At 47.0% G+C, this 71,745-nt stretch overlaps 3 protein-coding genes across 3 annotated transcripts; all 3 read right to left on the bottom strand.

Moving 5' to 3' along the window:
* Positions 1 to 29,458: 29,458 nt before the first annotated feature.
* Positions 29,459 to 34,051, bottom strand: LOC144121421 (uncharacterized). The gene is made up of 4 exons (XM_077654611.1): positions 33,948 to 34,051; positions 33,033 to 33,196; positions 29,656 to 29,742; positions 29,459 to 29,571 (listed from the first exon to the last, which is right to left on the bottom strand). Exons 1-4 carry the CDS (start codon positions 34,049 to 34,051, stop codon positions 29,459 to 29,461), a joined length of 468 nt encoding a protein of 155 aa, XP_077510737.1.
* A 4,605-nt stretch (positions 34,052 to 38,656) lies between these two features.
* Positions 38,657 to 42,215, bottom strand: LOC144121409 (uncharacterized). Its single transcript, XM_077654605.1, has 4 exons — positions 42,112 to 42,215; positions 41,197 to 41,360; positions 38,854 to 38,940; positions 38,657 to 38,769 (listed from the first exon to the last, which is right to left on the bottom strand). The coding sequence occupies exons 1-4, from the start codon at positions 42,213 to 42,215 to the stop codon at positions 38,657 to 38,659; spliced, it is 468 nt and encodes a 155-aa protein (XP_077510731.1).
* Positions 42,216 to 53,289: 11,074 nt separating this feature from the next.
* On the bottom strand, positions 53,290 to 59,799 carry LOC144100083 (kell blood group glycoprotein-like). Its single transcript, XM_077633129.1, has 2 exons — positions 59,666 to 59,799; positions 53,290 to 55,834 (listed from the first exon to the last, which is right to left on the bottom strand). The coding sequence occupies exons 1-2, from the start codon at positions 59,675 to 59,677 to the stop codon at positions 53,783 to 53,785; spliced, it is 2,064 nt and encodes a 687-aa protein (XP_077489255.1). The 5' UTR covers positions 59,678 to 59,799; the 3' UTR covers positions 53,290 to 53,782.
* Between the last annotated feature and the right edge of the window lie 11,946 nt (positions 59,800 to 71,745).

Below are 71,745 nucleotides of genomic sequence, written 5' to 3'. Positions count from 1 at the left end.
AGGTGGTTGCAGGAGGTTAGGTGGGTCATACAAACTAAAATTTAGGCAAAGAAGGAGTAGGGATTACTATAAGAGGTTGTAAAAACCGAAATACAGAAGCTGATAATGGGATGGGCAGGACGAAAGCTCATGAAGGTAGACGTTTTGATTCTAGTAAATAAATTTGAACGGCAGAGCAAACATTCCAATTGATATGACCAAGCATAGAAGCGCCAAGAGACAGAACAACCTCAGAAGACAGGCGCAAACTGAGATTCTGTATTGGAACTTCTAATAGTCGCCTCCTAATCGATGAGCAGCGACGGCAAAAAAGAAGAAAGTGCTCTATTGTTTCCGGCTCCGCACAATACGGACACAATGGGGAGATCGCCAGACCAGGCCTGTATAGGTAAAAATTTAGTTGCGGCACTCGGCAACGAAGCCTCGTGAAGGAAACTTCAAGATTGCGCGATCGCCAGACTGAGCTTCTCCATGGAAACAGTAGGTGCTGGAAGTCGTCCAAGGAAGTAAGCGCTGATGCGCCCAATTCGTTCATTACAGTGTACCGTCGAAAGCGTGCCGCCGTGATGTAAGCAGTTTTTGGAAGCGGGTCAACAATCGGTCCACTCAGGGCTGCCTTCGCTAAAGCATCAGCTGATTCATTTAATAGAAGACCCCTGTGCCCAGGAACCCAAAGAAATCGAATTGATGTGATGTGTGGAGGGATCAGGACTTTTAGAATCCGAAAGAGCTGCGATTCAGTGGACGCCGAGAGGGAAGTGCATAAAGATAACGAGTCCGTAATTATTATTACTGCTGATAAAGAAGTTGGTACCTTGCGCAGAGCGAGAACCACTGCTAGAAACTCAGCCAGATAGATAGGAGTGAAATCTTGGAGACGGAGAGAAAAAGACCAGTCAAGGGACTGGGAGTAAATACCTACACCTGCCTTTTCTGCACACACCGAGCCATCAGTCGCAATTGCAACATATGAGCTGAAGGTCGACAAATAATCCTGCAACATACCATTTAACCATGAGAAAGGCAGCAATTTTGCATTACGTGGATAAATGTCATCGTAGATGATAGACACATTTGCAGGGATGGACCGCACCGGAACAATTTCAGGTATTCGCACGTTGAGTGGGCCCAGCAAAGATTCAACGAAACAGATTTGGGGAGTTTGAAGGCGAAACCATCCGACACCCAAGAACTCCGCTCGCTGCCCTAGGAAGATCAACTCGGATGCATGCTGCTCCGAGTCGCAAAACTTTAAAAACGTTTGTACTGTCAAAAGGCGGAACCTTGCAGTAAGAGACGGCACCCGCGCTTCCAGATACAAAACATTGTTTGCCACGTATTTAGGGAGACCCAAACACAGGCGCAGAGCTTCTCGCTCTAAGAGCAGAAGTGGGCGCAGTTTGTATGCAGCTGCTCCAGAAAGCAAAACGCAACCGAATTCCAAGATTGGCCGGATATACATTTTATAAATCAGCAGCAAAGCATGTCTGCGCATACCGCAACGAGGGCTACTCATCCTTCGCAGAAGGCCTACCGCCCGAATCCCTTTCGCAGCAACCTGATCTATATGTGACCGCCAAGAGAGAGAGGAGTCATAAGTTACCCCGAGATACTTTAGGGAACATACCTGAGGAATGACATGATGACGATAAGACAATGAAATGTGTACCTGTTGAGTAACCGGAAAAGGTAACAAAGCGCACTTGTTTGCATTAAGACAAGTGTAATTCAGGTAACCATCGGTCAAGGGAATTTAAATATGACTGTAAAACAATATACACAGAATGTAAATCACTCGCAGCCGCAAAGAAAGCTATATCGTCTGCATACACGTACGTAGTCACGTCAGGGGAAGTCAGAATCGAACTGAGTAAGAGGTTGAACAGAACAGGGGAGAGAACTGCACCTTGAGGCACACCTCTAGATTGATGAAATTTCCTTGTAGAAACTCCGCGTTGACAACAATAAAATTCTCTGTCAGCCAGGAAAGCTGACACCCATTCCACAAAATAACTTGGCAAGCCCAGAGCACGTAGTCTGTACATCAGAGGCCCATGTTCGACACTGTCATATTCTTTCGAGATGTCTAGAGTTACCAGCGCAGCATACTGTCGACGCCGGCGCGCTAGTCGGACACGGCTTTCGAGGTCAGTATGCGCACACCATATAGAGCACCCAGGCTTGAAACCAACCTGAAAGGGGTTAAGTAGTCTCTTTTCAGTAATAATGGGCATGATTCGTCCATACAGCACGCGTTCAACCAATTTCACCAGATTCGATGTCAATGAAATTGGTCGAATGTTGTCTAAGACCAAACCTTCGCCTGGCTTTTTAAGCACCGGGATAATTTTGGAAACACGCCATACATCCGGGATCCATGGGGTTCTAATAGAGTAATTTACCAGCTCTAATATAGCATTAGGGGATTCGTCGAACAGTATTTTAATCATCGCAGAGGTGACACGGTCAGGACCAGGAGCTGCAGAAGGTAACCGATTTATCACCTGGGAGAGCTCAGAAACCGAGACATTAAGGAAATCATCATAGTGATTCCCAAGCAGTTGTGGGCGAGAGAGCGCAGCCGAAAAACGGTGTTCCAAGCCAATGACCTGGCAAGCTCTACTGGAGTCAGCACATTAGAGGGAATGTTGTTAGGCGGTGGCAGCCTGTTCCTTGACCTCAGAAAGCGAAACAAGGCTTGTCTGTTATTAGATTTTGATAGATGGTCATAATTCTCTTCATCATATTTTTCTTTTGCCCTAGCGACTGTGCGCTTGAAGGTAGCTGCAAGAAACTTATAATCGATCCAATTCCGGGGACATTGATTATGGATAAGTTTCTTCCAGGCTGCCTTGCGCCGCCTATAATCCTTTGAACATTCTGCATTCCACCAAGGGCTCTGAGAAGTGCCTATGCTATCGCACACTCTAAACTCTGATTGTCTCCGTACCTGATCTAAAATATAGCATAAGCCTAACACCCTGCTCTCCTGAGACAAATTCTGCAAAGAGTGTAGTTCTGAACTGAGTGAACTTTTGAACTTGTTGTAATCGACTAGGGTGCAACTGAATCCGCCGATAGAAGTCATCGGACACACAATGTCAAAAGTGAGTGGGAAATGGTCACTGTTTGTTGCAGAGTCAACCGGAGTCCAGGAGGAAACTGCTACCCGTGGGGTTGAAAACGTTAAATCCAATGCTGATCGGGAGTGCCCACGGAGAAAGGTCGGAAAACCCGAGTTATGACAGTTTAGGTTATTCACACAAGCCCAATCCCATAAACGCAAACCGCACTGGTCTGTTCGATAACCCCAAGTCAAGTGATGCGAATTGAAATCCCCAACAAGCAACACATGTGATCTGCTGACAGAGAGTAAAGAATCTAATGGCCGTGTGTCATGAACCCCAGATGGAAAATATACATTTGCGACAGTAATGGGATGGAAACCAGGAACTGAAAGATCCACTGCCTGAATTTCACAATGAGCGTCCACCCGCTGAAACACCAATCGTGCCTTGTGACAGAATCTGGATGAAACCAGCAGCAGCAAACCGCCCCCCCTTGATGGGCGGTCCATTCTAAAAATTCGATAATGTTCCATTTGAAATGAAAACTCTTTCGATAACCAGGTTTCTTGAAGCGCAATGACATGAGGAGAAAATCGATTTGAGAGATTTACTAAATCAGTGAAAGCTGATTGAATGGAACGGCAGTTCCACTGCAGCACTCTCAGAGACCCTATTCTGCTGAGATATCTGCAGCAGCAACTGCCTTTTCCAAAATTCTGTGGTGACCAGTTTTTCCTGAATTACTCTTTTTTGTTTTGGATTGAGGGGAGCTAGACGGACCAGCAACGGCCAAAGGAGACCGGATACGTTTCTGAGCTCGAGCATCGAGCTCCATCAGCTCAACGCACCCATCAATTGCTCCGGTCGTGACTTCAGGTACATGAGTTGGAGGCGTATGCTCTTTTTGCGGCTGCATTGAAACAAGGGAAGGCGTCTCCGCACTGAGTTCAGTAGGTACTGCAGGATCCACGGATGACTTCAACGCAGCATTGGAGGTCATTATTGAAGAGGTCATTTGCGCCACCATGACTTGCGATATGCACTCTTTTACTGAATTCACTAGCCGATCCATGACTTTGGCCATTGCCTTTTCAACCGCTGTAGCAATCGCATCTGACAGGCTTGAATCCACGACCGCAGTCGTCTGCCGTGCTGTCACGCTTGAGTACCCGTACGTCCTTTCCTTAACAATGGCCATAGCCTCGCGCCTTGAGCACCGCCGCTTTTCTAACACTTCCAGCACCTTAACCTCCTCAGCCCTTGCAGGACAATTAGAATATGTGGCGGAGTGACTACCGCTGCACAAGCAACACAACTCGTCTTTTGAACACCTACCTACACGGTCATGATTACCACCACACACACTGCACCTTGAGCTCGACTTGCAGGCGTTCGCGCTGTGGCCAAACCTCCAGCAGTTGCGGCATTGAAGGGGCCTTGAAGAATACGGATCGACCCTAAAAACCAGGGGCCACACCTTCAACTCGGATGGACAGGAGAGACCCGCAAAGGTGGCAATTACCGTTTCAGTTGGAAGTTTTGTTTCCTCAACTACCCGAGTGCACCGATGTACAGAAATCACCCCTGCGGAGGTAAGTTTCTCTAGCGTTTCCTTAGGGTAAGGCGTGGGTCAACCCCTCGCACCAGCCCTTTAGAGCACGCCAAGTGCGGCGGTATAAATGCGCTTACCGACTGGCTTCCAAAAGCTGTACACGTTAACAAATCCATGATGCAGGCCCGGTCGGCCGACCTGCACACCACGCCTCCTCTGCCGTACTGCCGGACATCACAGATTTTTAAGAAGTGAGGCGTAATCGCCTGTAGCGCAGTCTGAACCGCATCCGGGTTATTGAGTCGAATGGCGCCACCATCCGATGGAACCAAGGCCACGGGAATAGTTCCGACGCCACCCCGAAAGAAGGCGTCCAGGGGGAGTTGGTTAGGGGGGAGGCTGGCCGACCAGGGGGAGTTCCCCTGGCCAGGAGAGGACGTCGACATGCGCCCCTAGCGACCTGCAAGCGCCCTGCAAAAGCGAAAGACAATCAAGCAATCAGAAGCTAGTGATACGAACAGTCACCGCCCAGTGAGACCACGCCCGCCTGTGGGAACAGGGACAGCCACGTCCACGAACGACACGCAGCTGGCACCAGGCACGTTCCTGATGAGGCGAGTCACTGCCTCATCAAAGTGCACTTCTTCGTCCTCTCTAGAGAGTAGCACTTGAAACAAAAGCTGTTATGCGTGTATGCTTTCTTCATTTCTTTAATTGTCGCGTGCTGGCGCCCCCTGCAATGGACACCAATGTCATGTATTCTGGACATGCCTGTTAAAGGAGTGTGGAACTGTGCGCGAGCGCGGGAAACATCCTCGTGCAAGTGCGTGTCAGTGTGGCGGACGCTCGTGAGTTTGTGCGGCACAATGAGTTCTCTGCGAGTGCATCCGAGTGACTTGCATTAAAGACATTTTTATTGTATTAACATTCTGCTGGACCTGTAAAGTGACAATGTTTAACAGGCGGGGTGCATGATTTCATTCTATCAACAGTGCAGTTCTACAGATGATGATGATGGTGATGGTGCCCGGCGCCGCGCCCTTCTTCCCGACATCGACTACGACGATAAAGATAATGATGAACTGTGGTGGTGCTATGGTCGCTGCACCCTTTGTAACGGGCGGGCACAGGTGGCCTGGGCCTTAGCCGGAAGAAGTTAGATGGATGTATACAAAAGAGACAGTGTAGAATATATAAGGAGGAGAAAGGGATGTAACTTAGAAGGGTGATAATTTGGGCAAGTGGTTAATTCACATGAGTTTCCATAGCGCAAAACAACAATAGGACAACAAACAAGCGTTTACCTGCACTAAACGCTTTATTTGGAGTTAACAAGGTTTACTAGAGTACAAACCGGTGCAAGATGGGAAACACTTGAAACATCATGGGGCGGGCAGTGTGAAATTGTAACAAATACATTTTAAAATCAGAAAAAAAACGAACTGCAAAGAAAAGAAAACCTAAAACTGGTATCCCCGTTTGCTGTTATGCTTGGATGCAGGGTGTCGTGGATCGGGTAGCATGCCGTCGCTCAGCAGGTGTTGTCGGTCAGAACAGGAACGAAGGGGCCCGGAGACGAATTTAAGGTGGCCAAAAGGGAGAACTTTATGTACACTATTTACATTGTCATGGTAGCGTAAAAACTTGATCCGAGACCGACCGGCGGAGCGGCCTCTCTACTCGGGAGTCAGAACACACACCCTGCACTCCCCTCTTCTCGGAGTTTTTGTCGACGAGCGGGGTATCCTCCTCGCAGCCGGGACACCCAGGTCCTCCTCTCCCAGTCTGCTGCTCGGCAGCAGCCGGTGCCAGCGCGCCCATCAGCAATTCAGGGAAGGCGGGTTTGGCCCGGAAGCGTCCCCAAAATGTTCCCGCACTACAGGCCGCAGGAAGGCCGAACGAGGCAATCAAGACAACAAAGGGAGGGTCCGGCATATTGACTTCCGCAAACGACGGCGCTTCGCAGTCACCGCCCGTGGGCCCGTCACGACCACATCTCCCGTTGATTAGGTCGTCCAAGCCCAAGGATCACAACAGCTCGTCCGACGCCAGGTAGAGGCCTCGAAAGGGGCTACATCTCCTCGGTGTCCTCTGAAGAGGCCGGATCAGCAGTACAGGCCCCTTGTTCTCTGGGTGATCCTGATGGGGAATGACTGCAGGCCCAGACTCTCTTGTAGGGCATTAGCGATCAAGCTTGCACAATGTCCCCCATCCAGCAAGGCAAGAGCACCACCGACCACCCCGAGCCGTGCCAGGCAATCCAGGAACAACGCCGTAAGCTGTTTTGCATGAATACGCCCTGTTTTCCTCACCCCCAGGGCGTCAGGTAGGGTGAGCTGCGTGCGTATTAGACATATGCGGGCGATTTCAGAGCCCAGTACCTTACAATTTTGAATGAGATTTCGCGGCATTGTGAAAATAAACCGCAGCTGCCTCTGCAATCAAGAGACAAACAGCCGATGGATGGGTTACGAGAGCCTAAAGTTGGACATACGGGAGGAGTTCAACATAACATTTATCATTCTCACCTAAGCTACAACTGAACACATCAAATGCGGAAGGGCACTCATAAAAACGAAGGTAAAAGAAAAAAACTTTCATTACGCCAGGTACGCTCAGACGAGCGCCTGGAATAGCCGATTTCGCTTAGCGAACAAAGCCTTTGCTGAGGCCATCGGCATTACCATTTTCTTTACCCTTCCGGTAGCGAACATAAAAATATTGCTCCTGTACGGCGAGACTCCAGCGGAACAAGCGTCCATTTTTCGGAGACATGTTCTGAAGCCAGGTCAATCAATGGACAGTGATCAGTCTCGATGACGAATCGCGAAGCGGCCAGGTAACACCGAAGTTTGTGGGTGGCCCACACTAAACAAGCGCACTCCTTCTCCGTGGCACTGTACGCCTCCTCACGGGTCGTCAGTTTTCGGCTTACGAATAACACAGGGTGTTCCTCTCCGTTCTCGTCGCGCTGGCTCAGGACCGCCCCCTTGCCCCTCTCACTCGCGTCGCATTGAACAATGATGGTGCGGTCGTAGGAAGGAGCCTTCAGTACAGGCCGACTGGTAAGCGCTTTCTTCAACGCGAGAAAAGCCTACTCTTTGCTGGTATTCCAGTTCACCTTAATCGGCTCCTCCTTCCTTAAGCTATCTGTGAGCGGACCCGCCATTTCCGAGTAGCCTAGAATATAATGCTTATAATAGCCAGCCAACCCTAGAAATGCGCGTATGTCAGTCCTTGTAGACGGCCTAGGATAATCGCGTATGGCTGCGACCTTAGCGTCCAGCGGTAGCCCCGTCCGATAACGTGACCAAGATACTCGACCTCGGCTTTACCAAGCTTGCACTTCTCGGCCCGGACAGTCAATCCCGCCTCTCGCAGTGGGGTCAAAACCTCGCGCAAGTGGCACAGGTGAGCCTCCCAGTTGTCGGAGAAGACGGCAATGTCGTCCAGGTAAGGAAGCGCGTATGCCTCTGTACCTGTCAGCACCCGATCTATCAGCCGAGAAAAGCAAAACGGCGCGTTTTTGCGCCCGAAGCTCATCACAAGTGGTCGGAAAGTGCCGAGGGGAGAGATAAAGGCCGCGTACTGACGGGCTCTATCCGTCAGGGGAACCTGCCAGTAGCCGCGGGTTAAATCAAGAGTTGAGACATACTGGGCCTCGTTGACCGTTTCTACCCGTTCCTCTAATTTAGGGATAGGATAAAGTTGGTCTCGTGTGATGGCATTTGGCTTTCGGGAGTCGATGCAGGGCCGTGGTTCCTTCCCGGATGTTTCTACCAGTATGATAGGTGACGTGTATTCGCTCTTCGTTGGCACAATAACGCCGAGGTCAAGCATGCGGTGAATCTCAGAATTAAGGATCTCCCTTTACCTCGGCGAGACGCGATACGGTCTGTAGCGAATAGGCTCGTCGGTGGTCACCTGAATATTATGCTCCACTAGGAGTGTTTCCCGGCTGGTCAGCGAAAGTGTCCTCGAAATCTGAAAGTAGCTGCTGGAGGTCCTCTTTCTGATGTTCGGTAAGATCTGCATCACCACGTATCCTCTCGAGAACTCCAGTAAAAGAGGAGATTTCACTGTCTGGAAATGCAAAATCTGTTTGCACCTCTTCAGGTGCATTCAGCGCAAGCTGGACGATTGCTTCGCGTTGTCGATATGGCTTCATGAGGTTACAGTGACAAATCTACACCTCGTTCCGCCTACCCGGGATCTTTACCGCGTAGTTCGTTTCTGACAGTTTTTCCACAACCTGCGCGGGGCCCTTCCACTGCACGTCTAGCTTGTTTGCCTTCGATGCGGCCAGCAGCATTACCCTGTCTCCTGCCGAAAACGATCGCTGTCGTGCGTTTCGGTCGTAGTAGAGTTTAGCTTTCTGCTGGGCCGACATCATTTTGGCCTCAACGAGCTCTCTGCATGACTGAAGCCGTTCCAGAAGCTGAAGTACATATTCAAGGACGGTGGGATCCTCGCCTTTGCCCTCCCAAGATTCGCGAAGCATGGGAAGGGGCGACCTGAGCGACCGGCCGTATACCAGTTCAGCTGGACAAAAACATGTGGCTTCATGCGGCACTGACCGAAGCGCGAACATGGTAGCTGGCAAGCATGCCTTCCAGACTCGCCGGTGCTCGTAGCACAAGGCCCTGAGAGCTCTTTTTAATACGGAATGCCACGCCTCGACACTGTTGCTCTGAGGGTGTCTGATAGAGCTGTGGATAAGGCGAATGACGCATTTCTCTAGAAATGTTATCGTAAGTGCGCTCGTAAAAACGCTGCCTTGGTCACTGTGCAACTCGGCGGGGAATTCTATTCTAGAAAAGACCTTTAACAGCCCGTCGACAGAGTCCCACGGAGTTCACCTCTTTCAGGAGAATTGCCTCCGGGAACTTCGTCGCTGGGCAGATGAGTGTTAAAATGTAGCGATAGCCTGATGCGGTCACGGGTAGTGGGCCTACAACGTCCACCACAAGGCGCCGTAACGGTTCGCTAATTAGTGGCACAAGTTTTAAGGGCGCCTTGCGCTTATCGTGGGATTTTCCTGCCCTTTCACATGCGTCGCAGGTCTGGAGAAATCTTTCAACATCTCTGAAGCACCCTGGCCAATAAAATTCTCTTAAAAGCCGGGCCTTTGTTTTTTGATGCCGAGATGGCCGGACCAGCCGCTTCCGTGACACAGCTTTAGAAGGCCTGCCCGATATTTTTGGGGCACCATTAGCTGGTCGTAGTGCACACCTTTTTTGTCTTTGTACTGCCGATACAGTACTCCTGCGCGCTGCGTCAGAGCGACGTTTTTCTTTCGCAGTCCCTCACCGACATGATCATGCAAATCTCGGAGAGTTGCATCGCTGACCTGTTCAGCTGCGATGGCCTGTCGGTCTACTTTAATCAACTCGGGAAAGCCGTCTAACTGGGGAGGCAGAACCGAAATTTCCAACTCCACAATCGCCTCGCCACACGGCACTGAAGGCGTCTCATTTCCGAAAGGAGCGGTCTCTACGCCCACGTGCACAGTTTTTTCGCCCGTTACATGCCTCTCTGCTTCCCCGGAATGACTCAACTGGGCCGCGATTTCGCGGGCTTTAGAACGCGTAAGCGCGTGCACGGAGCCATCCCCATAGATCAACCCCTTCGTCTCTGCTCCTCCGAGCGGTTTGAAAAGAGGTAGGGGCACTGCTCTGGCAAGGTCGCCGACACCGCCGCTTCAGTGTGCAATGTCCCAAACGGGCCCTCAATGGTGACGCGCGCGACAGGCAGACGGACACTGTCCTTTTGGGCCACCTGCCTGATCCACGCGCACTCGCCCGTGAACTCCTTCGGCGAAACGAGCGCGGGGTGCACCACGTCCATTGTAGCGGCGGGGTCGCATAGGACGCTGCACTCTCTCCCATTCACTGTCATTTTGCGCACATACGGTTCCAGTAGGCGCTTGTTTTCCTCGTCGAGGGTGGTGAGCGAAAAAAACAACTTTTGCCTTTCGGTAGCCGCTCGCCAGATGTGCATGCTCGTTACAGCAGAAACAGACTGGCGGTTTCCTCACCTCGAAGGCTTTCGCCTGCTCTTTTTGCTTCTTTTCTTTGTCCGCGTGGTCTCCCTCGACGGAGCCTTTTCCGTGCTCCACCTCGTGTATCCCTTTATCTCCCTTCGTGAGGGCCTCTGTCCTCTCTCCGCCATAAACGATTCACGGAATTCCAGTAGGGCTTTGTGACTGCCCGCACGTTTTCCTTCCCTCCGTCGCGCCTGGCCTGAAAGTCTTCTGCAAGCTCCGCGGAGCACTCCAAGCTTTTCTTTTCGGGCCTATCTAGAACCCAGAGCCACGTTTCTTCATTCAAACAGTTGCAGAACTGTTCTAGGCAAAAATGCTCATAAACTTCTGCGGCCCTGAGCCATTTGAGTAAGTTTGCCTTTTTATTGTATGTAAAATCTGGGTAGGACTCTGTGGGGTGTTTCGCGGAGTTTCTGAAGCGCCGACGGAAAGCGTCGGCCGACAATCGCTACTTCTTAAGCAATGTCGCCTTCACTTTGTCATAGTCGTCCGCTTCCGCTTTAGTAAGTCGAGCCAGTGCGTCGGCAGCCTCACAAGGAAGAACCTTCAAGAGGTGTTGAGGCCAGGTGGTGCGAAGGATTGCATTTTTACCCATGTGCGCTCGAAGTTTACAAGGAATAACCCTATGTCCACGCCCATTTTGAAAGGAGACAAAAGATCTTTCATTTTTGGCGGCTTAGATGACAGGTTATTCTCAACATTGGGCGTGGCCGCTTTTACCTTTTCCGCCTCAGCTTCAGCTAGCCTCACTTCTAGTCGCTTGCTCTCTAGCTCAAGCTCATCTTGCATTTTTCTTTCCTCCTCCTCAGCTTTATTCTTTAGGTCCTCCCAACACTCTACGATCTCTTCATCCTCGAAGCCGCCTTCTTGGATCGCGTCGACAACTTGCCGTTTTGTCATATATTTACCGCAATCAATCCCCAATTCACCACATATCAAGACCATCTCCGTCTTCTGCACCTTTCTCCAATCCATGACTGCCCTTTTTTGTGATCGCTAGTCTCTCAAGAGAGTCGGTGCAAAGCAAGGATCAAATTCAAACAGGCTTCTGCAACCAAATTTGCCCTACCAAGAACAGCCCTTAACGTTAAGCCTGGCAGGACTCCAAGGAAAGAAGGTGATGCACTCACCAAACCGGAGCTAGGACATCACGCAGGCCATCCCGCCGCTGCCAACCCGTTGTCGTGGATCGGGTAGCATGCCGTCGACCAGAAGTTGTTGTCGGTCAGAACAGGAACGAAGCGGCCCGGAGACGGATTTAAGGTGGCCAAAAGGGAGAACTTTATGTACACTATTTACATTGTCATGGTAGCGTAAAAGCTTGGTCGGAGACCGACCGGCGGAGCGGCCACTTTACTTGAGAGTGAGAACAAACACCCAGCACTCCCCTGTTCTCGGAGTTCTTGTCGACAAGCCGGGTATCGCCCTCGCAGCCGGGACACCCAGGTCCTCCTCTCTCAGTCCGCTGCTCGGTAGCAGCCAGTGCCAGCGCGCCCCGCAGCAATTCAAGGAAGGCGGGTTTGGCCCGGAAACGTCACCAAAGTGTTCCCGCACGACAGGCCCGCAGGAAGGCCGAACGAGGCAATCAGGACAACAAAGGAAGGGTCCGGCATATTGACATCCGCGAACGACGGCGCCTCGCAGTCTCCGCCTGTGGGTTGGTCACGGCCACATCTGCCGTTGATTAGGTCGTCCCAGCCCAAGGATCACAACAAGGATAGTGTGTGAACTTCTGAAACGTGCATACCAGTTTTTAGGTTTTATTTGGGTTGCGTTTTGTTTAGTTTTGTTTTGGATTTTGAGACGTCTATTGTCAAATTTCACACTGTGAGCCTGATACCTTTCATGTGTTTCCCCTCTAGAACCTGGTTTGTGCCTTTATAAACCCCGTGAGTGCCAAATAAACCGTTTAGTGGAAGTAGTGAGCGCTTGTGTCTTCTCCCTTCGTTCCTTCGCGCTATGAAACCTCATTGGAAAGAGGTGAGAACCCAGGGTTTAGAACCTGGAGTTCCTTGTTCTGTTGGTGCCTCTATGTCGTCTGTTTTTCGCCGGTGCAATTCTCAGCTCCTCCAGCAGCGTGGTGCCCTCTCTTGTAGCATGGAGAGAAGTATGCACTGGTGAGAGAATAAACTTTATTGAGAAACTGGTCTTCAAAGTTGCTTGACGATCTCATGGGTGGGGTCCTCATTCCAAAACTACAGCTGCCCAAGCTGGTTCAGCAACCTGGTCGATAAGCTTTAGATCATCGTCCAAGCTGAGGCCCCAACCAGTCGCAACTGCACTCCGCCGTTCCCTTTTTCCGCCAACAATTTCTGCACACTCAGGTCGGGTTAGGCCGTGCAACTGGCAGCGAGTAGAATTTTGTTTTGTTTTTTTGGTTGAAACAATATGAGCTCATTTGAAAGCGTTCAATTACCATCGGTACTGCGGAGCAGTAGATTAGCGCTCCTTTTCTTCTGGAAATAATTTTATGGCTTGTCTTTTTTCACTGCAAGAATTAACACTAAACAACTTTTTCAATGTCACCCATGGGTGTTTCTTAACTTTAACAATGAATTTAGAGCCGCTGTTGAGCCTTTTCTAAGGTTGTCAGACGAGCCGGGAGGCCAATCCGGAAGTTTAAATATAGCAGTGTTGAGCGAACGGAACTATGCCATGGCGCTCCAGTAAATACTTTGGTACATATTAGACACATTTACCATACCGTGCACATTATTACCGCCACCTTTATCGGAGTACCGAGGGTGCCCACCGCCGGTGAGCAAGCGTTGATTGATCCCAATGCTGCCGTCTGGTGCCGTCCAGGCAACTTGCGCATGCGCTTTGGCTGCGCGGGGGCTCCCGGTACTCTGGTACCGGTACCGGTAACAAAGTACACGGTATACTAAAGGTGTCTATTCTGTAAAACGTACGTTTCTTGTTTACAGCGCTTGGCTTGGGATTAGCAAAAGAAAGCGTCACACGCCACTACTTCACAAACAGCTGTTAACACGAGAGATAAACATCAAGATCGTAAAAATCTCTGTCCATTCCGCGTTAAAATACGTATTATTTGCAACTAAAGTGTCGAGAACGAGCGCGTGCCCGCTAGATGTACCGCTGCGGCACCTGGCGGCTAAGCCTTACGCTATGAGGACTGCACATGGCGTGCCTAATCGTGCTGGAAGGAAATGACATGTGAGAAAGTTATGGTGCTCCAGTCATTCGAATTGGTACGCGTATCAACGCTTCGTCTCTTCCAGGCACCACTAAGCACGCAAATGGATGCACCATGCGCAGTCGTCGACTCGTGGTAGAAAAAATATCGGTTGCGCACTTATGAAATTTGGCCGACGCTCGCGTCATGAACGTTTTCGTCCTTCTATACACCGTTTTCAGCACGTGATTCTTCCGTGTAAGACCGGATGGCGGAACAGGCTTGCTCGGAACACGGCGCCATTACGGGCCTCGTAAGTCGCCGGCGTGTACGCCTTGGCGCAGCAGTAGAAATATCGCGGGATGCGGCAGAATGTGTTCTTTCTGCGAAGACGTAGACATAAAGAGGAAATACGTACTGTGTTAAGGTTTTCAAGAATTTCGACAGAAAGTTAAAGGTGCGGGATGCGATCGTTTGCGAGCTTCATGGAATCGAACTGCACAACGACGTACTACCCCTGTTCGCGCCCGTTCGCCATGCACCCTTTCCGAACGGGCAAAGGCAACAAACCCGCTCGCTCAGCGCTAGAGAGCCAATATAGAAAGAAAGGTTTGATTTTGGAAAATTTGCAAGGGATGTGTGCACAAAATAGCCGCACGAACAGCTGTTACGCCACCGAAACCGTCACTTCATGCTTTCACTTGCTTTGCATTTGCGTCTGCGCGTGTACCGAGACCCCATTGCTCGTAAGGTAAGGTGTGCGGACATTAGTAATAGGAGCGCCCCAGGCGGAATTAGGAACATAAAATGACGACGTACGCCCCTGCATACCGCTACAGTAGATTGAGCAGTGCACAGCGGTGCGAACGGACAACGCTCACCGTCAGACCGTGTATGACATGCCGTCGTGGTGCTACTGTTGACCTTCGCTCCAAGCAGCGCAGTTTTCGCGGACCATATTCAGAATTAAGCATTTGCGTTACAGCTGCTGTGCTGGGTGGTTGTCACTTCCTCGCCGTCCATGTGAGACAGTCACTAAAAGTCACTCGACAGGCCAGCGCTCAGAGTGAAGCTGATTACTTACCACCAATGATACCTCCAGCATCTTTATGTCCGCTTATCGAGCGTGGAGCGTAGCACAATTTTATATGTGAGGCTTACTTAATTTTCAACTTTGTATAGTATGAACGCGTTGCCATGCGTGCGTTATACCAATTATTTCGCGGAATCTTTCGAAACGATTGCACGTTAGCTCGTGAAGGTTCCTTGGTGCATGGTACTGCTACCGTGGTAGTTTTTATGTCTATTTATCTTTGCCTGCTTTGTGTGTTAGCCATCCAGTATAAAATATTTTAGGTTTGCTAAGCACTATTAACAGGTTGTCAACAAATGCGTACGCTGTTCATGGGAGCGGTATACAGTGGTGTCTGCATGAATGTACACAATAAAACAAAGACCTGGGCTGCCGCAGGAGCACTGAACCTTGCCGTTTTAGACCAAACGAAACCAAATAAAAACACATTCAGCGAAGCCTTCAGCGGATGCAAAGACAAGCATTGAGGCGATCAATCCATTCGCTCGAAGAGGGCGAGCTGAGCGGCTCTCCGCTACATGAAGCACGATCACGTTTTCTCGCCTGAAGGGATGAAACTGGGGCTACCACATGCCCTTGAAGCTTTGGCCATACCATAGTGTTGTCATCCCACTGCTTTACAACCGTATCGGCCAAAACATTGGCTGTCGCAACCGAACCACCAGACGCAGCAGCCGTCACGACGAGGCGCGCGCCGAGCAGTCAGGAGGCGTGTAATGGCGGCGTGACCACGTGATCAAAGGTGGCAGCCCCCATGATACGGTTCTGCAAAACGTCTATAACACAATGACTACCCACTTTGAGCGCACTCTTTGCGCCTTCTTAGTTTCCAGCTAAAGGCACCAGTAGCTGATATTTCAGCTGCTCTCGAATCCTACTTTCATGTGTTTGAGACCTTGTCTGAAACGATGACAGTGCGCGAGTTGTGGAAGGTAATCAAAGCCAAAGCTTTTAAGCTGCGGGAAAAGTATGTTTCTAGTTTGCTCTTGACGTCGCGCTGAAGCAAATGCAAACCACGGTTCAACAAAACTCTGCGCAGTCTCACATATAAAGGGCTGGCTGCATACAGGGTATATAAAAACGATCCTTCTGCGCATAGAAAGAAAAGTGGAAATGTGCCACAAATGCAGTAAGGGCGGTGGCGAAACAACCTAAAGACTTTTCATTATTTTCATAATTTTCGCAATTCAAGAAAACAAATGCCAATGATCAGATATCGATTACATCTCCTGAACATAAAGGTGCGTATCTGCCGAAAGTCTTGATAAACCGTAGTGATTTAATCAATTTTTTTTCGTCTGTATTTTCTGTCATTCACAGCACTTCTAACATCGATCTCAATTTTTGTTTAGCTAATATTGATCCTATGCACTGTGTACAATTTAACCAAATGTTAATGGAATTATTGCTCAAAGGCCTGAATGTTCGCAGTGTGGTTCTGATGATCTACCAACAGCTCTTGTCACTTTATATGCTTGTGAGTTTTCTATATATTGACGCGAAAGCCTTTATTGGCTCATGCTCACGACTGTCCGTCTGTTTCGCTCTTTAACTCGATAAGCAAAAAATCTTTGTGCACGATGGGATCCAAACCACCATCATTCCGTTCCGCTGGCGAGCATGCTAACACTACGCTACTATTTTTTTTCGTTATTTAACACTGCGCTACTTCCTTCCAAAGCATATGCATCTCTCCTTGTACAGGACGCTGGAGAGTGCTTGCAGAAAGGCATCGAATCAGACAGATGCGTCCCAAACACCCTGCAGAGTCTCCTGCGTTTAAGATGCAAAAAAAATGTGTACTCGATTAACATCTTAACCACACATCAGTGACCCAAGCAGCAACACCGCGCTAAAGGCTTTCGCCTCAAGGCACTTTAGGTCAACAAAGTGCTCCCCTGAATTTTTCGCAAATTATTTATCTAAATTTTTGGAGGAATGTGAAATGCCTTCTGACTAGAAATTAGCGACTATCGTGCCCGTGTACAAATACAACCCTCGCAGCGTCGTTTCTAAGTATCGTCCCATCAGTTAGAAAAGTATTGGTTGCAAAGTTTTAGAGCCTGTGTTTTCCACTAGTATTAACGACATGAATATGCATTTCTTAATAATTAAGCAGCAACGTGGTTTTCCCAAAGACTTCTGTAGTTAAATTACGACTTGACAAGTGCACTTTATGAAGGGTAATCTATAGATCGCGTCATCTTTAATTTTAAGAATGCAATTGATGTTGCTCCCTATTCTATTTTCCTGTAGAAATTGTTTTGGTATAGCACTGACAAGAAAATTATTTTCTGGATAAAGAAATACTTGAATTTCAGGAATCAAAGGGTAGCAATAAATGGTAAGTTACCAAGAGAACGTATTGTATAATCTGGTGTTCCTCAGGAATCAGTGCTCGCACGGTTGCTTTTTTATGTTTCTGAATCACATTTCCTCTGGCATTGCTTTCAATATTCGTCCGCTTGCATAAGATTGTGTATTGTAGAGGGTCATTGACTTTCCGAATGACTGCATTGTATTACAGGATGTCTTGAGTAGGATTGCCTACTGGTGCATAAAAGGGAGGTGTGTGTTAACAGAAAACATTCGTACACCTGCACGGCGAAAGTTTAAGCAAAGGAAGTCTTCCTTTGCCGCAGCCTTCTCTTCGGGTCTCCCTAGAAAGCGAGCACACCCCTTCTGCGACCGAATGTTGACATTCGTCTCCGCCGCCCGCCGCAAACACTTGTTCACAGTCGGTTGGGTTGCGCCGACGTTTTCTTCATTTCCAACGGCGCCTTGAAACAGACCGGTGGCGAAGAAGCGCAGCGCGCATAGAACCTGACGCTCCACTGACAGCGCACTCACCCGCACACCTCCCAGTTCAACGTCGAGTTCGTCACACAGTGACTTCTTGGTCTCCTTCCTAAGCCGAAGCGTCGAAATAACTCGTACCGCGTGTCAAAGTTGTCTTCATGCACCCTCCTACACCGTTGCTCGCGCGGTAACCCATGTATAGTTTCCATGTATCGTTCCTCCGCACCAAAAGAGCCTTTATTACCGTCTGCTCTGTACACACGGTTGAGCTCCTGCAATTTACGGCCTGCCTAAAGTCCACAAGCCTGGGGTACCACTTCGACCTATTGTCGACTTCATCAGATCGCCACTTTATAGACTATCAGGCTGTCTTCACCATGTGTTGAGTCCTCTAGCCGGTAAGACATCAACGCATGTCGGAAATTAGTCCACGTTTGCATCTTAGTTACATGGCATCTCGCTGAGTGAAGACGACATTATGGTTTCGTTTGACCTGGCATCGCTTTTGACTAGCGTACCACTGGATTTAGCAGTAGCTACGTGTGAAAAAGCAATTTAAGCTGACACTGGTCTCCCTGGCCGCACACCCTTCGACGTTCCGCAACTTTGCGAGCTGCTGAGATTTTGCCTTGGCAACACTTATTTTTCCTACGGCGGCAGTTTCTTTCAGCAGACACAAAGCACGGCAATGGGTGCGTTCATATCAGTTACAACGGCAAATTTAGTAATGGAAGCCCTGGAAGAAAAAGTACTAGTCTCCTTCAATCCTGCATCCAAGGTCTTCTACCGTCACGTAGACCACTGCTTCTGAATTTTGAAGGAACAAGACGTCTCCCGCTTCCTGGACAGCCTAAACGCCCAGAATGCGCATATACAGTTCACCCTTGAACTTGAGAAAGACGGCTGTTTGCCATTCCTGGATGTACTGGATCGCAGGCATGAGGGCGCCCTCACCTTCTCTGTCTATAGGAAGCCTACGCATACAGGTCGCTACCTCAATTTTATGTCTTGTCATCCGGCTGGCCACAAGATGTCGGTGGTATCGTCCATAATAACGCGTGCCGTATGCATATGATCAGGTGAAAATTCATTGCAAAACGAGCTGAGGACGATTGACCGAGAACTGACTAATAACGATTACCCTAGTCGCTTTGTCTGCAATATTCAGAAGCGGATCTTACAGCCGGAAACACAAAGCAACAAGACATTCTAGGCACGTGCTGCCATTCCTTACGTGCAGGGAATCAGCGAGGCATTGTCCCGCGTGTTTTAAAAAAAGGACATGCGCATTGCCCACATCCCGACCAGCAAGCCCCGTAACCAGCTCGTGAACGTGAAAGATAAACTGCCGATTGAAGCATTTCCAGGTGTCATCCACCAGATCCCATGTGCAGATTGCCCCCAGGTTTACGTTGGCGAAACAGGAAAGTTCCCCAGAAGACTTAACGACCACAAACGTGACGTAATAAATCATAATCACACGACGAACGCCATTGCCGAGCATGTGCAAGAGCATACTCATACGATTGACTGGGACCACGCCCCTGTCATCGCGAAGGAAAGGAACGTGTCATCTCGGCGGCTGATGGAATCTCTAATCATCCAATCGACATCAGCTACCATGAACCGTGTGCACGGAACCATGCCACCCATCTACGCACGCTCCTTGCGCCACGTGTTATGTATATAAGTCGCGACAATTTCTTGTCCCGCTAAGTGATCAAGGAACCCGTACGAGGTTCCGAAACGTCTTTGAATTTCATGACATGGTCAGTGACCGCATTCCTTTTTCTTTAATACACTGCCTGACCAGACGAACTTTCGTCGAACCATTGGTTATGATTATGAATACGACGATGTAAACAGCCACCATTTTCTGTCTCACTTAGAGACTACCTTTTCCAATCCCAAAAAATCGTCTCAGTCCGCTCACATAATTAGGTGAGCAACGTCAACACTTCTGGGCCGTTTACATCGTCAGCCAGTGAAGTTAAAAATCAAAATGGCCGCCGCTCACGGCCGACCAATAAGAGAGGGGCAATTGAGATTGTTTTTGAGACTGTTTCGATTGAGAGCGATCTGTAATTCCGCCCCTGTAACAAATTTTAATGCGCATTGATTTCTCCATCGTTCCTAAGAAAGTGTTTTGTTCCTGCCGCCTGATTATGGCTAGAAATCATAGAAATCACGCATCTCTTAAAAAGGCTCATATGTTAACCTTTTTGAGAAGTTTAGAACGAAACATGAGCAGTTAACCTTCCTAGTTGCATTGTCAGAATTAGTGTTGCTCTCACGGCAACCTAATAAAGCGCTAGCATTCTGATACTGTATAGTATTGTTAGCTATAATTTTCATTCCAGTACTGCTCATCCCGCATTCCATTTCAGTCCCTACGGGGAAAATAAATCGTTGCCACTTTTAGAACGTCTAGATGCCTCTTGCATGAAATAGGAGCAAAGACAAAAAAGCGGCAGCAATAGCTGCGGGCTATACAACCAAGAGGCAGCCCGGCATTCAAAAATATGTTTACCTCTGACAAACTGTACTGGCGTTCGGATGAGTAAAAGCTTTTCGTTTTTTTTACAGCTCTTGTTCAACAACCAGGAAAAGTACAGTGCCGATATAGACAGAACAAGGTAGATGTACACTGGTAGTGAAGGCTCCATAGACGCCCATTGGTCCAAAAAATGGCGGCTCGTGGGCACTCCAGCGCCCCTGGATTTTGGGGGGCAAACTACGCAAACGTGACGTAGAATGACGTCACGTCAGCTTTTGAGTACAGCAAGGTATGATGCAAGGTATGATGCACAAAGCACTGGCTCAAGTGCACAGTTCGCAATAGAGTGTACGGCAAGTATGGTTTTCATAGTTTCATATTCATTGTTTATTGCAGCAACCAAACAAATACAGTCACAAAGCACACCCTTGGCACACAAACAAAAAATACATGTCACAGGCAGCACAAGCAGTATTGTTTAAGTTGGCTAATCATCTAAATAGTCACAGTGCAGATAGGAAAAAGCCCTGAAGTGCCACGAACGTTGTCAGTTAGGAAATTGAAAAGTATAGAAAACAATGCTACGACAGCTTCAATTGAAGCAAACATAACATGACATAAGTAGGCGCATCAACACAGACCATAGAGCACACTGGGATTATTCTTCACATTTAATTTCTTCAGCTGAAAGAATATAGCAGGTGCGTTTACATCTGCAAGGCAATGTTAAAGCCAGCTTTAGCACCCTCAAGCGTGCTCAACGTAGGAGCAAATACCATACATTGAGCCGGCGTACCATCTCCAGAGTACTTCTAGTCGTTAGCCGGATCAATTTGAAGTAATTTTACGTCAACAAAAGTACACATGAAGTACAGCGTACAGTGAAGTGCAAGGACATTCGCGGGGCAGTAAAGCATGTAATCAGCGTACTGTATGCTACAATATAGCCAGATAAAAGTCCAGCGCTGTTCTGTTCGTTGCGCTGACAAAGATCCTACTAAAAACTCTGAGATGCAACTAGCCTGCTAAAAGGCGGCCTGGTAGCCAGTGGTGCCGAGTGGTAGTTATGATGACAATGGTTGATTTCATTATACCTGCCAGCACGGAACTGCAGGGGGGGGGGGGGGGCGAGCAGGTGGAAAAATTAATCCCAGCGCCACGGAAACTAGGTTAATCCATTGCCTAGAAAGTCTCCTTTCAGAGGCATTCGCTTTATCGGTATGGCGTTTTATCTGACGATATTGCACAAGTACATAGGTGACCCTTGAACAGGCTGTACATGGCATAAAAGTACCCTAAAAGAATGACATAGTGGAATGAACGATGAAAGATGCTACATTGTTAAACCGTTGCCTCTGTGAGCAGCCACGTCACATCCTAGCAAATCAAAATACACAAGTAAAAAATAAAAGAATAAAACCAGGCTGTGAACCAGAAAAAAACCCTTTGCAACCGTTAAACCAGACTAAGCTGATTTGTTGCACAGGCTGCATAATAGCCTGCAACTTCACAAAATATTCAGCCAACAGCTCGGGAATTGCATCCTTTTCATTTGCTTAGCCTCAGTGCTTGCTTCGTGGCTTTCCGTTTAGTAGTTTGACTGTGCAGTTCAAGATTTTTTCTGCGTGCAAGCCAATGCAGCCTCACCCTGACGAACAGGGCAAACAAACCATCATAAACGTCATAACCACACACAGTCAGCGATTTTTCTACCTTGGCATGAAGCAACATGCACAGATCATGCCCTACTTGTTCTTTTCCCACAATATTGGAACTAGATGCGACAAAAACCTGCTCGCAAGCATTGATGAAAGCTACAAACGAGGGTGTAGGAACTGACAGGCTCCCAAAGTCACCTTCTCCAGGATTTTTGACACTTAAGTACAAGAGAACTTGGCTCTGATCGGCAAAGGCGGCATTTTCTAGCCTCACCTCGCACGTATGCGGCCCTGTAACACACCTGTGATCATTCATAAACTTGTAGGCAAGCCAGCCAGCAAAATAGACAATGTTGTTCTCTAGTATTGGAGACTGATAATCATATGGCAAAACTTCTACTGCAACTGGCAAAGATGTGGCAGCTGTACAGAGAGAAGGAGCAGACTTAGATAAACAAACTGGGAGAGTGGCTAGAAGGCTAGACATGTCTTCAGCACAGTTGCTGCTTTCCGACAGTTTGAAAAGGTTGCTAACTAAAAGATGCCTAAATGCTGCTTGAAACTGCCGGCAAGACGAGTTGCTGTTCGATCCAGATTTCGACCTAACAATAGCAAAGGTGTTTTCAAGTGCATCCTGGTTCAGGTGCCTGGTAAGGAGGTATGTCAAACCATAGCGAGAGGCCAGGTGGTTCCATAACAGCAGCACAGCCCTCATAGTTTGGCAGAAGCCACGGATGCAAAGAGGCTGCCGCGCACAGCCTAGAACTTCGATGTTTTCGAAAACTGCAATACACTCTTCCAAAACCTCTTCATGCACAGATCCTGCACAAATTGCAGATGCATACGGAGACTTTCCCCGCTTCTGTGAAGTATTTAGACTGTCAAAGAGTCTATCGATCCTCTCAACAAATCTGGCTGTGTGGATAGCCTCTGATGGCAACTGTTGGAATGTTACCAATGTGCACAATGCAGCAGCGCAATGATTGCTGAATACCTGTGCTGCGAGTTTCACAGACATCTTCGAAGCAAAAGTTAAATTAAAGTGCCGGGCACTCTACTTTGGGATGGACCGAATTTGCATTTCTCGATCCTTCTCATAAGCCTGTCGTATGTACGAGCTTTTAATTGTGTCACTGCCTACCCTGAAGTCATACTTGAAGAGCATATTGCGCAAGCACTTGAGCAAATGCGGTGGATCAAAAATAAAGGAAAGCGGTTCACCATTCACACCTAAGTACGGCTTTTCAGGGGTCACAAGTTTCGAAAACAGAGAAACATTTTGGTTCCCCTGATCACAAACAACAGCCACAGGCTGCAATCCAGCTCCAACCAACATTTTGTGGCATTTGAAGAGGAGGTCATACAGAACAGTTGCAGGCGCTGCCTTATCTGCAAAGAAGTAGCCAAGAGGCTGCTTCCACGGCGTGCATATTCCTTTGGCCATGAACACAAGCGCCTTGTTTGCAAGATTTGGACCTTGTGCTGCACTGTACTCTTCAAGGCCTTCAAATCTGTCCGGCACTGGATTGTACGACAGCTCCTTTGAAACATGCATTTCATCAAAAATTATGGTGCAAGCCCTGTCTTGCCGTGGAAAAGACGCTGACCGTTTCTCGATCAAATCAAAAACTTCAGGGTAAAATCCAACCCTCAATTGTACGCGTGCAAGCCACAGCTGCAGTGACCTAACAGATGGAAGTTTCAGGAGTTTCCTGCAATATCTGTAACCTTTTGGGCTGTGGAAGTATAAACCTAAAGCAAAGGTTTTGTTTTGGCTGCACCATCGACGGCCAAACCTGCTGACATTGTGCTTCTTTAACTGAGCTTCAACAAAAGCAGCAACAGCTGGTGTTAAATGCTCACGCAGACTATCTACTAATTCGGCAGTGGTCTTCATGCGACGGCGCTGAAGCAGCAGTCCTTGCAGCCTCTTGTTGCGGTTACGCAGCTGCCTGAGCTTGGCTCGAAGTTTCTGCAGTGGCCGCCTTTCATTAATGGGGCTGGTGAAAGATCCTGCAACGTACAGAGTCGACGGAAGAGCAATAAGTCGCTACGTCGGGTTTAGTCATAGCTGCATGTAGTCCTGTAGCACCAAAAAGTGCGCAATATTGCGAAAGCGTTGTAAAATTGCTAACCTTCATAAGAAAGAGGCGAACTGCTGAACGGAGCTCCTGGTGACAGATCAGCACTCGCTGACAGTGTTGCGGCCACCCCTGCCGTGCCAGGTTCCAGAGATGAAGCGCTTGCTTCAGTGCTTGGTCCTGCATATGTGTGGTGTTACGTTTCGCCTACGACGCGCGGTATAGCCGGAGCGGATGCAACGGACGCCGGGGCTTCTTTCAAAGTGGCGGTCATTTTGGGCCCGTTCAGTGCTGCCGTAACGCCTCCCGCCAAGCGCGTCCAGGCAGGTTTCGATGCCACGTGTCGTCGTGTGTGCGTATGTGTGTGTGTGCATGTTGGTGCCCACGCTTGTCAAAGCGCGGCAGCCGGGGAGAGGAGCTCCCCAACTGGGAGGCGAGGAGGTCTGACCGGCGCCGGCCCGGCGGACGCGTCACTTCACGTCTCAACATGTCCGTGCGTCGCCGTCTCGTGCGCCTCATCCCTAGCCGTTCCTTCTTGCCCTCGACTCCGAGGGTATAAAAGCCGCTGCCCCGGACGCCAAAGAGAGACTTCGATTTCTTCCTTCGAGTAACGTGGTCGCCCTGACCGGCTGCTCTTTTGCGAAGCCAGAATAAACAAGCTGTTCTGTTGCCAGTCGACTCATCCTTTGCCGGGACCTTCGGATGTTTCCAGCTGTGCCCCCGGCCGCCAGGCCAACTCTACCCTTGGGGCTTGCAACCCATTTGCAACAACTGGTTGCCAGCGGTGAGATCCCGACAACGGAGGCCAGCAGCGAAGATATGCGGTCAACTGTATGCTGAGCAGCACAACGACCATCCGGGAGCAGTGCAACGAGCCCTGTGTGATGACTGGTTGCCTGCAGCGGAACGACTGCGCTGAATTCTTGGCTGCGAGGTTTGGTGAGTGCGGGACCTTCTTCTTCTGAGTTTTGCCAGGCTTTTGTTAGTGTCAGAAACAGAGCTGGTAATTGTGGTTGTCGTTGCTGCCGGGTTAGTTTGCGGCGAGACAATAGTAGGCAGTAGAGAAAGCAGCATTCGGAGCAGCCATGGATTTGAAGTCGTTGCGCAAACCGAAATTGCTGGAGCTTGCAAGAGAGTTGGGTCTGGATGTCTCAGACAAACTCAGAAAACCAGAACTGCTAAGGGCTATTCTTGAGTTGGAGGCTGAGGATGACGAGCTGTCGGAATGCCTTGAGACCATTGAGGAGAGGGAGCAGAAAGACGAGCGCGAACGTAAAGAGCAAAAAGAGGAGCGCGAACGTAAAGAGCAAGAAGAGAAAGAGCGCGACCGTCAACACGCTTTGGAAATGAAGCGTCTCGAGGTAGAGATGGAACGCGCTCGTAATGGAAGTCAGGCACACGGTGCAGGAGAGCGGGTATCGTTCAAAATGACTGACCTGATGCGGCCGTTTAAGCTTGGAGAGGACATTGGTTTGTTCCTGGTTAACTTTGAGCTAACGTGCGAGAAGCAGGGGTTCTCTCGGGAAACGTGGCCACAGCGCTTGCTCACTTTGTTACCCGGCGAGGCGGCCGACGTAGTCGCTCGCTTGAAGAGAGAGGAGGCAGAGGATTTCGAGCAAGTGAAACCGAGTCTGCTAAAAAAGTACAGGCTGTCAGCGGAGGCGTTCCGTCGGAAGTTTCAGGAAAATGAAAAAGGCAGAAGTGAGTCATATACAGAGTTTGCCTACAGGCTTATGTCAAACATGCAGCAGTGGCTCAAAGAAGAGAAAGCGTTTGGTGACCACGAGAAAATTCTGCAGTGTTTCGGGCTAGAACAGTTTTATAGTCGGTTACCTGAGAACGTGCGGTACTGGGTCTTGGATAGGCCAGACGTTAGTACAGTGGCTAAAGCCGCCGAGCTAGCCGAGGAGTTTGTGACGCGTCGGGCTCGCGGAGCTAAGGACGGTCAAAAGGGTGAATTTGGCTCCAAGTCTGAGAGGCCGAAGTTCACACCCATGAGAGCAAGGGGGGACACACGTAGTGCGGATGCGAGTGAAAGCAGTCCGACCGAACGTAAGGAGACGGCGGCAGCCGAAGCCGAACGCAGAAAGCGGTTCGAGACGAGGCAAGCGCGCGTGTGTTATACGTGCCAGAAGCCGGGTCACTTTTCGGCGCAGTGTCCAGAAGCAAAAAGAAAAGTCGTGTGTTTGTCATTATGTAGCACTGACGAGAACATGAAGCTTCTCGAGCCTTACATGCGAGACTTCCTCGTGAACGGGAAAGAGTGCCGAGTGCTTCGTGATTCCGCAGCTACAATAGATGTAGTTCACCCCTCTTACGTAGAACCCGATATGTTCACGGGCGAGTGCGCATGGATCAAGCAAGCCGTGGAAGCTCATAGCGTGTGTCTGCCCGTAGCAAAAGTGCTTATTGAAGGACCTTTCGGAGCACTTGAGACGGAGGCCGTAGTGTCATCTATGCTGCCCCCCCCCCCCCCCCCAGTACCCGTACCTATTTTCGAACAGGTCCGATCACCTCCTGCGCGAGAAGGGGCTTTTGTATGGTGAGGCTAGCGTTCAGGCCTTAACCAGATCGAGAGTTCGGGAGCTCGCTGCAAAGGCGGTTGTTGCGGGGCCGACGTTGTCGAACCATGAAAAAGAGTCGGAGGCGCAGCAAGCTGATATTCAGAGCACGTCCGAACTGAATAAAATTGAGCCTGTAGCGTTGAAGGCACCAGGTACTGGAGAGGAAATGCCCGACACGGGGAAGTTAGAAGAGCTTCCGGTCGAGCTTCCGGGACTAGGCTCAGTGACGAACAGGGAAGACACTGATCAGGTCATTAGTGACTTAATCATTAAAGCACCGCTGTCGGCTGAGCAGAAAACCGAACTACACCAACTCTTACAAGAGTTTCAAGGTCAGTTCTCTGAGAGGCCTGGTAGGACTTCTGTCCTTACTCATGATATAGAAGTTACCTCCCCAGAGCCAGTACGATCCAAGGCGTACCGGGTGTCACCCCGCCAGCGCGATATTATGGAGGCTGAGGTAAAGAAAATGCTACAGCTCGGTGTTATTGAGGCGGGTGAGAGTGATTATACCTCCCCTTTGATTTTAGTTGAGGTACCGGGCAAGGAACCTCGTCCTTGCGTCGACTACCGCAGGCTTAATTCCATCACTAAGGATCAAATTTATCCGATCCCTAACATCGAGGAGCGCCTTGACAAAGTTAGTAGCGCTCAGTTTATTTCCACCCTAGATCTTGTCAGGGGTTATTGCCAGGTTCCACTTACAGAAGAGGCTAGTAGGTATGCGGCGTTCATTTCACCAATGGGAACATTCCGTCCTAAAGCTTTGAGTTTTGGTTTGAAGAACGCGCCATACTGCTTTTCAAGCCTCATGGACAAAGTGTTGCGGGGACAGGAAGAATTCGCTTTACCGTATTTCGACGACGTAGCGATATTCTCCGCATCCTGGTCTGAGCATATAGCACACTTGCGGGCAGTGCTAACCCGCCTGCGCGAAGCGGGCTTGACAGTCAAGGCTCCCAAGTGCCAATTAGCACAGGCCGAGGTTGTCTACCTCGGTCACGTGATTGGACAGGGTCGTCGCCGCCCCTCTGAAATAAAGGTGGCCGCTGTGCGAGACTTCCCGCAACCGCGCACGAAGACCGATATTCGGTCGTTCTTAGGTGTCGCCGGCTACTGTCAGAGGTACATCCCCAGGTACTCCGATATCGCGGCTCCCCTGACGGATGCTCTAAGAAAAACAGAGCCCCAAACAGTCGTCTGGAGCGAGACAAAGGAAAGAGCTTTTACCGCCCTAAAGAGCGCCCTAACAAGCCAGCCTGTGCTACGATCGCCAGACTACACAAAAGGGTTCGTTGTTCAGTGCGATGCTAGTGAGCGAGGCATGGGCGTTGTACTGTGCCAACGGGAAAATGGAGAAGTGGAACACCCCGTCCTTTATGCTAGTCGTAAGCTGACCTGTCGTGAGCAGGCGTACAGCGCCACCGAGAAAGAGTGTGCGTGTCTCGTGTGGGCCGTTCAGAAATTGTCATGCTACCTAGCCGGCTCGAGGTTTATCATTGAGACGGATCACTGCCCTCTCCAATGGCTGCAGACCATCTCTCCCAAAAATGGCCGCCTCCTGCGCTGGAGCCTCGCTTTGCAACAATATTCCTTTGAGGTGCGTTACAAAAAGGGGAGTCTCAACGGTAACGGCGATGGCTTAAGTCGAAGCCCCTAACGTAGGAATCCGCCTCAAATTTGTTTGTTACTGATGTTTTCTTCCTGAGGCAGGATTTTTAACATATTGCTTTTGTTTAGTGTTTCAAAGTCATTATGTGCTTTCTAGTGCAATTTTCCAATTTGTGGACGCGTTCTGAGTGCTGCTTGACTACTGTAAGTAACTAGGCAGTAGTATAAAAGGGGAAAGAGCCTGGCATAGCTTAGTGAGGGTTGTCTCGTGCTTGCTGACTGAGCGGTTGCGTTTCGGCGTAGTTCTAACGCTTGCTGGGAACGAGCACAAATATGGCAACTCTCCCGAAGTCACTTTGCAGTGTCCTGTGTGATCCTGAACCTGAGAACGAGGCCTTCTCTGTGCGCTGCGCTCATGCAACGCCGAGGGACGACCGATTTCGATTACGAGCATCATCGAGCGACATCCCTCTGGACAGCGGATGCAGTCCCCTGACCATCGGGATCTCCTTCTCCCGGCGGGGCGGTCTGTTACGTTTCGCCTACGACGCGCGGTATAGCCGGCGCGGATGCAACGGACGCCGGGGCTTCGTTCAAAGTGGCGGTCATTTTGGGCCCGTTCAGTGCTGCCGTAACGCCTGACGCCAAGCGCGTCCAGGCAGGTTTCAATGCCACGTGTCGTCGTGTGTGCGTGTGTGTGTGTGTGTGCATGTTAGTGCCCACGCTTGTCAAAGCGCGGCAGCCGGGGAGAGGAGCTCCCCCAACTGGGAGGCGAGGAGATCTGACCGGCGCCGGCCCGGCGGACGCGTCACTTCACGTCTCAACATTTCCGTGCGTCGCCGTCTCGTGCGACTCATCCCAAGCCGTTCCTTCTTGCCCTCGACTCCGAGGGTATAAAAGCCGCTGCCCCGGACGCCAAAGAGAGACTTCGATTTCTTCCTTCGAGTAACGTGGTCGCCCTGACCGGCTGCTCTTTTGCGAAGCCAGAATAAACAAGTTGTTCTGTTGCCAGTCGACTCATCCTTTGCCGGGACCTTCGGATGTTTCCAGCTGTGCCCCAGGCCGCCAGGCCAATGCTACCCTTGGGGCTTGCAACCCATTTGCAACAGTGGTCAGCTGCGCCCACAGAATATAAAGAACAAAATATAGTGACAGCACAGTTCTGACAGGGAAGCCAGCAACCCAACAATGCACAAATAATAACTAAGCGCCACAGGCGGAATTGACACTTACACTGAACCATTATGAAGCCACTGGCGTGGGAACAAGCTTGGTTCAGCGTAGAACCAGTACGGCTGGCACCATCTGCATAGCGCACAGACAAGGAATTGTAGCATATTTCTGAGCCATACCTCCTCAGGCTGTTCGAGCAGATACGAAATAACAATCACCTTCTTGGAAGAGTAGCAGCGACTGGGACGACCGACTCTGGACGTACCCCTTGGAAACAGGTTCACCGGAGACAGCAGCTGTCATAGGAAGCAGTCCAATGAGCTTTCAGTCGTCACCATTTTCAAAATATTTATGTCAGTTATGCACACAACCCTGCTCACCTGGTTCTCCAGCCCGGCGCACTGATGCCGAAGTTTCGCTCAGAGATTGTGAACAGTCCATGTCGCTGCTGCATTCGCTTGAGGTGTCTGAAATGGCAACATTATTGCGGAGAGAAAAGAGAATTCAGTACCTTTATAGTAAATAATTTCCAAAGAACTATAGCTTCCACAGCATGCGGTTCACATTGTCATCACTCTAGAAAGAAAAATGCTTATCCAATGAAATAAAATTCTGTTTACCACCCTTAATTGTTAGGCACATTAGTTTGATGTCATCAGCAGCTGTGGAGCACCAGTAAATCATTTGCAATTTTCATATGCTATGTTTTACTTTGAAGAGTGAGAAATTCGCCTATCACACAAACAACGATAGGTCGCAAATCAAGTAATGTGCCCCATATTGTTTACAGATTTATGAAGGTCAGCCTATGGCCTACGCAATGAGATGCAACAAGAATGAATTCGTAAGCAATTATCGCAAAAAATAAAAACCTGTACAAACATTGGAAAATGCAAAAAAACAGCGCGAACAAACGGGGACTAGACGAAGAATACACAGGAACAAGCGCTGACTCTCAACTAAAGTTTAATCACAGGAAGCACACTTATAAAAGGAAACAGAAAACGAAAAAAACACAAAATCAGAACGCATGTGTTACTATGTGATGTCCAGATATGCAACCTCACAGTCACGCAGGAGCAGGGATGGTTGGCTGACACATAATCTTGGTTTCTTTGTCATGTTATACGCCTCGATAATTTCCCTGGTCAACTGGTCGGGGTGTTTGTACAAAATGTCAGTAAAATGCAAGGACGGGAAACATGATTGACACTCTCGGCAATGATCAACTAGATTAGTGGAGCGATTAGATTCTAATGAATTGAGATGTTCTCCGAGTCGTGTGTTAATACAACGTCCCGTTTGCCCAATGTATATCTGACCACAGGATAGGGGGATTTTATAAACTACCCCTTTGGAGCACGGCACAAAACTTTTAGCGTGCTTAACACCACAGGACGCTACAGATTTCTTGGAGTTGCGGGACTTATTTTCTACTGCTGAACAAATTTTACTGAGCTTATTCGGGGCCGAAAAAACCACATCAACTTTATACATATGGGCCACATTTTTAAGACCATGAGACAGGCGATGCACATAGGGAAGGACTGCGAACTTTTTCCGTTTCTGTTCTTTCTGTGAAGACGGCAGCAATGTCGGCGCTTTAAGCTTTTTAATTATTTTATTGCAACCCAAAGTGATAAGCTCAGCTGGATATCCTGCTTCCTTTAGTCTCTTAGCCTGATTATCAAAGCTTTCTTGCATAGCATGGTGACAAGATTTTGACAACGCAGATGACAAGGATGAAACAACAATTCCACATTTCACTACCTTAGAATGATGTGACTTATAGTTCAGCAGCGGTTTGTTGGCACGTGGCGCGTAATTCCAACACATGTGTCCCTTCCCCTCAGTCAAACATAAATCTAAAAATTGTATCTGGTTATCGACCGGTACCTCAGTGGTGAACTGTAAACCCCGTGCATTAGCTTTAAATGCTTCTAACAATGTAGACATGTGCTTAGCATAGTCCGTTTTTTCAATGAGGATTAAAAAATCATCGACGTATCTGAAAATTCGGTACGGCATTCCACACAAATCTTTCTGGATAGCTCTATCCACGAACGACAGAAAAATATCACTAAGCGCAGGCGCTACTTTAGACCCAATACAAACACCCGCTTTCTGGGTATAGAGTGTGCCTTCCCATTCAACAAAGGTAGATTTAACATAAAAAGACAACAGCTCAAGGAACCCAGACACAGCAATACCACAAACACTTATAAACTGTTCCTCATCATTGTCCGAAGTGATGCAATCAGAAACAGCAGTCATCATTTCATTAGAATCTAATCGCTCCACTAATCTAGTTGATCATTGCCGAGAGTGTCAATCATGTTTTCCGTCCTTGCATTTTACTGACATTTTGTACAAACACCCCGACCAGTTGACCAGGGAAATTATCGAGGCGTATAACATGACAAAGAAACCAAGATTATGTGTCAGCCAACCATCCCTGCTCCTGCGTGACTGTGAGGTTGCATATCTGGACATCACATAGTAAATGCGTTCTGATTTTGTGTTTTTTCGTTTTCTGTTTCCTTTTATAAGTGTGCTTCCTGTGATTAAACTTTAGTTGAGAGTCAGCGCTTGTTCCTGTGTATTCTTCGTCTAGTCCCCGTTTGTTCGCGCTGTTTTTTTGCATTATGTATCACCAACTCGCCCGCTTATCTATCCTGTTGACAAACATTGGCTTTCGCTAGCATGAATATTGAGGTAAAAGGCAACAACACAAACAATTATTAGTGCATTTCTATAATCGTTCAGTGCATGCTTTGATACATAACACATGAGCACACAATATCTCGAGAAGCTTTTCACCAAGCGTACCTTGCCCAAGTCGGCATAAGATTGCATCCTGATAAGACTGAAGATGAAAAAAGAAGCTCTGCATACAAGAAAGAAAAGTTCTGGAGTACTAAAATTCATCAAACATTTAGGAAGGCTCACCTTTTTTTCCCCCTCACTTCTTTTGAGCTATCAAAGGAAGGACGAGAATGCCCTCTGGACACGACAGGGACCGTTCATGAGACAAGGTTTCATGGTGAATATAAAAGATTCAACTCCCACTTGCTGAAAAACATGTAGAGTCGCCTGGTTTCCGTTGCTGAAGTGGCTAGCGGCATCAAACAGCCTGAACCGGAAGACTGACAGACTCACGTTAAGATCCTTTGGAGCCCTTTGCCATACCAGACTACCGAATATCCGACTTCCATTATCCTTTTTTTTTTACGGGAAATATCAGGCAAGAGTATTCACACCGTCAGTGTACTTTTTCCGCACCCATGCCTAGAAATTCGCTTGAGCACGCTTCGCCTACTAAGCTTGTGCCATTAGATTACCACAAGCACAAACCTAATTCTATGCTATGTTGGAAATTTGTCACGAACCTCACATACAGTGTACAGTGCATAAAAGAGACGTAAAACGAACAATATATATATATATATATATATATATATATATATATATATATATATATATATATATATATATATATATATATATATATATATATATATATATATATATATATATGTGCTCACGTGAAAGCGATACTTCCATTTTCGTTTTCGCTTAGCAGGGTGCAGGTAAAAATTTACTGTAATTTTTAAAGCCACAAGACAGATACATAATTCGTTTTGCAAAAGACTCTAGACTGTTTACGGTTAAGACAAAAAGGAAAAATTTCATTTTTTCACAAAACCTGACATTTCAAGAGCGGCGAATGCCTTAAAAGTTTGATAACAAAAATTACCGGCAATGCTTGCTCGAGTAGGCAAAGCATCGTGTCGCAGCCTTCCTGACGTCAGATACACAGATGGTTCGAAGTGCCTCGAGCAAATCCTGAGTTCTCGTAGCTGCGACGGCGCCTTCTTCTCCAGGCTGACGTTGCGGCAGAACTGCGCCCACGCTCGGCACCTGGACGTGATGCAACATGCACGTTAGATACAACTGCGCCAAAAGGAATACGCATACTCGAAACGCCAATGCGTCATTATTCCTGTCACTGCTAACTGCAGTAAATTATACTTGCATTACATCTGAACTATGGTAGTAAATGCTCGCGCCAAGCTCTCTGCGCCCCAGAGTGCGGTAACGCTCATCCTCATGCCACGCGGCTAGCTGCTTTTCTAAGCTCAACGAGTGACGAGAGTGAAGTCCGTTTAAAATTACCCTGACAGTCATGTATATGTAGGACAGCAATACCAAGGCAGGCAATAACTCCTGCTGAGCGAATCCAGTTAAAGCCTCCTCAAAGCCGCGCACATACACGAGGCTGAGTTTCGATATTCCCAGCTGCGAGGGGATCCTCAAATTGGCTTCATGGTTTTGCAAAACTAAACAATGTCGTACTCAGAGCTGTCAGGTAGCAAACTTTGTTCTAAATGGGCCTCCCGGTCAGTAGCGTGCACGTGGTTGCTCCTGAGAGCCCGGTGTGAAGTTCACGTTGGTGATAGTCAGCTGCATGAAACTCAATATAAATTAGAAAAATGTGGGCCTCTTTCGCACACCTCAGCACTGAAAGTGTGTGCCCTGCAGTGTAGTACATAAATATCCCCGAAAACATGAAGCCAAGTACGCACGAACGGGTTACAGCTATGAAACACGAGCGAACAGCCCGGCGAAACCATATCGAAGCTATCGCGCATACCTAGAGCAGACGACACACCTGTGAAAGTCCAGCGGGAATCGGTGTAGCGTGACACCAATGGTACTATCCACGCTGTCGCAGTGTACCACGGAGCATCGTTTCTTCACATGCCACAAGCTCATCTTGAAATGAAGCGCTAAGCGCTTCAAAAGAAGAGCGCGAAGCGTGCAAAGACGGAAAAAGACTTCGCACTGGCCGCACGCCGAAGGAAACGACAAAACCGAGAAAACTGCCGCAGCGGTGCAGCGGGGGGCAAATCTTGCCGAACGGTGACAAAGAAGCGACGTGCAAGGACGACGAAAACTTCGCAAAAGGAGCATTTTGAGACCGGCGAGCTAAATTTATACGCTTTACCAGGCGCGCCATCGCAGACAGCTGGCGATAAGAAATCGCTTCGTAAGCTCCCGCCACTGTGGCCGGGTTAGCCGGGTATTGAAACAAGGCCTGCAAAGACGCGCTGTAATGCACCGCACACTCATGAATAGGGGGCAGGTCAAGAGTGTTGCAAAAATACAAAATTTCCCAGGTTTTAATAAAATGACTTACCTCTTTCATAAAACAAGGTGCTAATATATTTTTTCTTTTCTATTGGCAGATTACATTTTAATTTTGTAGCTTTATCATTTCTTTATATGAGTGTTTTGCCCCCCATCCTCTGGTTGTGCTGCAGTCGCGCTAAACCACTTTTCGGCCCAGCCTTCGCCACCACTTTAAATCCGCCATGGACAGAATCCCAGGTAGAAGTTTCAAATATGTGCATATATATATATATATATATATATATATATATATATATATATATATATATATATATATATATATATATATATATATATATATATATATATATATATATATATATATAGTTTATAGGGGTTTAACGTCCCAAAGCGACTCAGGCTATGAGGGACGCCGTAGTGAAGGGCTCCGGAAATTTCGACCACCTGGGGTTCTTTAACGTGCACTGACATCGCACAGTACACGGGCCTCTAGAATTTCGCCTCCATCGAAATTCAACCGCCGCGGCCGGGATCGAAGCCGCGTCTTTCGGGCCAGCAGCCGAGCGCGGTAACCACTCAGCCACCGCGGCGGCATATATATATATGCCGCGGAGCTCGCGGAGCTAAGGACGGTCAAAAGGGTGAATTTGGCTCCAAGTCTGAGAGGCCGAAGTTCACACCCATGAGAGCAAGGGGGGACACACGTAGTGCGGATGCGAGTGAAAGCAGTCCGACCGAACGTAAGGAGACGGCGGCAGCCGAAGCCGAACGCAGAAAGCGGTTCGAGACGAGGCAAGCGCGCGTGTGTTATACGTGCCAGAAGCCGGGTCACTTTTCGGCGCAGTGTCCAGAAGCAAAAAGAAAAGTCGTGTGTTTGTCATTATGTAGCACTGACGAGAACATGAAGCTTCTCGAGCCTTACATGCGAGACTTCCTCGTGAACGGGAAAGAGTGCCGAGTGCTTCGTGATTCCGCAGCTACAATAGATGTAGTTCACCCCTCTTACGTAGAACCCGATATGTTCACGGGCGAGTGCGCATGGATCAAGCAAGCCGTGGAAGCTCATAGCGTGTGTCTGCCCGTAGCAAAAGTGCTTATTGAAGGACCTTTCGGAGCACTTGAGACGGAGGCCGTAGTGTCATCTATGCTGCCCCCCCCCCCCCCCCCCCCCCCCCAGTACCCGTACCTATTTTCGAACAGGTCCGATCACCTCCTGCGCGAGAAGGGGCTTTTGTATGGTGAGGCTAGCGTTCAGGCCTTAACCAGATCGAGAGTTCGGGAGCTCGCTGCAAAGGCGGTTGTTGCGGGGCCGACGTTGTCGAACAATGAAAAAGAGTCGGAGGCGCAGCAAGCTGATATTCAGAGCACGTCCGAACTGAATAAAATTGAGCCTGTAGCGTTGAAGGCACCAGGTACTGGAGAGGAAATGCCCGACACGGGGAAGTTAGAAGAGCTTCCGGTCGAGCTTCCGGGACTAGGCTCAGTGACGAACAGGGAAGACACTGATCAGGTCATTAGTGACTTAATCATTAAAGCACCGCTGTCGGCTGAGCAGAAAACCGAACTACACCAACTCTTACAAGAGTTTCAAGGTCAGTTCTCTGAGAGGCCTGGTAGGACTTCTGTCCTTACTCATGATATAGAAGTTACCTCCCCAGAGCCAGTACGATCCAAGGCGTACCGGGTGTCACCCCGCCAGCGCGATATTATGGAGGCTGAGGTAAAGAAAATGCTACAGCTCGGTGTTATTGAGGCGGGTGAGAGTGATTATACCTCCCCTTTGATTTTAGTTGAGGTACCGGGCAAGGAACCTCGTCCTTGCGTCGACTACCGCAGGCTTAATTCCATCACTAAGGATCAAATTTATCCGATCCCTAACATCGAGGAGCGCCTTGACAAAGTTAGTAGCGCTCAGTTTATTTCCACCCTAGATCTTGTCAGGGGTTATTGCCAGGTTCCACTTACAGAAGAGGCTAGTAGGTATGCGGCGTTCATTTCACCAATGGGAACATTCCGTCCTAAAGCTTTGAGTTTTGGTTTGAAGAACGCGCCATACTGCTTTTCAAGCCTCATGGACAAAGTGTTGCGGGGACAGGAAGAATTCGCTTTACCGTATTTCGACGACGTAGCGATATTCTCCGCATCCTGGTCTGAGCATATAGCACACTTGCGGGCAGTGCTAACCCGCCTGCGCGAAGCGGGCTTGACAGTCAAGGCTCCCAAGTGCCAATTAGCACAGGCCGAGGTTGTCTACCTCGGTCACGTGATTGGACAGGGTCGTCGCCGCCCCTCTGAAATAAAGGTGGCCGCTGTGCGAGACTTCCCGCAACCGCGCACGAAGACCGATATTCGGTCGTTCTTAGGTGTCGCCGGCTACTGTCAGAGGTACATCCCCAGGTACTCCGATATCGCGGCTCCCCTGACGGATGCTCTAAGAAAAACAGAGCCCCAAACAGTCGTCTGGAGCGAGACAAAGGAAAGAGCTTTTACCGCCCTAAAGAGCGCCCTAACAAGCCAGCCTGTGCTACGATCGCCAGACTACACAAAAGGGTTCGTTGTTCAGTGCGATGCTAGTGAGCGAGGCATGGGCGTTGTACTGTGCCAACGGGAAAATGGAGAAGTGGAACACCCCGTCCTTTATGCTAGTCGTAAGCTGACCTGTCGTGAGCAGGCGTACAGCGCCACCGAGAAAGAGTGTGCGTGTCTCGTGTGGGCCGTTCAGAAATTGTCATGCTACCTAGCCGGCTCGAGGTTTATCATTGAGACGGATCACTGCCCTCTCCAATGGCTGCAGACCATCTCTCCCAAAAATGGCCGCCTCCTGCGCTGGAGCCTCGCTTTGCAACAATATTCCTTTGAGGTGCGTTACAAAAAGGGGAGTCTCAACGGTAACGGCGATGGCTTAAGTCGAAGCCCCTAACGTAGGAATCCGCCTCAAAGTTGTTTGTTACTGATGTTTTCTTCCTGAGGCAGGATTTTTAACATATTGCTTTTGTTTAGTGTTTCAAAGTCATTATGTGCTTTCTAGTGCAATTTTCCAATTTGTGGACGCGTTCTGAGTGCTGCTTGACTACTGTAAGTAACTAGGCAGTAGTATAAAAGGGGAAAGAGCCTGGCATAGCTTAGTGAGGGTTGTCTCGTGCTTGCTGACTGAGCGGTTGCGTTTCGGCGTAGTTCTAACGCTTGCTGGGAACGAGCACAAATATGGCAACTCTCCCGAAGTCACTTTGCAGTGTCCTGTGTGATCCTGAACCTGAGAACGAGGCCTTCTCTGTGCGCTGCGCTCATGCAACGCCGAGGGACGACCGATTTCGATTACGAGCATCATCGAGCGACATCCCTCTGGACAGCGGATGCAGTCCCCTGACCATCGGGATCTCCTTCTCCCGGCGGGGCGGTCTGTTACGTTTCGCCTACGACGCGCGGTATAGCCGGCGCGGATGCAACGGACGCCGGGGCTTCGTTCAAAGTGGCGGTCATTTTGGGCCCGTTCAGTGCTGCCGTAACGCCTGACGCCAAGCGCGTCCAGGCAGGTTTCAATGCCACGTGTCGTCGTGTGTGCGTGTGTGTGTGTGTGTGCATGTTAGTGCCCACGCTTGTCAAAGCGCGGCAGCCGGGGAGAGGAGCTCCCCCAACTGGGAGGCGAGGAGATCTGACCGGCGCCGGCCCGGCGGACGCGTCACTTCACGTCTCAACATTTCCGTGCGTCGCCGTCTCGTGCGACTCATCCCAAGCCGTTCCTTCTTGCCCTCGACTCCGAGGGTATAAAAGCCGCTGCCCCGGACGCCAAAGAGAGACTTCGATTTCTTCCTTCGAGTAACGTGGTCGCCCTGACCGGCTGCTCTTTTGCGAAGCCAGAATAAACAAGTTGTTCTGTTGCCAGTCGACTCATCCTTTGCCGGGACCTTCGGATGTTTCCAGCTGTGCCCCAGGCCGCCAGGCCAATGCTACCCTTGGGGCTTGCAACCCATTTGCAACAGTGGTCAGCTGCGCCCACAGAATATAAAGAACAAAATATAGTGACAGCACAGTTCTGACAGGGAAGCCAGCAACCCAACAATGCACAAATAATAACTAAGCGCCACAGGCGGAATTGACACTTACACTGAACCATTATGAAGCCACTGGCGTGGGAACAAGCTTGGTTCAGCGTAGAACCAGTACGGCTGGCACCATCTGCATAGCGCACAGACAAGGAATTGTAGCATATTTCTGAGCCATACCTCCTCAGGCTGTTCGAGCAGATACGAAATAACAATCACCTTCTTGGAAGAGTAGCAGCGACTGGGACGACCGACTCTGGACGTACCCCTTGGAAACAGGTTCACCGGAGACAGCAGCTGTCATAGGAAGCAGTCCAATGAGCTTTCAGTCGTCACCATTTTCAAAATATTTATGTCAGTTATGCACACAACCCTGCTCACCTGGTTCTCCAGCCCGGCGCACTGATGCCGAAGTTTCGCTCAGAGATTGTGAACAGTCCATGTCGCTGCTGCATTCGCTTGAGGTGTCTGAAATGGCAACATTATTGCGGAGAGAAAAGAGAATTCATAGGGAAGGACTGCGAACTTTTTCCGTTTCTGTTCTTTCTGTGAAGACGGCAGCAATGTCGGCGCTTTAAGCTTTTTAATTATTTTATTGCAACCCAAAGTGATAAGCTCAGCTGGATATCCTGCTTCCTTTAGTCTCTTAGCCTGATTATCAAAGCTTTCTTGCATAGCATGGTGACAAGATTTTGACAACGCAGATGACAAGGATGAAACAACAATTCCACATTTCACTACCTTAGAATGATGTGACTTATAGTTCAGCAGCGGTTTGTTGGCACGTGGCGCGTAATTCCAACACATGTGTCCCTTCCCCTCAGTCAAACATAAATCTAAAAATTGTATCTGGTTATCGACCGGTACCTCAGTGGTGAACTGTAAACCCCGTGCATTAGCTTTAAATGCTTCTAACAATGTAGACATGTGCTTAGCATAGTCCGTTTTTTCAATGAGGATTAAAAAATCATCGACGTATCTGAAAATTCGGTACGGCATTCCACACAAATCTTTCTGGATAGCTCTATCCACGAACGACAGAAAAATATCACTAAGCGCAGGCGCTACTTTAGACCCAATACAAACACCCGCTTTCTGGGTATAGAGTGTGCCTTCCCATTCAACAAAGGTAGATTTAACATAAAAAGACAACAGCTCAAGGAACCCAGACACAGCAATACCACAAACACTTATAAACTGTTCTTCATCATTGTCCGAAGTGATGCAATCAGAAACAGCAGTCATCATTTCATTAGAATCTAATCGCTCCACTAATCTAGTTGATCATTGCCGAGAGTGTCAATCATGTTTTCCGTCCTTGCATTTTACTGACATTTTGTACAAACACCCCGACCAGTTGACCAGGGAAATTATCGAGGCGTATAACATGACAAAGAAACCAAGATTATGTGTCAGCCAACCATCCCTGCTCCTGCGTGACTGTGAGGTTGCATATCTGGACATCACATAGTAACACATGCGTTCTGATTTTGTGTTTTTTCGTTTTCTGTTTCCTTTTATAAGTGTGCTTCCTGTGATTAAACTTTAGTTGAGAGTCAGCGCTTGTTCCTGTGTATTCTTCGTCTAGTCCCCGTTTGTTCGCGCTGTTTTTTTGCATTATGTATCACCAACTCGCCCGCTTATCTATCCTGTTGACAAACATTGGCTTTCGCTAGCATGAATATTGAGGTAAAAGGCAACAACACAAACAATTATTAGTGCATTTCTATAATCGTTCAGTGCATGCTTTGATACATAACACATGAGCACACAATATCTCGAGAAGCTTTTCACCAAGCGTACCTTGCCCAAGTCGGCATAAGATTGCATCCTGATAAGACTGAAGATGAAAAAAGAAGCTCTGCATACAAGAAAGAAAAGTTCTGGAGTACTAAAATTCATCAAACATTTAGGAAGGCTCACCTTTTTTTCCCCCTCACTTCTTTTGAGCTATCAAAGGAAGGACGAGAATGCCCTCTGGACACGACAGGGACCGTTCATGAGACAAGGTTTCATGGTGAATATAAAAGATTCAACTCCCACTTGCTGAAAAACATGTAGAGTCGCCTGGTTTCCGTTGCTGAAGTGGCTAGCGGCATCAAACAGCCTGAACCGGAAGACTGACAGACTCACGTTAAGATCCTTTGGAGCCCTTTGCCATACCAGACTACCGAATATCCGACTTCCATTATCCTTTTTTTTTTTACCGGAAATATCAGGCAAGAGTATTCACACCGTCAGTGTGCTTTTTCCGCACCCATGCCTAGAAATTCGCTTGAGCACGCTTCGCCTACTAAGCTTGTGCCATTAGATTACCACAAGCACAAACCTAATTCTATGCTATGTTGGAAATTTGTCACGAACCTCACATACAGTGTACAGTGCATAAAAGAGACGTAAAACGAACATTATATATATATATATATATATATATATATATATATATATATATATATATATATATATATATATATATATATATATATATATATATATATGTATATGTGCTCACGTGAAAGCGATACTTCCATTTTCGTTTTCGCTTAGCAGGGTGCAGGTAAAAATTTACTGTAATTTTTAAAGCCACAAGACAGATACATAATTCGTTTTGCAAAAGACTCTAGACTGTTTACGGTTAAGACAAAAAGGAAAAATTTCATTTTTTCACAAAACCTGACATTTCAAGAGCGGCGAATGCCTTAAAAGTTTGATAACAAAAATTACCGGCAATGCTTGCTCGAGTAGGCAAAGCATCGTGTCGCAGCCTTCCTGACGTCAGATACACAGATGGTTCGAAGTGCCTCGAGCAAATCCTGAGTTCTCGTAGCTGCGACGGCGCCTTCTTCTCCAGGCTGACGTTGCGGCAGAACTGCGCCCACGCTCGGCACCTGGACGTGATGCAACATGCACGTTAGATACAACTGCGCCAAAAGGAATACGCATACTCGAAACGCCAATGCGTCATTATTCCTGTCACTGCTAACTGCAGTAAATTATACTTGCATTACATCTGAACTATGGTAGTAAATGCTCGCGCCAAGCTCTCTGCGCCCCAGAGTGCGGTAACGCTCATCCTCATGCCACGCGGCTAGCTGCTTTTCTAAGCTCAACGAGTGACGAGAGTGAAGTCCGTTTAAAATTACCCTGACAGTCATGTATATGTAGGACAGCAATACCAAGGCAGGCAATAACTCCTGCTGAGCGAATCCAGTTAAAGCCTCCTCAAAGCCGCGCACATACACGAGGCTGAGTTTCGATATTCCCAGCTGCGAGGGGATCCTCAAATTGGCTTCATGGTTTTGCAAAACTAAACAATGTCGTACTCAGAGCTGTCAGGTAGCAAACTTTGTTCTAAATGGGCCTCCCGGTCAGTAGCGTGCACGTGGTTGCTCCTGAGAGCCCGGTGTGAAGTTCACGTTGGTGATAGTCAGCTGCATGAAACTCAATATAAATTAGAAAAATGTGGGCCTCTTTCGCACACCTCAGCACTGAAAGTGTGTGCCCTGCAGTGTAGTACATAAATATCCCCGAAAACATGAAGCCAAGTACGCACGAACGGGTTACAGCTATGAAACACGAGCGAACAGCCCGGCGAAACCATATCGAAGCTATCGCGCATACCTAGAGCAGACGACACACCTGTGAAAGTCCAGCGGGAATCGGTGTAGCGTGACACCAATGGTACTATCCACGCTGTCGCAGTGTACCACGGAGCATCGTTTCTTCACATGCCACAAGCTCATCTTGAAATGAAGCGCTAAGCGCTTCAAAAGAAGAGCGCGAAGCGTGCAAAGACGGAAAAAGACTTCGCACTGGCCGCACGCCGAAGGAAACGACAAAACCGAGAAAACTGCCGCAGCGGTGCAGCGGGGTGCAAATCTTGCCGAACGGTGACAAAGAAGCGACGTGCAAGGACGACGAAAACTTCGCAAAAGGAGCATTTTGAGACCGGCGAGCTAAATTTATACGCTTTACCAGGCGCGCCATCGCAGACAGCTGGCGATAAGAAATCGCTTCGTAAGCTCCCGCCACTGTGGCCGGGTTAGCCGGGTATTGAAACAAGGCCTGCAAAGACGCGCTGTAATGCACCGCACACTCATGAATAGGGGGCAGGTCAAGAGTGTTGCAAAAATACAAAATTTCCCAGGTTTTAATAAAATGACTTACCTCTTTCATAAAACAAGGTGCTAATATATTTTTTCTTTTCTATTGGCAGATTACATTTTAATTTTGTAGCTTTATCATTTCTTTATATGAGTGTTTTGCCCCCCATCCTCTGGTTGTGCTGCAGTCGCGCTAAACCACTTTTCGGCCCAGCCTTCGCCACCACTTTAAATCCGCCATGGACAGAATCCCAGGTAGAAGTTTCAAATATGTGCATATATATATATATATATATATATATTATATATATATATATATATATATATATATATATATATATATATATATATATATATATATATATATATATATATATATAGAGTTTATAGGGGTTTAACGTCCCAAAGCGACTCAGGCTATGAGGGACGCCGTAGTGAAGGGCTCCGGAAATTTCGACCACCTGGGGTTCTTTAACGTGCACTGACATCGCACAGTACACGGGCCTCTAGAATTTCGCCTCCATCGAAATTCAACCGCCGCGGCCGGGATCGAAGCCGCGTCTTTCGGGCCAGCAGCCGAGCGCGGTAACCACTCAGCCACCGCGGCGGCATATATATATATATATATATATATATATATATATATATATATATATATATATATATATATATATATATATATATATATATATTAGCAGACAAGGTAAAGGAATTGAGGGGCTCGTTTGACAAACATATTAAGTAATTTTCTTTAAAACCGATTGATTGGCACTACAAATAAAAAAAATTTACAAACATTTCCTTATGCACCTTGGTTTCTGTGACTGTTGGTTTCCTTAATATATATATATATATATATATATATATATATATATATATATATATATATATGTGTGTGTGTGTGTGTGTGTGTGTGTGTGTGTGTGTGTGTGTGTGTGTGTGTGTGTGTGTGTGTGTGTGTGTGTGTGTGTGTGTGTGTGTGTGTGTGTGTGTGTGTGTGTGTGTGTGTGTGTGTGTGTGTGTGTGTGTGTGTGTGTGTGTGTGTGTGTGTGTGTGTGTGTGTGTGTGTGTGTGTGTGTGTATAAAACTACCATGCTGCCGGTGGGATCCGACCCAAGACCTCCGAATATCACCTCCGGTGCTCTACCAACTGAGTTACGGCGACGGCTGTCTAATCTGCTGCTCTCGTGGGAATTTTTGTTTATTGCGTGCAAGCGAACCTTGAGTGTTCACCAGCGCCACCCTCGTCCATAGCGACGGATGTAGCACGTCCTCTATAACCGCGAGTGTGACGTGGAACGTGATCTAACGGCGAGGGCGGAAACTGCGCGAGAGCCCTCTTATGCTGCGTATGGCATCAAGACTATGGCATCAAGCTATTAGCAGACAAGTTAAGGGAAATGAGGGACTCGTCTTGACAAATATATGAAGGAAGCCAACAGTCACCGAAACCAAGGTGCATAGGGGAATGTTTCTTTTTTTATTATTTTTATTGCTGATTAGTGGGAGAATGATACTTCGATTCATCTGTCGCTTAAAGAAAACTACTTTCAAAGCAGCAGAAAAAACAACCATGCCGCAGGTGGGATCCGAACCCACGGTGGCATCCCTTTCCGCCATGGGGCGCCGCTTGCAGTGTAAGTGCCTGTGCACGTTCAAAGGGCGGGCAGTACAAAGTAATATATTTTATTTAGAACTCCTTCGGAAGCTGGACGAAAAGAGATGGGCAGTTAAGGTACTGAATTACTGGCGCAGAAATGGCAATGATTCAAAGTTGCATAAAAGGACTAGACAACTTACCAGCAAGTATGCAAAAAAGCAGAATGGGGAAAGAATGCTTTAAACGCCGGGTTAATAGGCAGAGGATTAGAGGTGAACCCATTGGTTGAAAAACAACAACAACAACAAAAAAGTGACCGTAGTCCTATGCAGAAGAGGGAAAAGGTACTGGGTAAAATAAACAGAATTGGTTTTCTTTTCAGAAGAAAGACCGCAGCGGTGGCCTTGTGGTTCGTGCCTCCGCTTTGCATGCGGAAGTACGAGTGATACCGTGTGCCCACCGGTAATACAATGCGTAAAAGATTTCCCGTGGCATGGTGCTCGGTTTCCCTGGTGTGAAATGCGTCGAAAAGAACAAATTTAAGTAAGAAAAGACCAAACAAAATTGAAAAAAAGACACAACATTTCAGTACCTACTGGGTCTTTGACACCAACTTGTGTAAAAGAAAAATGCCTCGTACCATGGCGCGCTTTGGCCAAAGCTTCCGTTGCGCGATTAAAATTCAACATCATCATCAGAAGGAAGAATTTCTAAAAAGTACCTGCTAATTGTACATATTGTTTTGATGAATACAAAGAAGAAAAACGAGCAAGGTGGCACTCGCTACCACCCTGACATATAGGGGACGCTCCTAACATGCAACTATCCATCCAGCCTTGGGCCGATGGGCGTCTAGTGTGCAGCTTGTGGTGTGCGGTGTGCTGGGAGTCGGTACAGAGTGCGGTCCGCGTGGTGATCTGCAGCACGCCAAGGGCCGCCAGCACAGTTAAGTGAGAGCGAGATGCCTACGGGGAGCGGAAGTCATGAGTGGACATAGCGCCGTGCGATTCACCCCTGCTATGAAATGGAACGTGCTATGAGAACATCGTGTTAGACGTACTCTGAAAACGCTTATGGGGTCTGCAGTGCGGTCTGACAGGACAGCTCTACAAGCTCAGACCACAGCTGCGGCCGCGAAGAACAACGCACCGAGTAGTAGCCAGCAGGCAAAGGTGTTTATTGGGGAACTCCTCAGCTGGTGGCCTCCTCGGTACAGCACTGGCGGCAGGCAGGCGAGCAACGTGAAAGGAGCGGCGTCATCAGGACAACTGCGGCTTCCAGCGTGCTCCAGACCCGTCCGCCTGTATCGCCGCCGCTCCGCCGTCTCTCCTTTCGCCAACTCCTGCACTGCCGCCGAAGACAAGAAGTGGGGTAGAGGAGATCCGTCTCTCTCCCGCGTTCTCCACTGCCACTCGGACGGATGATGAAGGAAGGGAGGGGGGGGGGGGGGGGCTATTATATCGGCGGGCGATGGAAAAGCAGATTTCCCACAAGGTTCACTCAGATTTTCTCTCGAGTCTGAGGTTCGATGCGACTGCAGATTGGTGAGTGCAACTAACACCTGTCTGTTTTTTTTAAATTCTTTTTAAGGGTCCTTTTAATGACATTATCACACTTTTGGGTCAGATCCCGCAGAAGAACGCACAAATAAATCGCTGTGTTCTTTCTATTCGGAAATAAGAGAAGTCTCTAATCAGAAAAAAAGTAACATTCTGTGGCGCGAAGAGCTTGTCGGAGAACAATCTCAAAAGTGAATTTTCAGTGAAACTGTCAGATTTCAGTGGTACGCTAAATCCTAGCCGTAGCATGACAGGTTCAAAATAAGGCAATGCATGTGACGATGATCAAAGCGGTGAAAGCCCCCTTAGCTTTAATGTGTTCACACAAACAATGCTGGTAAACTACTCTAAATCGCTTGCGTTAATGCATTGTCCAAGAAAGAATTGAGTAAGTTTTCTTTTCTTTTTTGATTTGACCACTATTAAATTACCACTTCCTCAAAGTGTGAACCCTTAGTGTCTGAACAATTCACTGGCTCTCAAAAACTCTCTTTTTCCTCATGTGGCTGTTGCAGGTAAAACCTTTAAGGTGAGATTTTCTGTAGGAGATCACGTCGTATGTTCTCTGCACTATACTGACGAAAACAAGAAATTCTTTCCTGCTAATGGACTAGTAAGCCGCTTTGTTTTCTCTGTTGTTTTTTCATTGTTCACTAGATTGCGTGCTCGTACATCAAACGGGCTCTAAATGAACTGTCTACACGCACTTATGTTGTCTGGAAATGCGTGCTTTTAGGCTCCAAGATAGCTGCGGTTATAAATTCATTTGGAACTACAGGCTTCACCTGAAAGGGCCTCCGAGGGCAACTCCATGCAATATTTGTTTTAGAAAAAATTAATCGTTTGGCTCGTTCTTCCTGCACAATTAGAGCCAGAATAGCGACCTAAAGAAGAGAACAGACAACCAACTAAACCAACTCTATGCGATAACGAAATTCATTATTTGCTATGCTAATGTTTGTTTCGCAGCAAAAGCCACATTCATAGCTGCGAAAATTAGATTTAGAAATGGAACATTATTTTACCACCGCTAAACTCAAACATAATACATAAATATAATAATGAGCTCCGTGATCAAGATTTGCAGTGAATGGCGGTGTGGTAGGGCCTGAGAGCAGCACACTAAACCCGTACTTACGTGATCGCCGCTTACTGTGAAAAGTGCTGGTGGGGACGATGCCTGTATTCTCAGTGAAAGTCTTCATTATACAGTAAAAAACATCAGAACTGAAGGCGAAAAACCATTCAATGACAATGAATGCAAATAAGATAGAGCGAAGAACCCTTGCCTGTTTCTTGTGCTGACATTTAGAGGATGCCCGGTAAAGGCAGCAAAACGCTGTAATAACATCAGAACACGTGCTACTATCTATATCTTCACTTCACATTTACTGAGACAAACCTAGGAGGCTCTGGCCGTCATGCTTCAAGTAATGACACTTCTGCTTTTTCTTTCCTTTGTCCCCACTTACTGGGCAAGAAGAGCCCGGCATTTGAGCTTAGTCCTCTGAGAGTAGTTTTTCTGGCGTATGAAGGAGGCGAGTTCGATATATGCTCCCCGTTCAAAACAGCTGCCTCAATTATCACTGCACATAACGTTAGTCCATTAGAGTTTCCCCTGAACTCTAAGCCCTTTCGACACATCACAGAATATTTCCTTCTTCACCGTACTAAGCCACACGGTATAGTTCGACGCAGATAACATTATGGAACCTGTCTGCTCTGCAGCAATCAGTACATTTTTTTTATCCAGACCGATCTCATCTTTGGGATAAATCAAGAAAGTACTGAATATACCAACTTACGCTTGGGAACCAAGTTGCTGCCTGCGGGGACCGTCGATCTGGTTCCCGGGTTTAAAGCTGAAGGTGGGAACATCGGTAAAATTCCAAGGTGAAGGAGTCCGGTTCAATGAGGCAGAAATGTGAGCACTAAATTCCACTCTCCGAACTCCTATCGAAACAGGACGAAAAAGGGGGGGGGGGAGATTTAATGAAAAAAAAGGTAAATTCTCGTTTTTTTTTCTTTAAAGGGCTTATTTTGCGACCTCACCTGAACTCTGCATTTACAAACGGCTTGAGATGGCGTTTCGGACAAATAAATAGTCTATTAATAGGCTTATTTTATGAACAGGCTTATTTTATCTTTAACGCACCTCTCTCCTTCCGTATTTATCTCCCAAATTCTCTTCCCCACTCAGAGTAGCATAATAGTGGTTTTTAAAGTAAACTAATTCCCTGATAAATAAGCTTTGAATTTCTCGATGCACAGCCCTCCGTCATCAGCGCTGGTTTCTGGAGTGCATAACCGTGCATTCTAATTATTCGCATTATTTTGTATTTTCAGAATTGGAGCCAAGTTTGGCCATCCAGACATGAGTATTGCATTCAATTCCGGCAGTTTTTATGTGGGCAGAACTATTGCTTTTCTGGTGAAAAGAACGGAAGAGTCGTTTTTCATTCTGGCAGACTTTGCAAACGAGGGCGCCAGAAGAATATCGCCCGGAGACGAGCCGTACAAGAGCGGAGAAATCAAACCCGAGTTCAGCGACAGTTTCCGCCTGCTAAACGTCTACGTCGTAAGTATGGCAAGCTTTCTTGGTGGTTCCCCATGGAATATATATTCCACAAGCCGTGTTCCGCACTGTAGCGCTTAATCTAATGACGTAATGATCCACGCAAACGCGTCTCCAGCTTCCCATTAAGCGGAAGACTACGCATACTAGCCGGGTTCATGCCCAGCACTCTCTGACGGTAACCCATCCACACATAGGGGACAAAACAAGAGCTTGGTATGGGGAACACAAAGCTTTGCACAAAACTACCGCACCGAGGACATCGGGGAGGCATGCGCAATAACAAGCGCCGGCGAGCGAGTGAGCTGTTCGCGCACAAAAGACAACGCTCCAATTCAGAAAACGGAGGTTCCAAGATAGAAGAAGGATGCGCACTTTTTAGCTGGGAGTGATACTGCTAGCGGGGCTGTCGCAGTTGAGGATATTGACGCCATGTACTGCGCATGCTATAGTAAATGGAAAAATTTTCCAGTGACTGTACAGCGTCTGCTCCAGCTCAGCGGCAACAGCCGATGGACTGCTGAAGCTTTTGAGCACGCCCAAAACGCGTGAGGTAGGGCTGATAATATGATAGCGCACATATTTGAAAGTACGAGCCATATTTCGCAGTGTTTCATTTTACTATTCATTCGGCTACCTCTTCGCTGTCGGTTAGCATCAAGCACGGTACCGCCGCCGGTAAGAGACCACGACTAGAATATATTGTCCCTGATATCGCTGTGCGCAGCTGCCGGTGACAAAGTGGAAATGCTATGAATCAAAAAATAATGTTTACAGTGCATTGCTCCGTGTGCGCGAAACGAACTTTTCTGTATTGGTGGAAATAGTGATGGAAACAACTGATTATGGTAAAAATTCTTCCATGGTGAAAGTTCTAAAGGATGCAAACGCACGGCGTGAACATAGTGTCTGCTGTTAACAAAATTCACAACAGTAACGCCTGTCTACATTAAAACAGTCTCGTAAAAGCATCTTGGTTTTAATTGTCACCGCTTTCAATCGCGCAATAAAAAGGTGTCTGCGGTCTGGATGAGCTACAGAATGGCCCCTAATGCACTTGTGACTATTTCGCTTTCTAAATACGACTTTCGCAATGCCACATATTGCGTGACACATCCTTCGCATTGGCGTAGTAATTAAGGAGGTGTGCTGCTGAGCACAGTGCGGTAGGGTCTGAATCTCGTCTGTGGCGGCTGCATGTCTCTGGGGTGAAATGAGAAACCGTCTCAATGCTGCGCGATTTTAGCGCAGTTTAGAAAGCGCCAGGTGTTCGAAAACAGTCCCGAAACCTTCACTACAACGTCCAGAGCAAAAACAACAATAACAATACAATAATATCCAAAGTGGCAGTTGCAATTGAGGCTCCACACTGATATACCAGTGTTGAGTGATCTGGCGAATACAAAAACCGTAGACCACCAAACTGCGCTGCTTCTTGGCGCCTAAAGGCGAACCTAGTATATGCGCTGCCTTACGACTGTATGCTAATGAGTAGCTGTCTCATTAGGAAAGAAGAAAAAAATAAAATAAAATGAATCAAATGTAAACAAAAACAACAAACCGCTTTCGCATTCAAAACACTTAAGCAGTCTTTAGTGCCTTCTGTATTTTTTCCTCGCCGGTTGTGCGTTTTTGCCACAGTCCCGCCTTTCTTGTGCATTTATAAACTGAACCTATAACGTGGCTTCTTGAGGCAAATGATTGTATGCTACTCATCGGGTTAAGTAACAATATTTAAAAAATTGGTGCGTGCTCATTCTATAGACTATATTTATGCTGCACGTATTCCCGTTCGAATGTACAAGTTAAAATGTCTACAGGGGAGAGTCAGAAATGTGCAGCGAATGACACAGAATGCCTGGTTAACACAGCAGCACAAGATACAAGTAACTTTCCCTCGGTTTCAGTTAGGCAGCGCGTATTCGATCACAAATTTTTACATGTTTCTCAAGGTGAATCGATCTGCACAACTGCATTATCCTTGCCGCTTGTTGACACCGCGCGGCAAATAGGGTACGCAGGGCTTTTGCTTTTAAAGTACGAGCTTTAAGGGGCAGGGCTCGTAAGGATTACAGTGAAAACTGCTTTCTCACCTTGTGTAAATAAGACGTCCATAGTTGTACGCGTAACGGAAAGCATATAGTAGCTACGGTATTTGCACTGAGATAATATATAAGCGCACGGACGATGGCATGCCCCTCTGCGCTCGATTTGCACTCGCAGAACTCAAGGCGCGTTGAGACCAGAAAGTCGCGAGCATCGCCCAACCGGCAATGATCGCTTCTGGAGCATTGCGGCGAAATTGATCTACTAGTGTTGGGCTGCTACATGTTGAGCGGTTGTCAGCAACGCGAAACTCGCTCGAAAATTTAACCAGGAACCGCCCTACATAAATGTCTCCAAAACAAGTCTAGTTTGGTTTGTCTCTCTTACCTTAACGACGGTTTCAAATGTCCGTTGTCCCGGAAGCCTGTATGATCTAGCCGCAAGAAAGCGCATGTACGTAATACGGTCTGCCCGGATGATTACGAAAAATTGCAGAAAACGCGCGAAATGCTACGTTTAACTGCTGCAGGAATGCATTCACAATGATTGCCCATCATAGCTATCTTCGTTCGCTACTTCACCTTGATGGCACGGATAGACTCAAGACTAACTTATATGCACAATCAAGCTGACGGGGGTGGTCTAAACTGTTATGCTGGTCAGCTCTGCACAGCGAACGCAGGCGTACTGAGGTAACGCAACACCTTTGTGCAGACAACGTCGAGCGCTCCGGCGACTCGAGTCGGTTGTCCATCGCAATTACGATTCCCGTCAGCGCTCGTAGCCAGCTGCGGACGGGCAGCGCGACTCGGATGGAGAAACCGACACCTGATCTGCACTTGGTTTCGTTTTCTTTTCAGGAGTGGAGTACGTTTACTTCGTAGCAAACAACAAAGGTACACGAATCACTTCGAATTCGCTAACTTTTAATTTCCTGAATATAATTTGGTCGTTTACTCTGAGATACTTTTGCAAAGGCAACATGGTTACGCTTACATTCAGTTTACAATAAACAGGTGTGTTATCACTACAAATATGGTCGTTTACCGACTATGCTTGCACATGGCTTTAAGTAGAAACATTCTTTCCAATAGTCACGTCTTCTTAATTTGTCCCCTTTCGTGTAACTTTACACGATATCAGTTTTTGCAAAAACTCTCTGCTGGACAGAAGATTTTGTGTATAAGTTCATTCCTGAGTCATTCTGTGACTAAACAATGTAAAATAAAGAGCAGCTAATTCCTCGACAATCAATGTGTAGTGAAAGTCTTATTTGATTAATTCATCGATTTATACACGAAGAAAAGCACCCACCTGGACCGTGCGGCACACCGCATTGGAAGGCTCTGGATTAAGTTAGGCCGCTCTTCAACATGCACTCAACCCTAGTTGGACGGACGCTTTCGCATTTTGGCTGCGATGAAAGGCGGCCGCCGCGTCCAAGCGGCAGCGACTGAGCCTTCACGGCAGGTTCGTGGCCTCCGTCATTGGTCCTTAAATTACCTGCCATCACATGAACATCGCTATATTATTATTAATCTAATGTCGAATAAAAACTTGTATGTTCCATTCGTTCTGGCAGCATTTTTTGTAACGTTCGTTTCTACAGCATCTCTGAATTTTGTGATGAGTATGGAACATTCATTTATTGGATCTAGCGATCGAATTACTGAATATGCGGCGAGAAGTGCGGCCAGCTTCAGACGCAAAACAAAACCACCAAATTTTTAAATTTTCTCGTGAAATGTAGGCGTCAAGACTTACAGTCCGCGTCATCCCTGTGTAGAGCGCTCGAGCAGTGCGTACCTGGTAATAAAAACTCAAATTAAAGATCAGCCCCTGATTTCTGGGCAAATTGTTCACGTCTGATTTGTTTGCGGGTCTATCTGGCACTCCCTGCGTGCAAGTGTTGCTTTTGGACCCTAGAGACTGCGGCGACATCTGGATTTGTTTGTAGAGAAGTGCACCGGTCGAGCGCTCTACACAAGGGTGACGCTGACTGTACGTTCCCATTAGCCAGGGCTGAGTAAGTGCCTGTGCAACGTGGATACTTTCTAACTACAGCGGTTAATTCGAGCGCGAAAGCTTGGTTCGACTAAAGGGAAGTTAGTAACTACAGGAGCACTTATGAATGTCGATATCCACCCTACGCTGGGGTTGGCATACGAAAAGTGGCATGCACGCGGATGTGAGCGATCACTGGCGCACTGCGTCGCAAATTTGTTGAACTTCGAGTGTATTTCCCCCTTCCTCCGTTCAGTGGTGGACTGAAAAATTACACGTGCGATTTTTGTCTTAGACCAGCAGCCGCAGCGATTCGACGCGACAGATGCAGATCCGTGCAATGAAAAGGTAGTAGGCAGACAACAACCGTGGGCACACAAGCTTGTTTCTGTAGCTGTTTTTCACACATGTGCGAGTAACTAGTTGAATTCTATTATCGTCCTCTTAGTCCCAGTTTGTTGCGCGGTTCAAAATCATTCCACCAGCTGCCTGCCACGTATTTCACACGGAAAATACTGCGGCTTAAACCCTCCACACTACCCGGAGCTGTATCTGCTACCCGATTAAAAGAAATGAGAACAAACGAAGTTTATAATCAAGACGATACAATTTCACAAGGAATAAGACCTCATGAGAAACTGTTCCAGCAGGGTTGGCCAAAAATCGCGATGAAGGCTAATTTCTTTGCATGAACCTTCTAAATGAGTTTTTTTTTTTTTGCCATCCATACCCATGGCCCAAGTCCTGCGAGAGATCCGCCATTCTATGTTCACCCGCGTTATGCGTAAGGCCCTTTGACGTATACAGTGTGAAAGTCAACGGCTTGGCACAACCAAGGTTTCATCTAACAGAGAACAAGCAACAAAAATCCTTTATCCGAAATAGCTCAGAGTGATAACGATGTGGACAGATAGCTATAGCACACAGGAATTTATTCAGTGGAACACAAGAGCTCGTCATTCAGAATGTACAATTCCTGATTATGGCTCTTCCAGGTATAACATTTGAGACTGCCTTTTAAGAACTTTCTTCAAACCTAGGCCGGGGAAAAGCGGAATCTTTTTTTCAATGTTAATCGCACGAGGCAGCAAAGCAACATCTGTGAAATGCAAGAGCCTGTGCTTATGCGAGATAGAATCCCATTAGGCAGTCAAGAACTCACGACGCTAGAATATCCTCGACAGCCATCGTATACTTTTCCCGTAGCATTCAAGTACACGTGTCGTCAGCATGCAGTGAGACTTGTCTAGCTGCCAAGAAAACAACACAAGCCAGTACATGAAGCCACTATGTTGTCTACAGCTGGTGCACTAAGGGAAGCACACTGATGCTTACACCTTCAGCACATCGGCATAAAATGTCCAAGTCCCCGTCGCAGAAAAAAAAAAACGAAACAAAACAACGCCAACTACAGGCCCAACTGCTAATCTTTTTGATTGTCACACTGAAATGCCGTCCTGAACTCCCACAGCGCTTCAGTGGCCACGTTGCAGCGGCGGCTGGCATCCCCGTCCAGCTCGCCCATGTAGTACCCACTTGAGCAAAGTGCGTAGCAAGAGGCCACAAAGAAAAGCCTGTCATCCGCAAGCCTCGACGACCGCCCGGAATGAACGTCCGTGGAGTGCCGCTGTAAGTCCTGTCTGTATGCCTTCCAGGCCGCCAGCAGTGCTCTCGTGTCGACGTGGAACGGGGACCACTCCGGCAATGATATCGCCGCGTGACCCTCGTTGAGATCCCCAACGTAGTAGTACTGGCCCACCTGTTGCTGGCCCTTAAAGGGCTCGTAGAAAAGTACCCTCAGAACTTCGTCTGCCAGCAGCCTTCCTGCTCCACCGTAGTTGACTGCCGGCGGCAGTTCTGGATGGTACAGGGGGAATACGAAGAATTCCTCCGAGGCAGTGAGTGCACCGTAAATACTCCATGTGTGGCTCAACACGGATCTGGGTCTGATGACGTTGTTCAAGCCACGTTGCTGCAGCCGCCACTGGATATTCATCAAACTCTTCCAGATGATGAAGAAGCTTGGTCCGGGGTTGGGATCCGGTAGTAAATTCACGAGGTAACTTTCGATGTCCCACTGTTCACGCCCCTTTCTTGCGCTTAGCTGAAGTGTGGCGTTGCTGCGGCGCATTACGTCACTAACCAGGATGTCTCGAACATTCTGAACAAGAGTCTCTACGCCTTGGTGTCTGGGAAAGAGGCTAGACCAAGCCACTCCTGTGTTGATTTCTACTTCAACAAGGCAGCGGCGCGTGTGCGCTGACCAGGGAAGATCCATGAGCTGAAGTGTGCCATCCGCAATTTCTTTGTCTGCCATCCAACCAAGTTCGGTAACCACGCGAAGGCCTAGGCTGAGGGTAAGAGCCTCCCGCGTCTCAGCCTTACGCCCCCGGAGGTAAGCAACAGCCCGGAGAAGCCCGGGGTTCTCCAATTGCACTTCATTGGTAGCAGAAAAGAGCCGCGCCCAGGCGAAGTACTCGTTGAGAAGTTGCAACCAGCGGCCGGTTGGGATGCCAGGTGTCGCAGTTGCAGCCATATTTTGAATTGACATGCGCAAGATCTTCTGTTCTGGATCGGCCATCGCGGGCCCTAACACATCCAGTGTCAGCCGATCCATCTCCTGGATAGCAGAGGCGAGTTGTTCTGCTCGTGACTCCGAAACCCCGAAGAGACCCAGCACACTTCTGATATACTTCCTGTAGCGTAGAGACAGCTGGGTCTCTTTTCGTTGACCGCTCATCGCTCGCATCAAAGCTATCCAGGCTCGAAACTTGGCGCTGTTTGCAATCTTGAGCAAAGGCTCTCCCGTCCCACTGCGGTAAGGTGCCAGGTCTAAGGTCATTTGGAACCATAAGTGGAGATTCCACTTTCCTGAGAAGTCGAGCAAAATCTCTAACAGGTCCCTGGGAGAGGTAGCAGGCCATGGGAGGTGTCGTTCGGCCAAGAAAATTTTCAGTTCGTGTAGGCTGTTCCGAGAATACTGGACGCAGGACGCAACCAAATCGGCTATCCTTTTTCGGACGTTCGGCACCGACGCTGCTGCAGTATTTTTACTCATGGCGAATCCGGGATCATTCTCAATTTCATTGAGCGCGTGGGTGTACATCGTGTCCTGTGCAGCATCCACAACAGACAGCACACGGTGCTGTTTCCTCCAGCCGTCACACACAAATCGATAGAAGTCTTTGCATGGGTTCTGTGACCGATTGACGGAGGATTTGAGTAGAGACCGATAAGTTTTGCACGCCATGCTGTCACAATATGGGAGGAGCGGGATATCCGAGTTCTTAACGCGGTGTAGCAGTGGGCTTGTGCGCCAAAAATACCCGCGCTGGATCCGCATCCAGTACGTTGTGGTCATGTAGATGAGCCCTGTAGCGGCAAAGACGAGAAGTACAGGTAGCAACACCACTTTTATCCAGTTTCCCAGACTGCAGTCAGCCGGGCGGGAGACAATCCTGACTCCCTCTGTACCCTGCGTAGGCGAAACAGAAAGTGCGTTATCGTTACGTGAAGCATATAGGCACTTGAAATCAAGTTAGTATCTGTTTACAAGCATTAGCTACATATGGTGTATGATAGGCGTCGTAATGGATGGCAAGGGCTTTATTTCTGCCACCTGATAATTCTCGTCAAGAATCGATATATCGAGGTAAATGGTCTTTTTTACCCCTTGGTGTCCAGGCAGTGAAAGTGTAGCGAAGCAGAAGTTTGGGATAGTTGGAGAATATTCGCAGAGAAAAACACAGCAAACTATACAGACCACGCAAGAGAAAGAAGAGTTCACACGCGTAGACTCGCAACTAAAGGCTTAATGAAAAGAAGATGGAATAAATGCAGAGAACCACGGAAAACTGCGCACATAACCGCCTGAAGAGAAGGTGAACTAAGTGACAAGAAAAGAGAATCAGTACATAAATACTATTCAGAAGCAGGGGGTAGCTGGGCACCCCAGTATCGGAAATCTTTGCTGACAAGACCACTGTAGGCTGACTGAGACACGGGCAAGCGGTTTTCCTTATAAAAAAAGGCGTCCATCACTTCACGAGTTACCTAATCCTGATGACGGAACAGGTTAGTGGTGCTTGGGAAAGTGTGGCGTGCACTTACATTTCCGGCCGAGTACTGTAATACGGACAAAAGAGTCACTGCCTGGTAAATGTGCGTGCTCAACAAGCCCCCGTTCACGCACCGACCAGCCTGCCTGATGTACACATTACCACACGAAAACGACACTCTGTAACGGCACTCTCTGGCGTAATTTACAGAGTGCCGTTGTCGTTCGGTACAAAAAATGATGGAATATGTGCGATTTGCTGTATAAATCGCTAAAATGAGCGAAAGCCAGCGCACGGCGCCCCCTGATGTCTAACGATGCCTGATACTGCTCCTTATATCCGTGTCGTAACGCCACTACTCTATTGTATCCACAACGCTTCCTTCATGTGCCGCCGCGGTGGCTGAGTGGTTATGGCGCTCGGCTGATGGCCCAAAGACGCGGGTTCGATCCCGGACGCGGTGGTCGAATTTCGATGAAAACGAAATTCTAGAGGCCCGTATGCTGTACGATGTCAGTGCACGTTAAAGAACCCCAGGTGGTCGAAATTCCCGGAGCCCTTCACTACGGCGTCTCTCATAGCCTGAGTCGGTTTGGGACGTCAAACCACCATAAACCTAAACTGCTTCCTTCCTGCAATGCATGTACACTTGCCTATGGAAACTAGTTCGCGCCTTCTTTTTAAACCATTTAAAGCTTCATTTTAATGACCTGTATGCGTGCTCCATGACGAGCTCAATAGCGTATGCGCTGTCCACACCTCTCATCCTACATCGCAGTCTGCGCAATGCAAGCGCACCGCCAAGCAAGCGCAATAGCTCGCTCGCCTGTGCGCATAAAGGCCGCTGTACGACAGTTTTTAAGCCGCATGCGGTCGCGTCCTTGCCACCGTGCGCACGAGAGCGCGGGGCGGATGAAGGCGGATGAAGGTACGGTCAAGTTTGCTGCATGCCACCGAGCGGACGACTCCAGCGTTCTGATTGGCGGCGCTCCCCCACTGCCGTCCTTGTGACAGCACAAATATATCTTGTGGTACGAATACCCACATTGATTGTGGTTCACTGGATACGTCGAGACATGTTTAGCTGCGAGCCTTTTCGTAGACGGTAAAACCGCGATCATCTGTGATAGCCACACATCTCGGCGCGACCGACCATGACGTCCGCGAACGATGTCACAACAAAGTTTGCAACACCGCGGGCGAGTTTTATCTGAAACAGCGCCATGGGAAAAGAATAATGTTTGCTCTATTTCTACTTAAGAAAGTGAAAAATTGAGATACCACACCGCGGTCGTGACAAAACTCGTTAGATCTCCAGTCGGCTAGTATCCGCTAAAACCGCCCATATATGCAAGAGTTCTCACTAAGGCCTAAGATTTTTGACCCCTAATATTTGAACAGGGCCCTATACTATACACAAACGCGCAATAACGATTTCAGAACGACGACGCGATTCGTATCGCGAATTCGCGGAGCCATGGACACGGGACAAGAACAAGCCAGGTTAGCAGTACATATTCAATCGTTTGTTATCACAACAGAGAAATTCACATAGCTAAGATCAGGTGCAGGTTAAATAATCAGTTATTCTAATTGTCACACTGCAGTATTTTTGCATATATTTCATTGCCTATGTTTTTTATCTTTTTTCCTAATTAATGCACATTACAGTTGTCATCTATAGACGTTGGTTGTCACTGTCATGTAGACAGGCCTCCTTGCTGTCTCCCCTCTTAATTCTTATTGCAAAAGATGCTTATCTATTCTTTGATGAAAGAAGTGTGGGGAATTAGGCATGCATTAAAAATTTCATATCTTAGCACACTGCAGTCGAATACGAATCCAAGTACACGAGAAAATTATGCCATTCCCAGCAATTTGGAATTGTAAAATCAGTTGTAACTGCAGCAGTTCTGCATTTCAGAGAAGAGTGACCGTGCAACAATACTGATTTCTTGCCATCTTTTTTCAGTTCATTAAATAATCCAAAACCGAGATAGCACAATTTGGAGACAATTAAAGGAGCCAAGCCATCTATCGCTATGCTGAATTGCACGGCTTTGATTTTTTTTTTGCACAGTGACATCGGGCCACTGTAGTTTTATTTTGGCAGTCATTCCTAAGCTCATATTGCAGTGAGGATTGCACAAGCTGGAATGCAGCAGTGGAAACAACATTGGAGAGTTCTTCTGAGAGCCAGTTAATGTTGATAAATGCAGCAACAAGCTGGCATGTTGTCTTCACAACTCCACTTCAAGAAAATTCTAAAAGTGCCCATGTGAATAAAAACCAAGTGGTTGCTTAGCGCTAAGTAAAGGGCTATACATGCCACCTTCAGCGTAAAAAAAAAGCATGTGCGAGTTGGTAAACTGGCTTCCGTATCCTGGACGGCTCCTGGTTGGGACTGCGAAAGAATATTTCGTATATTCAGGGAAAAAGGATGCACTTACCAAGTATAGCGATTATCTCAAGCAGAATTTGTAGAAATATATTTACAGGGTGAAACATAAGTTGTTGCGAAACACAATGAAGTAGAAATAAGCATCTAAGTGTATGAGGGGCGTGCATGCATATGTTGCTACAGCTATGCAGTGATGTTTAAGACTTTTTTTTTTTGCACAGAAAAAAAAGAGGGATCGTAACAGTGATCCTGGTTCCCAAAACCGCAGATAAAAGTGAGCATTGTCTGCACCACATGTTATATAAAAAATTTTGGAACGTGCTATCAGTTGCTTACTAGAAACATATTCAGGAAAGTGAAGCTTTTTTCTTTGTCAATTTGGTTTTCAAACTGTCAAATTACACTTTAAGAATACCTTACGTTAAAAGGACGGTCGTTAACCTAAGTCTCTTGAATATCTTTGCCTAGGCTATGCCTTATTTTCTGCTTCATACAAGGAGTCTATGTGAATTTAAACCGTGCTAGAATGGCTGCATGTAATTTGGAAGACAAATGTCTTGTTTTGTGGACTCTTCTTACAAATATATGCACCAACAGGATAATACTCTTTAGGCCTTACATGAAACGGGCGATGCTAATGTAAGGGAAACAGTAACTCTAGGAATAAATTAGTATTGACTGCAGATTTGTGCTTTTCAATGTGTATTACTGCCGTCAGTGAAAGAAAATCATTGCAGCTGTAACTGGACTTCAATCAGGACGACAGAACTGAACGTGCAGTTTAGCCTTATTATACAAAAGAAGGCACTCTGTGATAAACGCTGTAATTTCTGGCCCTATAGCATACCTGGATGCCCATTTCAGAAGAGGATAAGCATCAAATCACACACACGCACAAAAGTCACATGCGTAAAGTTACGTACAGGTGCACACAGACTAAAACGGAGCACGCGTGCTGTGGCTGAACTAGAAAAAAACTGCAAGCCAGCGCGTTCTCTCCGCAGATTCGCAGCAAAGAGCGAGGGGGCGTCGGAACAACCGGCTGACCCATCTCGATAACATTATGCTCGCGTTATCACCGCCACGAGCGAATTTGCGCTGCTGCTATCTCTGCCCGCTAGGGCCGCTTTCAATACATCATGCAACGGTTTGTTCGTCTGGACAGTGCAGAAATGTTTGCCATCGGCACCATGCACTTTTTACTTCGTCAGGAATTGCACCATTTTTGTCTGCGTGGCAGCCGAAGTTTGCGCTTCACTTGGCGGTGAGTTTGTGCGCCGAGAGGTATAAACGTTCGTGCAACGCTTTGGCAAATGCAGTCGAAATTTCGTTCGCTCTAGGCAACGCATGAAAAAAAAACAGTAGCTTGCATGAGCGGTCATTGATAAAAATATGTGCTCAACGGCTAAGCAAGTTGGCTAATAATTTAACACCAATTTCTTCAGCACAAATTGACTTTATTGCACTCGACAAAAAATACAGTTAAAAAAATGAAGGTAAAAATAGGTGGCAGGTAGGAGGCAGTTAAAAAAAATAACCTCCAAAGGTGTCGTTTTGTGCAAACTCAAGAGTTTCATAACTGGTAAAGCCGCCAGCCAGGTTGACGACATGGGCCAAGCGCCGAAAAAGAGATTCGTACAAGGAATCGACGTCACTTTCGGAGGTTGTCCCACATCTTGACAGCCTCCCACCCGAAGTGGATGTGAACTCATTCCGCAGCTGACACAAAGTAGATTGCTTTCTAACGTTCACGAAACTGCCTCACTTATGTTCATATCGGCGTCCTTTGGCGTACACTCAACAGCACCACAGCCAGTTCTTCCAGCAAGACTTTCATGACTCGCGCATTGTGGTCTGGACTATATAGTCGGGCTGCTGGAAGAATACATCATCGTTGAAAGGGCCGTCCAAGTCATATGGGATGAGATAGTGGTCGAGCGCGTCGCAGTAGCTGTCTTCGTTCATTCTGACACCTTAGTAATCGATGAGACGAAGGCTAGGCACCTTTCGCAACACACGCCCACACCCACATATATATCAACGAACGTTGTGGAAGTACCTATTCCACGAAAAATGCCGCCCCGAGTTCCACTGGATGTTAGGCGCGAAATTTTTCTTCTATGTGCGCAGGGTGTACCACAGCGAGGTGTGCCGCAGGACAGGAAGGTCGATGACTGCATGCAGTGAGTAGGATAGTACAAGCTTACAGGGATGAAGGCTGCGATGCTCCACGCCCAGGCCGCGAGCGGTGCACTTCGGCTGAGGCTGACCAAATGGTCGTCGCCGCAGCCGTTCGCATCTTTTCCAGACTGCAAAAGAAATTAGAGATGCCCTCGGCCTAGACATCAGTCTGGGCACCATTTGGAACTGTCTCCAGGAAGCCAGATTATTCGGATGTGTGGCGGAGCAGAAGCCGTATTTGACGGGAGGATTTAAGGCACAGCGCCTAGCATTTGATAGCGCCCACGGGCAGTGGACTGTGGGCGACTTGCGACAAGTCATCTTTACAGATGAATCAACTTTCTCTTCAAGATGGTACCAGCAGCGGCGTGTTTGGCGTTAATGAAATTGCAGATATGTCCGAATAAGATTGATTTGTGTGAAAGGAAGAGCACAGCCTTCTAAAGCAGGGTAAAAGTATAAGGAAAACATGTAAAAGCAGAGAAATGACCTTTTTCTTCGCTAGTCCTCTCGCAGCAGTTATTTATGTAAGCCGAAAGGTGTTTTTTTTGTGTGTAGCCTGACAACTATGGTGTTGAGTGAAACGCGTTTTTAAAAAATATATCTTTCGCACATAGGTACCTGCCCAACTTCACGACGCAAATAATCAGCAGTGGTGTTTGTGCCATGAACGTCTGGGGAGCTGTCAGTGCAGAAGACCTCTGCCCTCTTTTTAGACTACCATCAAAGCTTAACGGAGCCAGATATCGCGACTTCCTCGACCACTATCTCGTCCCGTACGCTTTGGACGGGCCATCTAAAGATAGAGTATTGCACCTGCACCAAGACTATAGCCCATTCCACACTGCGCGAGTTGTGAAAGTTTTGCTTCAAGAACGGGCTGTGCAGCTATTGCAATTGATTCGAAAAGGCGCTGATATGAGCGTCATTGAGAGCATCGGGCAACTTTGAAAAGTAATCTGTCTCGTATGAATCACAGCGTGCGTCCAGGTGACCTTGGGGAGGCTGTCAAGACGGAGTGGGACCACCTCCGAGAGCAACCTGGATACGTCGTCGACTCTTTATATGAGTCCCTTCCACGGCGTATGGCCGATGTCATTAATGTGAGCGGGAGTTTCATCCGTCATTAAACTTTGAGTTTGCATAAAGAGTGCTTTTGGAAGTTTTTTTTAATCGAATCCACCCTGTTACCCTTTTTACCTTGCATGTTTGCAAAATATAGACGATCGCGGCCGACTAAATGACAGACAACCTCGTTTTGTGTTTCTTTGTGTAGCGATAGCTACATAACGGTAGCATTCCGAGCCTTCGGCGTGGCGACGCCGTGCAGGTGGCGGCGCCGCTACCCTGTGGCTGCGCCGCCACGCTGTCAAATGGTTGGCCACATGACGCCAGGCAGCTGCCGGCGGCGCGGCGCCGTGGCTGATCACGTGGTTGGTCACGTGACAAAGTTCCACGCAGCCAGCTGTAGCTATCGCGTCATTCCAGGTTTAACCAGAGCTAAACCACCGCCAAGTTTTTCCTCCTGTGTATGAAAGGAAATTTTTGCCGACGGGAGTGATCTTTAATTAGCCGAATTGCTATACTGTTGAGCCCCTATTTTTAGAGCGAAGACAAAGAATACAACGCATGCATGCTATTGTTTTTTTTCATGCGCTTTCTTGAGCCGAGAAAAAGTTGACCACACTTGCCAAAGCGATTGACGAGCGTTTATACTCTATACCTCTCGCTCAAACTCGCAGCACACATCATGAACTATTTGGTTGTACATCACAATAAAAACAGTGCAAATTTCACGAAGGACGCAGAACGGGAAGGCGATCAGTTGCTAGTTCAGCTCCTGTGTATCGCCTACCCTTTCTGCGTCCTTCGTGAAGTTTGCTCCGTTTTCAGTGTCACAAACTCGCCGCGAAGCGAAGCGCAAACGACGGCAGTCACGCAGGCTGAAAATAGTCGAATTCCTGAAAAGGAAGAAGTGCAAGCTGCCGAACGCCAACTTTCTACGCGGCGCGTACAAACAAAACCCTTTCATGATGTATTGAAAGCGCCCTTAGCGAATAGTAATGGTAGCAGCGCCGCTTTGCTCGTGGCTGCAATAACACGAGCATCAAGTTAACCAGATCGGCCAGCCGGATGTGCCCACGTACTCTCGCTCTTTGCTGCGAATCTGCTGATAGAGCGCGCTGGCATGCAGTTTTTTTCAGTTCGGCCACAGCTCGCGCGCTCCGTACTACTCTTGATGCACCTGTACCTAGCATTTTAACCACAACACATAATGGAAGTATCTGCGTTGCTTCGCTTGACAGAGGTTAGGATACAAGCACAAAGCATATACTGACGCATATCGGCTCGTAATAGAGACGGGTATGGCTGACAGCAATAACTATTAGTGTAGTCCTGTTAACATCGGCAAATAGGCTATGCTCGTGCACGCAGCCTCCTGTTCTGGAGGGTTGGAATGTTGGTATGGATAGTAGGATAGCAGACCACGTAGCAATTAATGAATACTAAGATGAAACACTGAAAGGAAGGTCATTAACGAACGTAAGGAAAAGGAAAGGCCCAAGTACAATACCTTTGGGGTTGCCGGAGATTCCAAAAAATGAAAGGCAGCGTTAGTTGAGAGTTAGCTCGAGCCAACTGCTGGCAGCCGGCTAGGATAATTTAAATCCTGGTCAGAACAGCAGGATGCAAGGCATTATTATTCTATAAGGGAATTTATCGCATGCTTTTTTAAAGACCAAAGTTCAAGTGTATGTCATGAAGAATGACAAGTTGGTTATCACAGAAATGTTTTTAAAAGGCGGGCCGGTCTTGAAGAAAAAATTTTATGGGCCACAACAATCTAGCAGTGTGAGAGTACATAGTGCATTTCACTATTAGGAACTAATGCTAGTCATAGAAATAATGCAAAATTTGGTCCTTGTCGCATTATCAGAACTAAAAAATTTTCCACACTCGGCTGTATGCAGCCATGCCTCGTTAATATCCGCCTTGTAATATGTCGAATTTAATTAGGGACAGTTTTTCTGAGGGCGAAAGTTTTTCAAAGCATGCACGCCTTGTTAACATGGAAACTTGATGTTTGGACAAATTACAGGGTTTAAGCGCAGAAAGTCAATTGGTACCCGCATATTTGTATCGTGTAATATGGACTGGAACGCGAGCATCTGAACTGTGGTAACCAGATAATATAACACAACGCAAGGACTGTTAGAAGTGCATGGCGACAAATACAGACGAATCATATGGCTATCGCACCCTGGAATTGCCCTCATACCCTCCACAGCATAGCCTGCGGTTTTTGTTACACCTTTAACTGCTAGGAATGCCACTCTATCTCCGCTTGCACTTTGACTGAAAAAGCACGTCTCTTTCTGGTGTCAAAATCAATGGCACTGAAAGGATCGGCGACTCATTTCCTGGCGCACTTTGTTCACTGCTCAAATTTAATCAAGCGACTCGCTTACATTATAACGTTTATGTTATAATATCACAGGTGTCCACTTGAAACACTAAGATAATGTTTTTTTTTTTAAACAGAGCATGCGGCAAGAAGGAAAAAAACTACTGGAGTTCAAAGCATGTCGGCCAGGAGGAGAACTTAGCACAGGTGCAAAGCAGAGAATCTGCAAATACAATCCAAGCAGTAAGGAAATGGGTTCAAATTAAATGTGGTTTCAGCCTCGACAGGTCGATGGCTGCACCGGCCTTGAGGGACATTTAGAAATGGCTCTACGCCAGCATTGCAGAGCCAACCACAGTGCAATAGCGCATGTCACATTTTGAAAAATCAATATAAACCTTGTTAACGTGGTTTGGCAATATGCACAAAAAGGACCCTCTCACGACCATACTACAAAATCGAACAGATAAGTGCCCCAAGAAACCTATAGCTGAGCATTGCGGAAGGTGCAAACAAGCATCAACATTCAAGCAAACAAATTTTGGAATGCAGCAAATTCAAGGAAGTCTAAGGAAATCTAGAAAGCATTCTACGATTATCACAAATACATTCCCATAGACCCACCATCGCCTTCACCCAGCAGGCAATAATGTTCATTGCAAGCTGTCACAGGTAAATGAACGTAGCAGATGCGCGTGTGCATGTGCATTGACAGCATATGCTCCTAAAGGCTTCGATAATGCCTCACACTAGCAGGTTCAGCTTACCGAGGAAGCGCTGCTTAGTAACTGTTCGAAACTGATAAAGCCGAGTTGTCGATCAGCTCGGTGACAAAACTGCAGTGAAAGCAACAACAAATATGGAACTAGGTGCTGATTCAATGAGTACAGTTTCTATTCCGGCTGTCATGGCTCACGGAGCACTTCAGGATCGCTACATTTTACCAATAGCCATAGCAACCAGGATCGGGCGTTTTGTCAATAACAAAATACGACCACTTATAGCAAGATTTGAGAAATTTAAGATAAAAGAACTAGTCCTGTTAAAAAGTGAGCCGTTCAACAATACCGGGAAAGGAATTGCTGGGGACTACCGCCCAGCCACGCGATATATCAGAAAAAAAATTAAGAGAGTTTGACAAATCCAAAGGCGGCATAACCTTCAAACTCGACTATAAGAAAATTTTTATCGACGGAAAGTGCTACGGCTACAAAGAAAGCGAAATCGCCATTTACGAAATCAGCAATTACTCTGGAAATGCGTCTGAAAACGCGAGTGAAACTCAAAGCAGAACTTTCCGCCCCGGTCGCGTGAAGTCGACTAGGTAGGATGGTAACAGGAAAGGCGGTTCGAAAATTCGACTGTTCAGTTCTCTACACAAACATACGTAGTCTTTACCCAAAAATAACTGAATTAGGTGCGATGATCTAAGACTGTAATGCTGATATTCTTGTATTAACAGAAGCGTGGCTAAACAACAAAATAACGAATAGTGAACTGCTTCATTGTAAAAATAAGTATGTCTTCCGGAGCGATCGAACGGGACCAGTTGGTGTTGGTGTCCTAATTACTATTAATGAATGCATCGATTGTTTTGTTGTAGCTGTTATTACGAATTTAGAGCTAATTTGGTGCTGCAAAAATGTTAACTTCAAAAATTTAGTAGTAGGCGTATGTTATCGATCCCCTTTGGCCGACACATCCTTCCGCGATAACCCACACGATTCTCTAAATCAGATTTTCACGCGTTTCTCTGGAGCTGAACTTTTACTTCTGGGTGACTTCATTTTTCCAAATATCGTCTGGTCACATGATCACCTATTTTCTAATCTATCGTCCGCTAAATCGAATATATATCTTTCCGTTTATTCAGACAACTGATCACAGATCATTAGTTCTCCTATACGTGTAACACAAAATACATCATCATTTCTTGACCTTATTCTTTCGACAATAACAGACAGCTTAACGACTGTTTCGCACCTTCACGGGCTGAGCGATCATGACGTCTTACATTTCAGGCTAACGATGACTCAAACTGAAAAGAGCAGACAAAGTAGAAAATTTCGTGATTCTAACAAAGCTGACTACCCTGCCATCAACAGCAACTCTGCCCACTTCTAGATGTGTTCCTGACATCATATCTTGATCGGTCCATAGAAGCTAACTGGGACATGTTCAAAATTTCTGAGTTATTCATCCGGTACGTCCCCTTAGAACCACTTACACTAGCAACAAAGCGCCTTGGTATAACACTCATCTAAACAGGTTATCGAAAAAAAACCGATTATTTCGTTCAGCTAAACCCTCTTCAAAATTATCTCATTGGTTAGCGTACAAAAGAGCGGCCAAATCTTATGTCAAGTCTTTAACATTAGCTAAGATTTCATTTTTAAACACCACTCTTCCACAGTTACTAAAACTAATCCAAAGCGATTTTGGAGTGCCATTTTAGGCAACACTTATAAGAGCGTCTTATCACTACTCACCAGTCCTGGGGACTCAGTGCCGCCAGTTGTGAATGCTACCAATTATCAGATCATATAGCCCATATTATTTGAGTCAACAGGTAGCAAAGCTATAATAAATAAATTAAAACCCAAATTATCCTTTGGAGTTGAGGAAATCAGTATAAAATTTTTCCAAAATACGGCGGAATACAGTTCATTAATACTAGAGTGCATTTTTTCACAATCGTATAATCTGGCAAAATACCTCATAACTTGAAATTTTAAAAGTAATCCCCATCCACAAGTCAAGTCCAACACATGATCCCCTCAATGGCCGGCCCATTTCCCTAACATCCGTACCACGTAAAATCAGGGAGCACATTACATACACACATCTTGTTAATTTTCTCGAAAATAACTTTTTCTCATGTGCCCAGCATGGATTCTGTAAACATTTCTCTTGTGAAACTCAGCTTGTGTCCTTCACTAATGATTTGCATGCCTATCTAAACTCTGGTTTTTCAATTGACTGTATGTTTCTTGATTTCTCTAAAGCTTTTGACAAGGTAAACCATGCGCTACTTCATAAACTAAGCGTCCTAAGCATTGACCCAGCAGTAATTGATTGGAGTCGCGCTTTCCTCACGTCCCACGTTCAGTTTGTAACTACTAATGAAGTTAACTCACCTTCGGCCTCAGTCCGCTCCGGCGTTCCGCAAGGGTCGGTTCTGGGCCCTCTCTTATTCTTGATTTACATAAACGACTTGTCTTCTTGCGTTTCTTGCACAATTTGCCTACTTGCTGATGACTGCGTTTTGTACCCAATTTTAGGGATAATTCCGTTGTTCTATTAGTTCAGAATGCCCTTAATAATATTAACGAATTGTGCTGTACATGGGGAATGCAATTATATATTATTAAATGCAAATCAATGAGGCTATCACACACTAACTTAACAAATCCTACGTATACATTAACACCAGTGACATTATACCGCTACCTTGGTGTAATCGTTACCCATGACCTCTCTTGCAAATTACACGTCAGTTCCATCATTTCTAAAGCCAGTCGTACTCTTGGATACATTCGTCAAAATTTCTGTCTTGCATCATTATCATTAAAATTAATAATGTACACAACCTACATTCGTCTACAACTAAAATACTCATCATATGTTTGGTATCCCGGCCAAGTAACTCTCACACAGTCCTTTTAGGCAGTGCAAAATCGCTCAGCCATGTTCATAATAAATAACTATCAAAGGACAGCCAGTGTTACCAATATGAAAGCATACTTGCATCTCCCGCTCTTATCAACTCGAAGAAAGCTGTCTCGCCTCTCACTTTTTGATCAAATATACCACCGTAACTCAGCATTGTGCTCCTTGTGGGTTTAACTCCCATCATACATTTCATATCTCCGCAACCACAGTCAAAAGGTCAACATTCCACACTCAAACACGGTTGCCTATCCTAACTCGGTTCTTCCCCGGACCTGTAATGATCGGAATAACCTATCTGCGTCACTAACTAGTATAACTGGAGAAGAAAACTTTAAATCCGCGTTGCAAAGCTTATTTTGCCTAGTGTTAAACCCTTTTCATTTGTCTTTTTTTACTGCGTACTCTGGTTCTTGTTACATTTTCTATTTTTGTTATATTTTTGACACCAATGCCGCTTTCTAGAAGTTGCATTTTGTACCTCGTTGCTCTTTTTTGTTTTGTTCTATTTTGTTTTCTCCATGTGCTAACTTTCACAGCGAACTTTTTTTGAAATTTGTATACATTTATTACCTAAACCTTCTGTCTTGACAATGTGTAACGTGTATACGCCCCTCCCCTCTAACTTACATCTGTGTCCTGATGGTATTTGAAATAAATAAATAAACAAATAACTGCACTTAATATTGCTAGTATTCGTCTAAAATCAAACTTCACAGTATGCTGCTAAGCAAAAAATAAAATTTATTCACAGCAGTTTACTGAAAATGTTCTAGTTTTTAATCACAATTCGCTATTACGGAAAAATCTGTCTATGTACAGTTCTGATCCGGAACAAGTGTTTATAATAATAAGGCACAATTGTATATAGGTTGCTTGCTTTGAAAAGCGTAAGCATCTGCTGTCTTTTTTGCATCAAATCAAAAGAAATGCTCATGAAAAAGATCTGCACTAGTCTGCAGTTATTGGAGATTTGTGCATTCTCAAACACACGTGAATGAGTTGAGACAAAGGTTTTTGTTGGGGAATACGTCTTCCTGACTGGCGATAACATGACACAACCCAAACTTAACACTACTGCCTTGGATAAGCCCATGATCGCATGCAGGTGAAGTTGGATTCATTGAATTTGTCATGCAAATATTTATTGGAGATGTAGGCCCCTCTAGCCGGTAGGAAATAAAAAAAGACGTCCCAGAAGTTACAGCTTCCATGCACACCTATGTGCATTTCACACGGACTACACAGTGCCGCCGAAGCACCATCGTAATACGGCCACTCATAGTCGCAAAATGCACTTGATGGAGCACAATGCCTCCGTATGGTGGCGACGCTTGTGTAGTCCCTGCAGAAAAGAACTCTGCGGCCATGCAGCCGAGGTCATTTCGCATACGCAAAGCACAGCTTTCAGAATTGTCACGTGGCACTCACGGCGGTTGTCTAACCCAGTACACACGAACTACGATCAATATCGGTGATGGCTACGTCGCAAGAACAAGTACTTGGGCTCGCGATCACAGCAACCGCTGCAACGAATGCGACTAGAAGTAGAGCTCGAAGCTAATTTCATCACCTCGAAATCACGGAATTTCTCAAAGACAGTGCACACGCGCGCACCCGGACCAGGATCTCCTGTACAGCTCGAAGTTCATTTCAGCATTTACAAAACAAGGCACACGTAGTGAGCTTTTCAAACGCAATAATACTTGCAGGTGGAATAATTGACTGATGCAAAATCACTCGTTTCTACCGCAGTCACTTCCACTACACTCAGATTTGTCACTACGCAGTGAAGCTTGCTTTGCGCACACGGAATTCACCCTTGGAAACGGCTTGTCGCTGCTGCTCGTGAAGATCCTCGCTCGAATACACACTTGTAACTATCCCGAACGGCTCCAAATAAATACTTCGAGACACCGGCACTGTGTACGTCTCTCGTAGACTTTAGCGTAGGCTTGAAGGCCGCTCTGTCGACTCAGGTCAGACTGCCACAAAACAACTTGGGGATATTGAGATTGAACTTTTTTGACCAGACATTCTGCTGGGTTGCCTAGGCTAAACGCTGAAATCGAACAGCTTGGCGAGGCTCAAGCAACCGTTGCAAGGCAGTACAAGCGAGACCTCCGAACAATCCAAATGTGTTGCTGCATAACTAAATAAAAAAATAAATGTAAATTCGCAAATTTAATGAAAGAGACAAATTGAATGGAATAATGAGCAGGCATCTAAATGAGAGAGATACAAACAAACCTTAACAAAACATATTTTGGAGCAATAATTTGATATCACAAAATGAAGAAAGCTGTAGTACTTGAACCGGTGTTGGGCAGTTGATGGGTGAGCACTTATTTAAGATGGACGGGAGATTGTGGCCCAAGGAGTAGAGCTTGTAATCGGTGCGGAAATAAAAAAATAACCATTTGTCTTTGTTTCTTGTGTTTAAGATGTTAGTTTGGGCTTGAAATGAACCAGTTATTTCTATTAGCGCCCGAAAGCTGGCGGAAGAGAGGTGATATAAGCGTAAAAGTCTGTTTTCATACATGTGGCTTACACGTATAGTATTCTATGGGTCTGAACTAAATGCAATGTAGGAGTTAAGAGACAAAATATGTGACATATAGTCTTTTTCCGTAAAACTAGAATTTAGTTGAAAACGTGTTTGGCTGTTGTCATCCGTACCAAAGTGAAATAATTTATTTTTGAAATGAAGAAAGCATAATATACCTCAAGTTTTATTTTTAATGCCAGAAACGCATGAGTCCGCGATATTGTTTCAGTTACCGACTAAAGTTTTTTTGCTATTTTTTCAGTATGTAAATCCCAATTTAAATATGAGAAGATTGTAACACCAAGAATGATCTTGTGCTCAATTACTTCTATTTTCCGTCGACCACATTTACTTGCTTTCCCTATGGTGGATACTTTTCTGCGAGCTCGAAAAACATGACCTTAGTTTTTTTGCGGATTATTCTTGAGCTGGTTTCATTTTGACCGATATGGTCTAGTTTTTCAAGCATTTGGTTGCACCTGATTGCTAAGCTATTTTCATAAGAACCTGATAGTAGAATAGCGCTCTCATCAGCATATAAAGGGATTTGACCGCTTAGTCAACAGTCACAATGTCGTTAATATATAATTTAAATAAAAGAGGCCATAACATGCTCCCTTGCGTGAAGCCATTTAGTACTCGCAATGGTGACATGTCGTTATTAATACTTACGCACTGCGACCTATCTTCAAAATAAGATTGCAATAGCTAAAGAGGTTTACCTCCACATTTAATGATAGTTTTTCGGTTAAAATGCCGTGATGTAGAGAATGGAAAGCCTTGCTAAAATATATGAACATTTCAAGTGTTATCAGCCGGTTTTCAACATTTTGAATTACGTAATCTTTTAAGGCTAGGAGATCTAATTCAGTTTTACTTCTCTTTCTGAAACGCTACTGCGCATCAGAAATAAGGCCTGTCCTGTCGAAAAAAAAACTAATTTTGAGCGTAGAATGTTTTCAAAGCCTTTCGAGAAGACGAGCAGAACAGATATAGGCCGGTAATTTGCGAGTTCATTTATATCCCCTCCTTTACAGAAAATCGACACTCTAGCTTTCTTCATCGTCTAAGTCTCTCGCCCCTGTTGCACAAGGTGAAGTTCGAAGTCGCTGTCGACACTCGT

This window comes from Amblyomma americanum, chromosome 1 (genome assembly GCF_052857255.1).
Source record: "Amblyomma americanum isolate KBUSLIRL-KWMA chromosome 1, ASM5285725v1, whole genome shotgun sequence".
NCBI lineage: Eukaryota > Metazoa > Arthropoda > Arachnida > Ixodida > Ixodidae > Amblyomma > Amblyomma americanum.
Note: the sequence above shows the minus strand (reverse complement) of the source record. Positions and strands in the feature narration are given on the sequence as shown.

Excerpts from the sequence above, each read along its gene's own strand:
- LOC144121421 (XM_077654611.1), bottom strand. The coding sequence starts at position 34,051 with ATGAGCTTGTGGCATGTGAAGAAACGATGCTCCGTGGTACACTGCGAC. Across the intron at positions 29,743-33,032 it reads TACTCGAGCAAGCATTGCCG|ACACCTCAAGCGAATGCAGC; the intron begins GTAATTTTTGTT and ends TTGCCATTTCAG. Across the intron at positions 29,572-29,655 it reads GCGCCGGGCTGGAGAACCAG|CTGCTGTCTCCGGTGAACCT; the intron begins GTGAGCAGGGTT and ends TTCCTATGACAG.
- LOC144121409 (XM_077654605.1), bottom strand. The coding sequence starts at position 42,215 with ATGAGCTTGTGGCATGTGAAGAAACGATGCTCCGTGGTACACTGCGAC. Across the intron at positions 41,361-42,111 it reads TTCCCGCTGGACTTTCACAG|GTGCCGAGCGTGGGCGCAGT; the intron begins GTGTGTCGTCTG and ends CATCACGTCCAG. Across the intron at positions 38,770-38,853 it reads GCGCCGGGCTGGAGAACCAG|CTGCTGTCTCCGGTGAACCT; the intron begins GTGAGCAGGGTT and ends TTCCTATGACAG.